Source organism: Anolis carolinensis, chromosome 1, assembly GCF_035594765.1.
Source record: "Anolis carolinensis isolate JA03-04 chromosome 1, rAnoCar3.1.pri, whole genome shotgun sequence".
NCBI classification, from domain to species: Eukaryota; Metazoa; Chordata; class Lepidosauria; order Squamata; family Dactyloidae; genus Anolis; species Anolis carolinensis.
Window position 1 is genome coordinate 38798754 of NC_085841.1, and position 65614 is coordinate 38864367.

At 41.5% G+C, this 65614-nt stretch overlaps 2 protein-coding genes across 3 annotated transcripts; both read left to right on the forward strand.

The window, feature by feature from the left end:
* Window positions 1–16183: 16183 nt before the first annotated feature.
* srp9 (signal recognition particle 9) lies at window positions 16184–22344 on the forward strand. The gene is made up of 3 exons (XM_003216070.4): window positions 16184–16343; window positions 18268–18336; window positions 21585–22344. The coding sequence occupies exons 1-3, from the start codon at window positions 16272–16274 to the stop codon at window positions 21702–21704; spliced, it is 261 nt and encodes an 86-aa protein (XP_003216118.1). The 5' UTR covers window positions 16184–16271; the 3' UTR covers window positions 21705–22344.
* A 6554-nt stretch (window positions 22345–28898) lies between these two features.
* On the forward strand, window positions 28899–58171 carry ephx1 (epoxide hydrolase 1). 2 transcript variants are annotated; one of them, XM_062972775.1, is made up of 11 exons: window positions 28899–29051; window positions 30774–30936; window positions 40520–40610; window positions 42063–42253; window positions 45802–45982; window positions 46668–46895; window positions 48098–48227; window positions 48408–48622; window positions 51999–52107; window positions 55229–55354; window positions 56508–58171. In XM_062972775.1, the coding sequence occupies exons 4-11, from the start codon at window positions 42068–42070 to the stop codon at window positions 56719–56721; spliced, it is 1389 nt and encodes a 462-aa protein (XP_062828845.1). In that variant the 5' UTR covers window positions 28899–29051; window positions 30774–30936; window positions 40520–40610; window positions 42063–42067; the 3' UTR covers window positions 56722–58171. The 2 variants fall into 2 exon arrangements, with proteins under 2 accessions (XP_062828845.1, XP_062828837.1); XM_062972767.1 differs by lacking the exon at window positions 30774–30936 and having other exon boundaries at window positions 28900–29051.
* The last annotated feature ends 7443 nt before the right edge of the window (window positions 58172–65614 follow it).

Here is a 65614-nt window from a genome sequence, read left to right on the forward strand (position 1 = left end):
TCGGAGTGCGCTGTGGATTTCATGCAGCAGCTAGAACCCAGAGGCCATTGGGGATGGTCCTGTGAGGGTAAGCCCGGACCCCCAGTCACCCAGAAGAGACAGCCCCACCTGGGGCTGATCTGAGACCCCCACGGGGGAAGCAACACCATCTGCCTGGCTCAGGGGCTAGAGACTAAGACACTGCTGAAAGGATTCTTGCACCTGGCAGGCTTTTATGGCCAGACCACCGTATGGTGCCCTCCAGCTGGCCTGGTTCTGCCCTGGCAAAGGGCTACTGAGTGCAGGTCTGCCTTTGACGCTGCCAAGGAGGCCCTCATGACATCACCAGGGGACAGAATTGGCCGCCATGGCAGGAGATGTCCCAGAAGAAGTGAACAGGACTCTACCAGTGACCACCATGAGGGAAGGATGTTCCGCCCTCACCAGAGCTGTGCCAAAGAAGGACCCCAGGACTGCTGGAGCCCTCACAAGGTATGAGTGACTTCCCTGACTAACCCCACCACGGGAGGGGGGGGGCTTATAATCTGTCCTTAGTTTCCCTAGGCACTCTCTCCTTTCCGTCTCCTCTGTTGGAGTGCTGGACCTGCCTGCAGTCACCAGGAGGCGCCGTGCTGTGAGGCGCAGAAGCTGTGCCCAGTTGCCCCCAGCTGCCAACTACAAAGGGGGGCCCAAGCTGCAGCCAAGAAAAGGCAGCCAAATGGGAGTACTGCATCACAGCCTCCATCATCCCCAGCCCTCACCACCTCCACCTTCATGCTCCATTTCCCATGACTCCAGACCAAGGGACACCTGCTTCAACACCATGGGATCACCCACCACTGACTGAACCTCAGCTTTCACCTCTTCAAGCTCCTGCCCTCCAACAAAAGTCACAATCTGATCTACCAAGGCAGAGGCCCTGCATGCAGTGAAATGTCGGGGCTTTGGGAAATGTTCATAGCCATTTCCAAGCCCCGAAGGGGGGAAAATGTGATCGAGGTGACCCCCCCCCCAGGACTTTGTAAAAGATAGTTCAAAAATCAAGACTTTATGTTCTATATTCCATATATTTATAGTAGAAGGTGATTGAGACTTTTTACTGGAGTTTACTGTGGATTATCCCTGCACTCTGAGGCAAGAGATAACAACTTCATGAATTGTAAAATCATGCTGCTAAAACTCCACTTTTATGAATTTCCATATTGGGTTCTCCAGATGTTATGAACTTCGTTCTTATCAAATATTTTCAATTGTTTATATCACTCATGATTCCCCTTTATGCAATGTAACTCACTTTTATGGATTCTCCCTTATTTCCATGAAATCTATCTGTCTGCCTATATGTATTTGTACTCTTTGGGATCCCCGGAAAATATGTATTTTTCCCAGCAGGGTTTATATTCCAACTTTGTTTTATTTTTCATTTTATTTCATATAATTGTCAAGTCATGAAATCAAATAGGAAATATTCTGAACTCAACCTGAACCCTAGAACCCATCCCAGCTCCTATGACCCAGGCTTCCCCTTCCCAAAAACAAAAGGTGATTCGCCCCCAAGGCAAACATTGTCATATCTCACCCAAAGGAAAAACCAGGACACCTCAGGAAGGCGCCCTGCAGAGCCTGTAAATATGGCTCATTACCACCCATCCTTACTTCCACCTCTGACACCCCAAGGCATATCTAAAATCTGTATGCGTGACAGGAACCCTTGATTGCTGTCATTAATCCCTTTAGAAATCGGTCTAGCAGGAATTAATATGATATTTCCTGCCCTGTCACTTCATTGTTTCAATAACTCCCGCCTTCTCCTCCCTGATTGGCTCGAGGGGGGACAAAAAGCAGCTCCCTATTGGGCCAACAGAGCAAGGCGGGAAACGAAAGCCCGCCTCGTTCAACCTTCTAGCCTACCAGCGATCAGATGGGCGGGGGAGCGGGGCGGGAAATTCAAGGGGCTGTCAGACTGAAACATTGTATAAATATGGCTTTATTTTGATTATATGGTACCCTAGTAGACTGAATGATCACTACTAGAGTCCTTTTCAGCTGAATCGCTCAATAAAGACTCCTTGGCGGATTTTCCTTCAACTTTGGCGGACCTTCTTCATTTCGGCTTCAGGTTGTATTGCGGCTCATATTTTCCTATTGGCTCCGCCAAGGTCCGTTCTCTCAGGACCGGATCGGGACTCTCCTTAAGGGCCCGATCCCCTAAAGCGCGGTCGACAACATAATTTGGCGACCACGAAGGGACTTGCTTGGAAGTTCCGAAAATCAATTTTTAGGCTAAAATTCCAAGCGGCGACCTTGGTCCAGATATTCTGGAACAGGTTGGGGAGAGAAACGGCTGCAAGGAGGGCCCTCCGACCAACAATTTGACCTCATTTCACATCCAAATTTCTCTGGCAGTCCCTTTCTCTCTCTAGATCTGATTCAGGGTACTGAACAAAGGAGCCAGATGGGAGGAAGCAGATTTTTAGCTCCTCGAAGGAAAGGCGCCAACGTGAAACAGGGGACGCCCTGAAAAGGAACCGGTTCCGTTGTTAAGACCCAGGTGGGCGGAGCTCTGGAGGTATTGCACTTCAGATCAGGGCTCGGTAACAAATTCCTGGTGAAACGCGGGAACATCTGGCACCTGAAAGCATGTGAGAGCAGTCTAGCTTGCAGTTGCAGGTTCAAGGATCGTAGGGTAGGGGAACAGTTGTGCTCCCGGGTCACCTGCGGATTCCACGAACGCTAGCCATTCAGCCTTAGTGGAGGGAACTCTTGAAAGGACGAGCTGCATCCTGACCGGTTGGGTGAGTCGTTACTCCATTAACTGTCGGTGTGGGCAGGGGCTGAGCTAAGGATGGGTGTTTGTTCAGCATGTCTAGGGTGTCCCACCCCAGCAGACATCCCCAGGGATTCTCCATTGGGTAAGATCCTGGCCAATCGGGGTGGGCTTGCATCGAAAAACATGGTGCAGGCCAGGTTGGGCTAACTCAGCGCGCATAAGTGGCCCCTTGTGGCCTTTGAAGGGGGAACAGCTTGCCCCCCCCCCCGCTTGAGGCGCCGAATTAAAGGTGACTCGCCATGGGGAGGGCAGTTGGTTCCAGCTTGCTTATGCCGCGATGTTCATGGCCCTAAAGCCAGGGAGAGAATTGGAGGGGGGAGGGGGTCCACGTCTTCCCATGCAGAGATTTGGGCTCCAAAAACAACCCCCCAAAGATTCCTCTCTAGACCCTTTCCCCTTACCACCCTCCTCCAGAGGAATTTCTGGACACATTCACTTGCCTTCTCCCCCCACTCCATCAGCCCAGGCCCTCTGCCCCATCCCTATCCCTACTTTTTCTCCTCACCCTGAGTCCTACACTGATCTAGGACTCCCAAATTGGCCTTCCAAGGGAACCCTTACTTCAGGGATCCCCCCCCCCAAGAAATTCCCCTCCAGAGAGTTCAGCCCAGTCTAACGTGGAGGAGGGCTCCCAGCCCCCTCCCCTCTCACCCCGAAACACACCTGATCCAAAACACTGTTCCTCTTCTCAAGTCACACTCTCTCAGCCCCCATCCCAGCCGTTCCTTTGAAGCCTGATGCCCCCCCCCCAAATTGTATCTGCCCCTGCCACTCAACTCCTGCCACATTCTGAGTTTTCCTCAGATGGGAAGAATCGCCCCACCATCCCCCTCCTTCTCTTGCCCCCACCAGGCTCTCTCTCTCTCTCTCTCTCTCTCTCTCTCTCTCTCTCTCTCTGCGCTCATTCCTCTCTTGGAGAGAGAGGAGAAGGAGGGGCCGCGGGGAGATTGTGCAAAGAGGACACTTTTTTCTCTTCCTGTTTTTGGAGGGGCAAAGGGGGGAGAAGATTCAGTCCTGAAGCCTGCCACCAAGATCTATAGTTCTCCAAGGATCGCTTCCTTCTTTCAAATCAAATCTTCTCCAACTTGATATTCTGCCTTGCCTACCCTCAAATTGTACCCTTTTTTCTTTTCTCTCTCTCTCTCTTCCCCGGCCTGAGTGAAAATCTCTCTCTCTCTCTCTCAAATCTCAAATCCATTTCTCCTCTCCTTCCTCTCTTCTCACCTTTTAAAATCCCTTATTTCCCTTTGTTCCCATTTTCTAGACACTATCCCTAAGATTTTACCTCAGTGTTGTCTTATATTTCCTTTGGTCCTTACAAAAGGGGGGAAGGGGGGCCATTCCTTTAGCCGCTTCTGTTTCTTAATTTCCCCTTTTCTTTCTCTCCCATCTGGGAAGCATGGCAAAGGATTTGGGTGGGGGAGGGGGACTCCCAGAAAAGTGTTGGTTAAATTTTGTGTGTTTATGTAATGTGTGGGCTGTAAACTCTTCTCTACTCATCCCTTTGCCTTAAAAGCCACCAGTGATATATAGTTTTCTGGGAAGGAGGGCTGGAATGGACTAGCTTAGTGCTATGCTCTCTCTCTCCCTTTTCTTCTGTGCCATCTCACCTCCCTATTTTCAAAGGTTCAAGCCCTAATATTTTGTGACCCCCCCCCCCCCCAGAGAAATCCTGCTGCTTCTGTGGTTTTAACTTTTTCTTGTCTCTCTCTTCTCAAACCTCCCTTATCTTAGGGACAAAGGGGGGTGGAGGAATGCATGTATTTTTCTATATGTGAGTTTTTTTCTCTCTCTCTCTCCCTTCCACTTCATGTTTTCCTAGGCCAAAATGCGCTTCAACATTCTCCTTTTTCAAAGCTTTCTCTCCCCCCTTCCTTCCCCTGTGAAGGGAACTCCCAGCATCCCCATTTCTCCTTATAAACATACAGTCAAAATCCTGGTTTACTTTTATAGTAAAGGCACTCTTTCACTCTCCGCAGTTCCCCAACAATCTCTTTTCTTCCTTTCGGGTCCTTCTCCCTCCCTTTCCCTGAGTGCATGCGTGTGAATGTTTTAAAAATCCCTCTAACTGCCTTTAAAATATGAGGAGGGCATTAGAGTCCAGGGGACCTTCCAGGCACAGCTGAAGAGATCCAGAGGACCAGACCCAACCACCTGACTGAGGACATCAGACCAGACTGCAAGACCCATAATCCATACCTGCCACCATGAACAGTTCTAAGACCTGGGTAGGGGCTCTCGGAGTGCGCTGTGGATTTCATGCAGCAGCTAGAACCCAGAGGCCATTGGGGATGGTCCTGTGAGGGTAAGCCCGGACCCCCAGTCACCCAGAAGAGACAGCCCCACCTGGGGCTGATCTGAGACCCCCACGGGGGAAGCAACACCATCTGCCTGGCTCAGGGGCTAGAGACTAAGACACTGCTGAAAGGATTCTTGCACCTGGCAGGCTTTTATGGCCAGACCACCGTATGGTGCCCTCCAGCTGGCCTGGTTCTGCCCTGGCAAAGGGCTACTGAGTGCAGGTCTGCCTTTGACGCTGCCAAGGAGGCCCTCATGACATCACCAGGGGACAGAATTGGCCGCCATGGCAGGAGATGTCCCAGAAGAAGTGAACAGGACTCTACCAGTGACCACCATGAGGGAAGGATGTTCCGCCCTCACCAGAGCTGTGCCAAAGAAGGACCCCAGGACTGCTGGAGCCCTCACAAGGTATGAGTGACTTCCCTGACTAACCCCACCACGGGAGGGGGGGGGCTTATAATCTGTCCTTAGTTTCCCTAGGCACTCTCTCCTTTCCGTCTCCTCTGTTGGAGTGCTGGACCTGCCTGCAGTCACCAGGAGGCGCCGTGCTGTGAGGCGCAGAAGCTGTGCCCAGTTGCCCCCAGCTGCCAACTACAAAGGGGGGCCCAAGCTGCAGCCAAGAAAAGGCAGCCAAATGGGAGTACTGCATCACAGCCTCCATCATCCCCAGCCCTCACCACCTCCACCTTCATGCTCCATTTCCCATGACTCCAGACCAAGGGACACCTGCTTCAACACCATGGGATCACCCACCACTGACTGAACCTCAGCTTTCACCTCTTCAAGCTCCTGCCCTCCAACAAAAGTCACAATCTGATCTACCAAGGCAGAGGCCCTGCATGCAGTGAAATGTCGGGGCTTTGGGAAATGTTCATAGCCATTTCCAAGCCCCGAAGGGGGGAAAATGTGATCGAGGTGACCCCCCCCCAGGACTTTGTAAAAGATAGTTCAAAAATCAAGACTTTATGTTCTATATTCCATATATTTATAGTAGAAGGTGATTGAGACTTTTTACTGGAGTTTACTGTGGATTATCCCTGCACTCTGAGGCAAGAGATAACAACTTCATGAATTGTAAAATCATGCTGCTAAAACTCCACTTTTATGAATTTCCATATTGGGTTCTCCAGATGTTATGAACTTCGTTCTTATCAAATATTTTCAATTGTTTATATCACTCATGATTCCCCTTTATGCAATGTAACTCACTTTTATGGATTCTCCCTTATTTCCATGAAATCTATCTGTCTGCCTATATGTATTTGTACTCTTTGGGATCCCCGGAAAATATGTATTTTTCCCAGCAGGGTTTATATTCCAACTTTGTTTTATTTTTCATTTTATTTCATATAATTGTCAAGTCATGAAATCAAATAGGAAATATTCTGAACTCAACCTGAACCCTAGAACCCATCCCAGCTCCTATGACCCAGGCTTCCCCTTCCCAAAAACAAAAGGTGATTCGCCCCCAAGGCAAACATTGTCATATCTCACCCAAAGGAAAAACCAGGACACCTCAGGAAGGCGCCCTGCAGAGCCTGTAAATATGGCTCATTACCACCCATCCTTACTTCCACCTCTGACACCCCAAGGCATATCTAAAATCTGTATGCGTGACAGGAACCCTTGATTGCTGTCATTAATCCCTTTAGAAATCGGTCTAGCAGGAATTAATATGATATTTCCTGCCCTGTCACTTCATTGTTTCAATAACTCCCGCCTTCTCCTCCCTGATTGGCTCGAGGGGGGACAAAAAGCAGCTCCCTATTGGGCCAACAGAGCAAGGCGGGAAACGAAAGCCTGCCTCGTTCAACCTTCTAGCCTACCAGCGATCAGATGGGCGGGGGAGCGGGGCGGGAAATTCAAGGGGCTGTCAGACTGAAACATTGTATAAATATGGCTTTATTTTGATTATATGGTACCCTAGTAGACTGAATGATCACTACTAGAGTCCTTTTCAGCTGAATCGCTCAATAAAGACTCCTTGGCGGATTTTCCTTCAACTTTGGCGGACCTTCTTCATTTCGGCTTCAGGTTGTATTGCGGCTCATATTTTCCTATTGGCTCCGCCAAGGTCCGTTCTCTCAGGACCGGATCGGGACTCTCCTTAAGGGCCCGATCCCCTAAAGCGCGGTCGACAACATAATTTGGCGACCACGAAGGGACTTGCTTGGAAGTTCCGAAAATCAATTTTTAGGCTAAAATTCCAAGCGGCGACCTTGGTCCAGATATTCTGGAACAGGTTGGGGAGAGAAACGGCTGCAAGGAGGGCCCTCCGACCAACAATTTGACCTCATTTCACATCCAAATTTCTCTGGCAGTCCCTTTCTCTCTCTAGATCTGATTCAGGGTACTGAACAAAGGAGCCAGATGGGAGGAAGCAGATTTTTAGCTCCTCGAAGGAAAGGCGCCAACGTGAAACAGGGGACGCCCTGAAAAGGAACCGGTTCCGTTGTTAAGACCCAGGTGGGCGGAGCTCTGGAGGTATTGCACTTCAGATCAGGGCTCGGTAACAAATTCCTGGTGAAACGCGGGAACATCTGGCACCTGAAAGCATGTGAGAGCAGTCTAGCTTGCAGTTGCAGGTTCAAGGATCGTAGGGTAGGGGAACAGTTGTGCTCCCGGGTCACCTGCGGATTCCACGAACGCTAGCCATTCAGCCTTAGTGGAGGGAACTCTTGAAAGGACGAGCTGCATCCTGACCGGTTGGGTGAGTCGTTACTCCATTAACTGTCGGTGTGGGCAGGGGCTGAGCTAAGGATGGGTGTTTGTTCAGCATGTCTAGGGTGTCCCACCCCAGCAGACATCCCCAGGGATTCTCCATTGGGTAAGATCCTGGCCAATTGGGGTGGGCTTGCATCGAAAAACATGGTGCAGGCCAGGTTGGGCTAACTCAGCGCGCATAAGTGGCCCCTTGTGGCCTTTGAAGGGGGAACAGCTTGCCCCCCCCCCCGCTTGAGGCGCCGAATTAAAGGTGACTCGCCATGGGGAGGGCAGTTGGTTCCAGCTTGCTTATGCCGCGATGTTCATGGCCCTAAAGCCAGGGAGAGAATTGGAGGGGGGAGGGGGTCCACGTCTTCCCATGCAGAGATTTGGGCTCCAAAAACAACCCCCCAAAGATTCCTCTCTAGACCCTTTCCCCTTACCACCCTCCTCCAGAGGAATTTCTGGACACATTCACTTGCCTTCTCCCCCCACTCCATCAGCCCAGGCCCTCTGCCCCATCCCTATCCCTACTTTTTCTCCTCACCCTGAGTCCTACACTGATCTAGGACTCCCAAATTGGCCTTCCAAGGGAACCCTTACTTCAGGGATCCCCCCCCCCAAGAAATTCCCCTCCAGAGAGTTCAGCCCAGTCTAACGTGGAGGAGGGCTCCCAGCCCCCTCCCCTCTCACCCCGAAACACACCTGATCCAAAACACTGTTCCTCTTCTCAAGTCACACTCTCTCAGCCCCCATCCCAGCCGTTCCTTTGAAGCCTGATGCCCCCCCCCCCCAAATTGTATCTGCCCCTGCCACTCAACTCCTGCCACATTCTGAGTTTTCCTCAGATGGGAAGAATCGCCCCACCATCCCCCTCCTTCTCTTGCCCCCACCAGGCTCTCTCTCTCTCTCTCTCTCTCTCTCTCTCTCTCTCTCTCTGCGCTCATTCCTCTCTTGGAGAGAGAGGAGAAGGAGGGGCCGCGGGGAGATTGTGCAAAGAGGACACTTTTTTTCTCTTCCTGTTTTTGGAGGGGCAAAGGGGGGAGAAGATTCAGTCCTGAAGCCTGCCACCAAGATCTATAGTTCTCCAAGGATCGCTTCCTTCTTTCAAATCAAATCTTCTCCAACTTGATATTCTGCCTTGCCTACCCTCAAATTGTACCCTTTTTTCTTTTCTCTCTCTCTCTCTTCCCCGGCCTGAGTGAAAATCTCTCTCTCTCTCTCTCAAATCTCAAATCCATTTCTCCTCTCCTTCCTCTCTTCTCACCTTTTAAAATCCCTTATTTCCCTTTGTTCCCATTTTCTAGACACTATCCCTAAGATTTTACCTCAGTGTTGTCTTATATTTCCTTTGGTCCTTACAAAAGGGGGGAAGGGGGGCCATTCCTTTAGCCGCTTCTGTTTCTTAATTTCCCCTTTTCTTTCTCTCCCATCTGGGAAGCATGGCAAAGGATTTGGGTGGGGGAGGGGGACTCCCAGAAAAGTGTTGGTTAAATTTTGTGTGTTTATGTAATGTGTGGGCTGTAAACTCTTCTCTACTCATCCCTTTGCCTTAAAAGCCACCAGTGATATATAGTTTTCTGGGAAGGAGGGCTGGAATGGACTAGCTTAGTGCTATGCTCTCTCTCTCCCTTTTCTTCTGTGCCATCTCACCTCCCTATTTTCAAAGGTTCAAGCCCTAATATTTTGTGACCCCCCCCCCCCCCAGAGAAATCCTGCTGCTTCTGTGGTTTTAACTTTTTCTTGTCTCTCTCTTCTCAAACCTCCCTTATCTTAGGGACAAAGGGGGGTGGAGGAATGCATGTATTTTTCTATATGTGAGTTTTTTTTTCTCTCTCTCTCCCTTCCACTTCATGTTTTCCTAGGCCAAAATGCGCTTCAACATTCTCCTTTTTCAAAGCTTTCTCTCCCCCCTTCCTTCCCCTGTGAAGGGAACTCCCAGCATCCCCATTTCTCCTTATAAACATACAGTCAAAATCCTGGTTTACTTTTATAGTAAAGGCACTCTTTCACTCTCCGCAGTTCCCCAACAATCTCTTTTCTTCCTTTCGGGTCCTTCTCCCTCCCTTTCCCTGAGTGCATGCGTGTGAATGTTTTAAAAATCCCTCTAACTGCCTTTAAAATATGAGGAGGGCATTAGAGTCCAGGGGACCTTCCAGGCACAGCTGAAGAGATCCAGAGGACCAGACCCAACCACCTGACTGAGGACATCAGACCAGACTGCAAGACCCATAATCCATACCTGCCACCATGAACAGTTCTAAGACCTGGGTAGGGGCTCTCGGAGTGCGCTGTGGATTTCATGCAGCAGCTAGAACCCAGAGGCCATTGGGGATGGTCCTGTGAGGGTAAGCCCGGACCCCCAGTCACCCAGAAGAGACAGCCCCACCTGGGGCTGATCTGAGACCCCCACGGGGGAAGCAACACCATCTGCCTGGCTCAGGGGCTAGAGACTAAGACACTGCTGAAAGGATTCTTGCACCTGGCAGGCTTTTATGGCCAGACCACCGTATGGTGCCCTCCAGCTGGCCTGGTTCTGCCCTGGCAAAGGGCTACTGAGTGCAGGTCTGCCTTTGACGCTGCCAAGGAGGCCCTCATGACATCACCAGGGGACAGAATTGGCCGCCATGGCAGGAGATGTCCCAGAAGAAGTGAACAGGACTCTACCAGTGACCACCATGAGGGAAGGATGTTCCGCCCTCACCAGAGCTGTGCCAAAGAAGGACCCCAGGACTGCTGGAGCCCTCACAAGGTATGAGTGACTTCCCTGACTAACCCCACCACGGGAGGGGGGGGGGGCTTATAATCTGTCCTTAGTTTCCCTAGGCACTCTCTCCTTTCCGTCTCCTCTGTTGGAGTGCTGGACCTGCCTGCAGTCACCAGGAGGCGCCGTGCTGTGAGGCGCAGAAGCTGTGCCCAGTTGCCCCCAGCTGCCAACTACAAAGGGGGGCCCAAGCTGCAGCCAAGAAAAGGCAGCCAAATGGGAGTACTGCATCACAGCCTCCATCATCCCCAGCCCTCACCACCTCCACCTTCATGCTCCATTTCCCATGACTCCAGACCAAGGGACACCTGCTTCAACACCATGGGATCACCCACCACTGACTGAACCTCAGCTTTCACCTCTTCAAGCTCCTGCCCTCCAACAAAAGTCACAATCTGATCTACCAAGGCAGAGGCCCTGCATGCAGTGAAATGTCGGGGCTTTGGGAAATGTTCATAGCCATTTCCAAGCCCCGAAGGAGGGAAAATGTGATCGAGGTGACCCCCCCCCCCCCAGGACTTTGTAAAAGATAGTTCAAAAATCAAGGCTTTATGTTCTATATTCCATATATTTATAGTAGAAGGTGATTGAGACTTTTTACTGGAGTTTACTGTGGATTATCCCTGCACTCTGAGGCAAGAGATAACAACTTCATGAATTGTAAAATCATGCTGCTAAAACTCCACTTTTATGAATTTCCATATTGGGTTCTCCAGATGTTATGAACTTCGTTCTTATCAAATATTTTCAATTGTTTATATCACTCATGATTCCCCTTTATGCAATGTAACTCACTTTTATGGATTCTCCCTTATTTCCATGAAATCTATCTGTCTGCCTATATGTATTTGTACTCTTTGGGATCCCCGGAAAATATGTATTTTTCCCAGCAGGGTTTATATTCCAACTTTGTTTTATTTTTCATTTTATTTCATATAATTGTCAAGTCATGAAATCAAATAGGAAATATTCTGAACTCAACCTGAACCTTAGAACCCATCCCAGCTCCTATGACCCAGGCTTCCCCTTCCCAAAAACAAAAGGTGATTCGCCCCCAAGGCAAACATTGTCATATCTCACCCAAAGGAAAAACCAGGACACCTCAGGAAGGCATCCTGCAGAGCCTGTAAATATGGCTCATTACCACCCATCCTTACTTCCACCTCTGACACCCCAAGGCATATCTAAAATCTGTATGCGTGACAGGAACCCTTGATTGCTGTCATTAATCCCTTTAGAAATCGGTCTAGCAGGAATTAATATGATATTTCCTGCCCTGTCACTTCATTGTTTCAATAACTCCCGCCTTCTCCTCCCTGATTGGCTCGAGTGGGGACAAAAAGCAGCTCCCTATTGGGCCAACAGAGCAAGGCGGGAAACGAAAGCCCGCCTCGTTCAACCTTCTAGCCTACCAGCGATCAGATGGGCGGGGGAGCGGGGCGGGAAATTCAAGGGGCTGTCAGACTGAAACATTGTATAAATATGGCTTTATTTTGATTATATGGTACCCTAGTAGACTGAATGATCACTACTAGAGTCCTTTTCAGCTGAATCGCTCAATAAAGACTCCTTGGCGGATTTTCCTTCAACTTTGGCGGACCTTCTTCATTTCGGCTTCAGGTTGTATTGCGGCTCATATTTTCCTATTGGCTCCGCCAAGGTCCGTTCTCTCAGGACCGGATCGGGACTCTCCTTAAGGGCCCGATCCCCTAAAGCGCGGTCGACAACAGTAGTACAAATAATATAATATCACAGTAAATAATGAACAATTGGCTTTCATTCTGTGACACCCAAAGAAGCTCCAGATGGATCATTCTGCACAATGGTAGGGCCGGTTTGGTCCCACAATTCTCTCTCCTTTTAATCCACTTCCCCGACCTTTCGTGGCTGATAAAGCCACAGCTTGCACTGTCTTATTTCGCTGCTAGCAAGGACCCAGAGCTGCTGTTCTGCATAATTCAACTTCTCATTTGCTGAGCTGTTCTGCGGGTCACTTTGCAGCTTGTTTACTTGGCCATACACCACCAAGGCTTGTTCATTTCAGCCAATGGAAAACAGCAGCTTCCATTGTGATTCAGATCAGGAACTTGTGGGTTTTAAGTGCATTCCCCTAAGGCTGATAATAGAAGGCTACTATTTTTGCTTGCTGCACGATGGCAATTATATAAAGTTATCCTAATGGGCAGAAATAAGGATGGCTATATTCGTAATTATGGGACAACATCTATCATGCATTGACGTATCTACATTTTAGCTCACTCTGAAAAAGTTAAATATGTTCCCCTGCTGTTTCTCCAAGTGGATTTTAACCAGCTTTAACTGATTCTGGGAAATGCAGGATCTCTATAATTGTTTGACCTCCAGACTCTTGCTGAAACAAGCAGCTTTCATTTAAACTTTAGACTAAGCCACAGTTTCTCCTCAGAGTCAAGCCTTTGAAATAGCTGTGGCTGTATTTGGAACATCTCTGAGTAGCAGGGGGGAAACATCTGTGGTTGTTAAAAATGAAGGTTTTTTTAAAAGGAAAAAAGTACTGCTTCTCTGCAGATTGTCATGTTCTCGCTTAATAAAAGGTCTTTCAGCCTTTGAAATCTTGAAGGACATTGAATAGAAAAGCATTTCATTTTCAAAAACCAACATAATTATGCCTGTGTTTGCTAGTTTTAGTAAGCTGAATTAAAGTAAAGTACCTTCCCATCAGAAGGTGAATGTTCTTCAGCTTCTTTTAACTTGACTCTGGCAAAGTTATTTTTTGGATTACTATTATTGAGCAATTTAGAGCAGCAGTGGATAGTGAGATCCAAGCAGCTGTGGGTGAAGCCTGGTGAGAAAAAGAAGCCAATATTCCAGAACAGATCTCACCAGGTTGAAGCAGAAGCCACCAAGGTATTTTATTTAATTTCAGCTGAAAGTGATGCCAGACCATTGACTAGAGTAGGAACAGTCTTAGGCATGGTTCAAGTTTGGCAAAAGTCAAAATATCTTGACATGATCTTCCCTTGTGATCTTCTGCTATAAATATAAGAAATGTAAAATATAGAATATCAAATGTATACAGATTTAACATGGGAAGCGTTCCTTGTTGTGGTTGTTGGTCCCTTTTGCAAATTGTCCAAGATTTAACTCTTATTATTCAGCCTGGTGTCCTTGGCAAAACTATAATTTCCCTGATTATAAACTATCTTCTATTGGGGGGGGGGGGTCACCATCGACTACATTACAACTCTCAAAATCATGCAACCAGCATGATTACTGGTTAAGGGAGTATGGGCAGTGTAAAACAACAGTAAAATTTCCAAATTGTGTGTCTGCCTGTGGTCAGGTTTTCCTCTGTTTGATGTGCATCCTGGCAGTTAACCGGTTCTCTAAATCCAAATTCATCTACCAATCTATTAAATTTGTTATCGTGGGGGGATAACTTCTCAGTGGCTTAATAATTCTGCTATAGTTCTTTAAAATACTCCCTCCCCTGGGTTACCTGTAATTCCTTTTCAAAAACTGAACCATTATATTACCTTGGGAAAGCTTTGCTTGGAAAGGTTCTATAAAAGAACTAGCTGTGCCCGGCCACGAGTTGCTGTGGCATAGTCAATTGGTCACCTTGATTAGCATTTAATGGCCTTGTAGCCTAAAAGCCTGGCTGATTCCTCCCTGGGGGAATCCTTTGTTGGGGGGGTGTTAGCTGGGCTGATTGTTTCCTTTCTGGAATTCCCCTGTTTTCAGAGTGTTGTTCTTTATTTACTGTCCTGGTTTTAGAGATGTTTAATGCTGGGAGCCTGGTCACTCATTGGGTTGGTAGGCATTTTGTGGCCAAATTTGGTGTCATTTGGCCCAGTACTTTTGTTGTTTACTCGGTCCTACAAATGAACAGTACATATTTATATATATAGATTTACACGCATACATATGTGAGTGCATAATAGAATTGCATTTCCAATTTAAATATACATATATTTAGGGCTTTTGTGCTGATTTAATTACATAATTTTGACTTGAAGACAGACACCACAAGGGCCATGCTGTCCAACCCCCTGCTATGCAGGAATATGAATATGTGAAGGTATTAGACAAGATACTGAAATGTCAAGATAAAACATTGAATCCTAAAGTTAGGATTGTCCATGCCTTTGCATTTCTATGTATAATTGTGAAAGCTAGAAAGTGAAGAAAGCTGATAAGATAAGAAAAGAAAATCAATGGATTTTAAACATGGTGCTGAAAAAGAGTTCTGTGGGTACCATGGACTGCCAGAAAAAACAGTAAAAGAGTTCCAGAGTAAGTCAAGCATGAGCTCTTCTTAGAAGAAAAGATGACTAAACCAAGACTGTTGTACTTCACCCAAGCATGAGAAGACATGACTCAATAGAAAATACAATAATTCTTGGCAATAATAATAACTAGGCTGCTGTGAGATTTCTGGCCTGTATGGCCAGGTTACAGAAGCATTCTCTCCTAACGTTTCACCCACATCTATGGCAGGCATCTTCTGCATGTAGAGTGCAGACTGGGCCTATATAGCCCCCAACAACATTTTAATATATGTGTTTATTGAATTTTTGCAGTATTTGTGTGTTTTGGCTGTGCTGCACCTTGAGCCATGAGGAGAGGTGGGAAAGAAATACAATTATTAATATTACCTACACTACCATGATACAGTTGAACTGCATTATATAGCAGTGTAGACTCATATAATCCAATTCAATGCATTCTGGAACTGCATTATATGGCAGTGAAGATGGGGTCTACATAGTTGGGTAGGAGATGGGATTGCTGGCAAGATAAACTGATGATAGGAGGAACCAGGAAACGTTTTTCTATATTTTTCAGTCGCTCAATACTAATAGTACCAGTAATGTGTTAATAACGAGCAATTTTTGGCTGCAGTATCTGCAGTCAGGAGTAACCACTTAGTACCTTTTTAAAAAGTAAAATTCCAAGCTGTTTAAGAATCTGTTTGTATACCTTTGAGATCGATAAGCAATCCTTTGGTGTTCTGTGTTGTTGAAGGCTTTCATGGCCGGAATCACTGGGTTGCTGTGAGTTTTCTGGGCTGTATGGCCATATTCCAGAAGCATTCTCTCCTGATGTTTCGCCCACATCTATGGCAGGCATTCTCAGAGGCTGTGAGGTCTGTTGGAAACTAGGCAAGTAGGGTTCATCTGTGGAATGAAGAACTGGGAGAAAGAACTGTTTGAGGCAGGTGTGAATGTTGCAATTGATCACCTTAATTAGCATGTAATAGCCTTGCAGCCTGGGGGAATCCTTAGTTGGGAGGTGTTAGATTGTTTCTGGTCTGGAATTCCCCTGCTTTTTGGGTGTTGTTCTTTATTTAAAGTCCTGATTTTAGAATTTTAACGGCCCTTTCCCCTTTGGGTTGGACGTGACACCACCAAGGGTTCCTTTTAAACCTTAGGGCCCAATGCAGCCGCGCTTGGCCGTTAGGGGGCGCTGTGCGTTTCCCTCCGATAGCCTCCTAGACCCCGGAAGCCGGAGTCCTTTCCGTTCTGCCCGGAAAAGGCGGAGTTAGAGAGAGTCGGACCAGCCAAGAAGAACGCGCGTCGGGATTGGCCGAAATCTTCTCTTAACCAATGACAGGGCTCGCTGGCCACGTTGTGCCCCGCCTCCGCCCGCCATCTTGCTGCTGCCGGGGAGGAAGAGCGCTGAGGTGTCTTTTGCTGGGGAAGCGAGACAATCATGCCGCACTTTCAGAACTGGGAGGAATTCAGCCGCGCCGCCGAGAAGCTATACTTGTCGGACCCCATGAAGGTAGATTTAATTGTGTAGCTTAGGCATGGGCAAACTTGGGCCTTCCAGGTGTTTTGGACTTCAACTCCCACCATTCCTAACAGCCTCAGACCCTTTCCTTTCCCCCCTCAGCCGATTATGGGGACTTGTAGCATGAGCATTTGTAGACTCTACATTTCTTTCAACTGATTTTTAAATGGGCCCTCTTCTTGTGGCTGAAATGGCTGTTTCCCCATCAGGCAGGCTGTATAAGGTTTAAATGGTTACACCGAGAGATAGAGGCCATTGTATCTGTTGATAGAACAGAATATTGCCAAATACATGTTGCTCAATTTGATTTTCATTAAAACCAGTGGTTTTAGTTGGAATTCAACCCCACGCTCCCCAAGTCTGCAGTCCTCAATGAGGAAGAGTTAGTTAGCTTAGAATAGGCCGAAAGAAATCCCTTCCCCCTGTCTCCTGAATGACAGTTGGAATGACAGCCCTGAGTCCCCCAGGTGAGAAGGGCGGGGTATAAATGCTGGAAATAAATACAGTAGAGCCTCGCTTATCCAACGTAAACGGGCCGGCAGAACGTTGGATAAGTGAATATGTTGGATAATATGGAGAGATTAAGGAAAAGCCTATTAAACATGAAATTAGGTTATGATTTTACAAATTAAGCACCAAAGCATCATGTTATACAACAAATTTGACAGAAAAAGTAGTTCAATACGCAGTAATGCTATGTAGTAATTACTGTATTTACTAATTTAGCACCAAAATATCAGGATATATTGAAAACATTGACTACAAAAATGTGTTGGATAATCCAGAACATTGGATAAGCGAGTGTTAGATAAGTGAGACTCTACTGTAACTATTTCTTCTCTCCTATCTGTTTCTGCTCTCATTTTGATTGGTTATATAGAATGGATACTTTGCAGGTGCATGCCTTTTGTTTCTGACTTCTGCTTCTTGCATCTGCGTGTGTACTTTGTGTATTGAGATCTCTCTTTGCTTGTGTGTCAGGAGATTTGTCCCTCTCTTTTGAACCCTAGAAGAAATGGGGTTAGTTAGAGTAGCTAGGACCCAGTTTTTAACTATTAAGAGCTGTAGTTATTATTTTTGTAAAGAAACCTTTTCTGATTTTAAAATTAAAACTGCATGTTTGCCTCCTAAGCTCTAAATTATTTACAGCCACATGGCACTTCATGCTCTGCTTGCTGTGAGCTGAATGCTCAACCATAAGTATCCCACTGTTTATATTTTTGGATGCTCTGCTCTATTTTGGGGGAGTTTCCCCTTAACAGACAAAAAACCTGTTAGCATGATGAGGTATTATATCTAATTATGCATATTGCAAGGTGCGCCATCTCTTTTATCTGTTACAGCGTTTAAGGCCATTTATATAGCATTTTCCATGCTAAATACATTACCATTTTTTCATTCATGGTGTTGAATAAGACTACTCTCACTAATTTAAATAAAAGGAAATCCTGCATACTATGTTTTCTTTTAGTTGGGTTCGGACAGACTTGTTGATAGCCCTTTGCCTAAATGCCTGTAGCAAATCAGCCAGTGAAGTATTATTATATTATTTTATTGTGTAACTTACTACAGGTGCAGCTATACTGTAGAATTAATGCACTGCCGTGTTAACTGTTATGTTTCAAGGCTTTGGAATTATGGAAGAGAAGACAAAAGATCCCATTAAATTACAGCTCCTAGGATACCATAGCATTGCGCTATGGCAGTTAGAGGAGTCAAGCTTTATTCTACTGTGTGGATGTACCCTGAGATATGCATGCTTGGGCAACTTGGTTATTAAAAAGGATTAAGTAGGCTATTAAGTACTGCAGAACTATTTCCAAGGGTGGATTACAGAATTAGATTGTTCCTTTTTGCATTAGTTTGGTGGAAACAGTCATTGCAGATTTGTAAAATGATGCTTATGTTATTTCAGGTACGTGTGGTACTCAAATATCGGCACTGTGATGGAAATCTGTGCATCAAAGTAACAGATGATGTTGTTGTAAGTAAAATGTTGTAAGGAGATTTTAGCAACGTGATCCTCTAAATCCCATTTGTAAAATTGTCTTTTGAAAAAAAATTATTTTAGCTATAAAGTTACTCTTAAATTGGTTCCCACAGTGGTACATGTGTGCACCTAACAGGTTCCCCTCTTTTTCTGCTCCCAATCACATACCATGTTGTCAGATTTCTTTTCCACTTTTAGAGGAAGAGGTCAGGAGCTTCACAAGTTTACTGTGTGTGTGACGGGGAAGGAAAGATTGCTTATGAAGACTGGCATTTTGTTGGTTATTCCCAGAGTACACACCACGTTGTTGTCAGGACTAACAACAGGATTTAGATCAAAATGTGGTTAAGTGAGGCAATACAGTCATCCCTCCACATTTGTGGTTATGCCTTTTGCAGATTTGATTATCTACTGATTTGATTAAAATGTTATTTCTAGGGATCTCTAGGTTCTCTGTGTTAATTTACTCTGGTCATGCTGGATGACCTAGAGATTTCTAGAGAACACCTCTCTAGAAATCATTAGCTCCTCACAGTACAATACTTTGGACAGCTTCCAATGGAATTCAACCATAGAGTCATGCTGGAAGACCTAGAATTTCTTAGAGAGGTGTTCTCTTGGGTTAAAAAATAGCAATGTCTTTATTTGTGCTTTTTCAATTTCATGGGGATCCTGTTCTAATGTGGAGGGCTGACTATAGGAGTGAAAAAGCAGATCAACCAGTCTGCCTGCCCCTTCAATCTTTACTGATTTTGTTCTGAAACTGGAAGCTGCCTTGTACTACTGTTCTATATTCCCAGATTAGAGGTACGTTTTCCACGTAGTATCCAGTTTAGCTTGAAATAGCCATGTTTGCAGAGCCTGCTTATACCATCAAATGGTTTTCCTTGGATTCTTCCATGCATGGGTTGAGATACCATAACAGGAGGAGAAGAAAGGCTTCAGAAATAGTTTTGTGTCTTGAAATTGAGAGTGCAAAACCTTTTTTTCAGAGTTAACTTGTGAAATCTGAGAATACTTATGTTCAACACAAAGTATGAAATAATGTCACAGTATGAGGCAGGTAGAATTGCCAGATGTTTTACATCCACACTTGATTTTATAGACTCCTAAAATGTTTAGGATTGCTATTTCTATTTACAGATTAGCATGTAAAAACAGCTCCTCTATGTCTGAGATTTAGTTCTGTTTATTCCAGATTTAATTTCCAACAGTGGCCAGTCAGATGTACAGTATTTCGAAACTTGCAATTAGGGCATGAAGTCTGTGGCTATTGTGATTTATTGTATACATTTAATAAATGGAGGCAGTTGCCCTCAAACATGGTAGAGCTCTTATTGTATAATGGCTAATGCTCTTACCTGTAAAATTATTTCTTACTTCCTATTCTCACTTGCAGTACAGGAAACAAGACGTTAGACAACCTAAATGAAATAGGGAAAAATATTTTGGTTTAGCATTTTTTAATTGAATCATTAGGTTAATTGTAATTTGAGAAAACATTCTCAGAGGCATTTTTTCCTTGTAGCTGTTCAGAATCAAGCTCTACAATATAATTGTAAAAGAAAGGAAAAAAGTTTCGTCTGTTATCCTTACAAAGAAAACAACAAGTAATGTAGGAAAGCTCATAAAATTTCTTCTTCTATAGACATCTCTTTTTTCGTTTTTAAAAACAAAAATGAATGAACTTTCTACTAAGGGCCTTTCCAAAATTTTAGAAAGCTGCTTTCCCCCAATAGTATTTGTATCTTTTGATCTGGACTTATTAGGAAAGTCCAATAAACACAGTAAGGCTTTTAAATAAAAATAAACAAGGTAATTTATAGTCTTGCTCTGAAGCCACCAGTTTTCATTTTCTGACTGCAGTGTGCTAAACCAGTTGAGTCACACTTTTACAACAGGGATAGGAAACGTATTTTGCTATGGTGGCCAGTTTCCAATTTTGAAAGGATCTCAGGTATTGTCTTCCATCAGTGAATAGAGTTAAGGCTAAAGCTGGGCCTAAGCAAAGTGGTCATAATCAAGTATAAATTTTACTTGTTTGCTCCAGTGCAACCATTTCATTACATGTCAAGGCTCCCCAGTCTTCAAATTAGAGTTTTGTTACTGGAGCTAAAGCCTTCTGAAATTTAGAATGTGGTCTTTTTGTGGGGATGTTGTCTTGATTGAGGAAGAAATTGCAAGATACTCTTCTGTCAACAGTCTGTATCTAGTGTTCTTAAGAATATCTCTTAAATACCACATTCACCCAAATCCATGTTCTTGCTGTGAACAGAACCAATTTGGTCTTAGTCTGGGAAGACTCGTAAAAAAGAAAATTAGACTGCAATCCTGTACGCAGCTGTGAGTTTAATCCACTGAGTTCAGTAGTGGGGTTTTGAATGTAGACTTGTTTTGGAATGTACTGCTGAAGTGATTTTCATTAATGAGGCAAATCTACACTTTTTTTATTTAAAGGAACTAAGCATGTTTGAGGTTGACAGCTTTATACAAAAATTATGATGGCTAAGACACATTAATTTTTCTTCCCAGAAAGCACTGTGATGGGGAAAGTTGGCTAATAGTTTTCCTCTGAAGGTCAACAATATGACTTCATAAGAAATTCTAGAGGCCATTTTGATGGAGGTTTTTAGGTGTCCTCTCCTTAATCAATTATTTTAATAATTAAGACTGTCTTGAGTCCCAGTTTTGAGGAAAAGGTAAATTATTCATAAAGGTGATTATAATAATAAGATATGTGAGCTAATTGATGGAATTTCTGGATAAATATGGACTTAGTTAGATTTTTCTTGTGTCTTTCCCAATACTAGTGGAATTGCTATTTGATTGATTTGCTAGAGCAGGGATTAAGAATATCTAGCCCTCCAAATGCTTTTGGACTACAACTTCCATTAGCCCTAATCAGTATCGTTAATTATATGATTGAAACTATAGTGCAGCGATGTCTGCCGAGTTCCAGGTTGCTAATTCCAGTCCTGAGAAATAGGTCTATTCTTGAAAGCATGAGGGCATTAGTCAAGAGTCTGTGAAAGAAAATAAGACGTAACCTGCCTTGGATGGTCGGGGGGAAAAAAATCTGTATCCTTTAAAATAGATGTGCACTAAATAAATGTCTTAATAAAGTACTGTCTTGTTTCTAGAGCAATATTCTCAATGTTCTTGGTGTGTTTCATATAAATTAATGTTTGTTTCAGAAAATTGAAATAAAACCCTGATAAATCTATACCTCCTCTTTCTTCCAGTGCCTACTGTATAGGACAGATCAGGCTCAAGACGTAAAGAAGATTGAAAAATTCCACAGTCAACTAATGCGACTCATGGTAGCCAAAGAATCCCGGAGTGTTGCCATGGAAACAGACTGAATATCCTGGAAGTACATGAGTGTTCTAGTTACGTTTCACAAGCGGAAAGTATTGCTTGGATTTGGGTAGATTTTGAAACCGAAGTACGGTGGCATCAAGTGGATTATTAAATCTAAAGTGGGTTTCTAAGAACTTCCAGGCTCCACTTCAAAGCGGCTTCGGTAACTGTATGCTTTCATTTGAAAGCCTCTATTTATTTTTTTTAATTTCAGCAAGCAGGGATGCATAGCCTTTGCTGGGTATACTAAAGGTTAAAATGTAATTGCTCAGATTTGTACACTTTTTTCAATCACCAGTACTGTGCCCCAAAAAAAGAGGAAGCAAGCATTTTCCTCTGAGAAGTGTCAGTATGTTATTGTATAGTGGGATTTATTTTCTTGTTGAATTCTATGTTGCTGTAGCTGTTAAAATGATATGGAAAATTAGCATAGTAACTGGATGTAATAAACCTTTATATATGTATTTACACCATTGAAATGACCAATATATGACAAAAAGTTTAACTGGCAACATAGCTAACCCTGTGTGTAATTTTTGTGACTCTGGCTTGCTGTATTCAAAACATATTTTGGCCTCAATATTAACACTATATTTTGAACAGTCATAAAACCTGATAAAGAATAAAGCTGCATCAGTAATAGTCAAGTATTCATACCATTACAATACATATTTTATTTGAGCTTGCTGTTGAATCAGCAGACTTTGGGCTATAAGATAGAGCTAAGACAATACTACATGCAGAACTTTCTGCTCAGAATATCCCCAATGTTATTTAATTTAATTAAGACATCTGCATAGCCTATCTACATGGCTAAAACTAAGGTTAACCTCAGATTGCCCTCCACCATTAACTGTATAGCCTCCATTTTTAAGCTATTCATTATGAAATTCATAAATATGGTGTACTCTGAGTAGTACTGTGTACTATTAAATACAACAGTTTAAAAACAAAATTCCAGAAAAATAATCATCTACTACAAGAGGAGCAAAGGTTTGTCTTCCCTTCATTTAAAATTTTTATAATAGTTTCTGTAAAACTTGGATAATGCCTGCCAAGGACAAAGAAGAGATATCGGATACTGATGTTGAATGGCAGAGGTCATACATCAAAGTTCTGCTTTACTTCAAACCAAAAATTTGGAATTGTCTAGAAGCATAAAGACATAGAATTGGTATAGGCTGTTCCTGCTGGCACATAGAACAGTGCCCTCAAAGATCCATGGTGCAAGAAAAGTTAAATCTGAATGCATGCATTACAGCAAGGTATAGATTAACAATAGTTAGTGTGGTACTGAGACAGCTTCATCAAAAGCGCTACATGATCTTTGAAGTAGGACCTTAGGTATCGTCATTCTGACCTGGCTAGAAAATAACAGATTTGACTAGCTATGTCTCGAATACTGTTTTTGCTTTTGTGCTAGCATAGCTGAGTGTTACGCTAAGATATGTTTAAGGAGGCAGAAGTGGTTTGCTTCAGAGTGAAATGGCTGCTGGATGGCACCATTCTTACTAAAATAGCCATTTTTTCATGTCAGGAGCAACTTGAGAAACTGCAAGTTGCTTCTGGTGTGAGAATTGGCCAGCTGCAAGGACGTTGCCCAGGGGACACCCGGATGTTTTTGATGTTTTTTATCATCCAAGCAGATCTTTCAGGAAGATTTCTGTGCAATTGCTGGTGGGCCACCTCCCTCTGTCTTCCCTGCCTGGCAGCCTTGGTGGCAGAACTTTACACTCCCATCTGTTTTATACAGGATCATAGCCTAGATATTTTTTGATGTAAGATTGTATGGCCCACCATTCATTTCATCATATACATGACCTGGTTATAGTACATATGCAGGATGTGTACAGTATTTAATTAGAACTAAATTGCAAAGAGCAAACTTCATTATCATAACAGCAGTCATAAACAGCACAGTAGCCTGGTAGCAACATTTTAATTCCCTCTATTTCTAATTATGTCACCTATACAAGGAAGCATGTCCCAGCAGTTAGCCAAATGAGAATAATAACTTGATAGAGCTGATGAAATACTGTAGACCGTTTATTTCATAAGTATTTATAAATGTGTTTGTTCTTCTCAGAGACTTTTCTAAAATATTAACTTGACTAGCTCCTGGAAATAAGGTATGAGAACTATCTTGCTTTGAATGGTGTGGCTTTAGAAACGAGTGAATGCTGGATTTATGTACCAGAATGTAGAACAATAAGAACATTCTACACCAACACAGACACAAAAAGCAAGGTATCAGGTTAGCATGCATAGATGGGCAATTTAAGTCATGAACAAATAAATATTAACTTTAATATGAGTAGCTTTAAAATATACACTAGCTTTGAACATTGAAAAGACTTTAAATAAGACTAGAGAATACCGTATTTAATGAGTGTGATCCATTTTAAATGTTTTCAGATAATGAAAAGATAACAATTTATACTAATTCCATAAGTTTGAAAGACTTGAAAGCACACAACAGTGCAACATCTCTCTATATGTTCTTGTAAAAGAAAGGGATCTGGAGCTGATCAAAAGAAATGGGGGTTTTAAAATTAACATTAATTTGGGGAATAATTGTTTTTGAATGGTATCTAATTTTGTATACATTTAAATTAATCCATAGATTGGCACTTAGCTGCTGCTATTGTAGAAACCCAGACACAGATCATACACATTGAAAGGAGGGGTTGGAGTAACTAAAAGAGGGGTAGAGGCAAAATTAATTTAGTACTGTGGGTTGTATTCCTCATGATTTCCTTCCAAATAAGGGATGATGCACCTCTCTGGTGCCCCTTGTTCAGCTTGTTTCCTTCCTCATCTGGTCGCTGTTGCTGCAATGCCTTCCTCTCCTGCCTTTTTCCCCCACTGCTGCCTACTTTGCTTTCTTAGCTGCTGCTCTCAGCTGCTCCTTTCCCACAGCGGAATGAGGCTATGGCCAGTCAAAGAAGTTTGATATTCCCCAGTTGGAATATGGAGAGAACTTCCCTGTGATGGTATGCTGCACCATCATGATTTCTGCAAGCCACCCACACCTCCCACCTGCAGAGGTGCAAATGAGGAATGCCACTGTAAACGGGGACCCTGCTGCTTAAGCATGAGATCTAAGGAAACTAATTGCTTCCTTTACAGGGAGAGAAAATGAATGTCTTTGTAATGGTTTTGAGAAGTTGTATTTATCTGCTCACCAGAAACATTTTACAACAATGTTCCTAAGCAACTGATTAAATAGAACAACGGTTTCTGAATGGCTGATTGTTGAAATGTGGGTGTCAGTTGTTGGCCAGACATTGACACATTTTATGAGCCAGTGTGATGAGAACCAATAAGCCATGGGCTGTTTCAAGCGTCTCTAGATTAAGACCTATATCCTTGAAAGGATAAAGTGGGGCACATCATTTAGTCTGATCTGCCATGTCATTGCAAGAATTGCTTACAGGGTAATGAGTATTCTCTAATTTCTTTAAATTTGGGGAAGCCTTCTGGATTAATTGATAGCGAATTGAATCAACAACTATTAATGTATTAAATGGAAAGGTTATGTGATGCACGTAGCACCCAGATCAGCCCAGCCACAAATCGACTGATGTGGGTGCCTTCCAGTCATTAAAGCTACTTCAGATACAAAAAGCCATGTTTTTCTTCCTGCTTTACTTCTGTCTGGAAATATATAGAAAAATCTTGAGACAGTATACAGGTAAAATCAATATTTACAGCCAAAAACTACCAATAATCTGAATAGACTAAATGATGAGACATTTGCCACCTCCCTGCCAGCGGTGTCTTTAGGGTTGGTACCACCAAGTGCGCTAACTCATGCTGCCACCCCTATGAACCCCCTCCCGTGCAAACCACCTATCAGACAGATGGCAAGCTATTTAACCTCAACAGTTTGAAACAACAACATCTGTTATAGAATTCCAATATGCAATGATAATGTAGTCTGTGCCCATTCAGAAGACCTATAAGCCACTCTAAACACCTTTGCAGAAGCATACAAAAAGCTGGCACCAGCAGGCACCAGCCAATCCCTCTGCAATACCAGAAATACAGCTTAATGGTGTAACATTCAAAAATGTTGACCATTTCCGCTACCTTGGCAGCCACCTCTCCACAAAAGTCAACATCAACACAAACACAGCACAGTCTGAGCTCTCCGAGTGCAGCATTTTCTTGAATGAAGCAGAGAGTGTTTGAGGATTGGGACATTCATAGAGATACCAAGATGTTTGTTTATAAAGCTATTGGTCTCCCAACCTTGTTATATCCCTGCAAAACGTGGACTGTCTACAGACATCACACTCAACTTCTGGAATGATTCCATCAGCGTTGCCTCCAAAAATCCTGCAAATCCTTTTGAAAGACAGGCGGACACATGTCAGCATTCTGGAAGAAGCAAAGACCAGCAGCACTGAAGCGATGATCCTCCGCAATTAGCTTCGCTGGACTGGCCACATTGTCCAAATGCCCAATCACTGTCTCCCAAAGCAGTTACTATACTTTCAACTCATGAACAGAAAACAAATGTTGGTGGACAGGAAAAGAGATGTAAATATAGGCTTAAAGTCAACCTTAAAAACTGGCATAGACATTGAAAACTGGGAAGCCCTGGCACTTGAGGGTTCTAACTGGAGGCCAGCTGTTACTAAAAGTGCTGTGAAATTCAAAAAGGCACGAATGGAGAAACACGTCAAGAGGAAGGTGCACCAAGCCAACCCTGGTCGGGACCACTTTCCATCTGGAAATTGATGTCCTCACTGCAAAAAAGCATGTGGATCAAGAATAGGTCTCTACAGTCACCTACAGACCCACCACCAAGACCCTACTCTTGGAAGGCAAACATACTCAGCCATGAGTGATAGCCTATGATGATTATTGTGGTTAAAATACCAGAAGGTTTGGCACAATCCACAACTTAAAAAAATACCAACAACGAAAACAACAGTGCATGTGGCTAAAATCCTATGATTCGAATTGTCCTTGTAGTTGGGCAATAATGACAGCTCTGACCACATGTGCATTAGAAGATCCAAAAAGATAAATCAACATAGAATTTAGCTCTATATATCTGTTGATACAGGACATGGAAACAAAAAATATTTCCATGGAGATACCTAATTACAGTGATATATTAACAAATGATAAATTTCTGTTGAGACATTCCACAATTTTTATAGCAGTGGTTCTCAGCCTGTGGGTCCCCAGACGTTTTGGCTTTCAGTTCTCAGAAATCCTAACAGCCGGTAAACTGGCTGGGATTTCTGGGAGTTGTAGGCTAAAACATCTGGGGACCTACAGGCTGAGAACCACTGTTTTATAGGCTGTCATTTTGGCTTTGCCCCTCTGATGGAGTCACGTGGTGCAATTTGCAGCCTTCACTTCCTACAATTGACACCAACCCTCGCAATTTCCCTGTTTCTTTTTAGATTAGCTGCAATCCTCTCAACAGCTGCATGAGAAAGAGCTACAGAACACTGTTTAATGGTGAGCCCCAAGAGCCTCCTGCCTAAAAGCTCTCAGAGACAAAGATCTACACTTAAGCCAGAAGTCCACTGTAGTGTAATGCAGAGCTTTCCAAACTCTATCACAACACAGTAGTGTGTCAGCTGCCATGTGCAGGTGTGTCACACAAATGTAACAAGAAACCTCTGTCCCTATATGGAACGAGCAGTAAATCGTACATTTTTAAAAATATAAATAAAATGTTTTCATGAAATATGTTGTGTCCCCAGATATTTCATTATGACAAATGATATATGTGTCCACATCTCTAATATGGCCTTGCTTTAACCTCTGCTTTGCTAGTAAAAATTACTGTGTTGCAAAATGAAGCATATCTAAGAAGTGCGTCACCAACATGACATGTTTGGAAAGCTCTGGATTAGTGGTTTAAGTGTTGCTCTATGACCATACCCCTGCTTGGACATGAAACCACTGCGTGACCTTTGGCAAGTCGCACTCTTTCAGCCTCTAAAGGAAAGCAATGGCAAAGGCTGGAAATGCTTTGAAAGCCCACAACGCTTCTTCAGCCAGAAGAGCTTATCATCCTCACTCCTCCTGTGGCCCCCGACATCCTACAAACATGCTCTGGCTGAGATAAGAAAACGGTTAGTTTGCTGGAATGTATTCGATATGTTATTATATTACAATATTTATTTATATGATGCTTTTTTCTCTTAAAGAGGGTCAAAGCATTGAAGAATGGTCAAACAATATAATAAACAGATTAAAGAAAGACTATAAACATTAAAACAGAATTAACTCTAGTACTATTTAAACAAGAATAATAAAAACCATTAAAAGCAGAGTTCTAGGAAGCCTGTGCTCTCGTTTTCTTAAGCTATTGTTTTCTTAGAGCTCTGCTGGGAATGCACTGACTCGAGAATAACTGGCAAGACACAAAACGATGCTGTGCAGAAGCTTATTCAGGGGGGATGAGGCAGTCGCTTCACCACTTTCTTGGACTGCTTGTATAGCATCTTTGAACCTATCCGCCCATTTTTATTGAAGAAGAAAGAAACATAACAGAAAGACAGTAATAACACTGTGTAACATGGCTTTTGTCCCTGGGTTATAAATGTCGTTTCCTAATTGGTTCTATCATGAAAACATGGAAAAAGTTTATTATCCTGCAAAAATCTTTTGTTTTTGCAGGACAACCTGCAGCACGTTTTGCTATAGTTTTTCAATGAATATCTCAGAGTCTCGACCAATTTCACAGTTTGTGGCAGCCACAAAAACAAAGTTTCTGGTGTGTAACAACTACTTTCAAAGAAAGTACCACACAATTAAACAGGAAATAACACTTTCAAACCAGGAACAGATTTTTTTCTCAAATTTTGTTACCTAGTGTAATACAAAGGAGCAAGATATTATAGGCTTTTTTTAAATCTCTCCTTATTATCCAACATATTCGCTTATCCAACGTTCTGCCGGCCCGTTTATGTTGGATAAGTGAGACTCTACTGTAACAGTTTTACCGGGCAATCCGTTACTCTCTCTATTAATTTGCGTTAGTTAGTGTCTCCTGCATCTCCATAATGTTGCTTTTTGCTCACAGGTTCAGAGGGAGGACCCCAGAGTCCATGAATCCCGCTAAAAACTACACCTCCCAGGATCCTTTGTCCCAGCTCCATCCCCATTCAGCCCCGGTCCTCGCTTGAATGGACATCCTCGTCGGTCGGGGCGCTGTTCTCTCGGGTCCGCCCCTCCTGGAGAGGAGGGCCAATGGGGGCTCAGTCCACGTCGCCCTTTAGCATGGATGCATAATCCTCCGAGCCCGGCACTGGGAAGCACCCGAAAGGCGAGGCGGACCCGAAAGGGCTCCCTGGGGCGCGTGGACAGTCAATCATGTGAGACCTCTTCCTTCGGCTTCTAGTGCCAGTGTCAGTCTTGCCTGTGCGCCTTGGGAGCATCCGTGCAGAGGAGGGCATCTGGGATGTGTAGCACTCTTGGGCAGGGAAGGCGCAAGACCACTACAGCTTCCCATGATTTTATTGCATCGAGCCATAGTTCTATCCAATTTGAATGGTATTCTATGCTCAGAAGCAGGCATGAGCAAACTTGGGCCCTCCAGGTGTTTTGGACTGCAACTCCCACAATTCCTAACAGCCGGCTGTTAGGAATTGTGGGAGTTGCAGTCCAAAACACCTGGAGGGCCCGAGTTTGCCCATGCCTGCAATATTCCCACCTGCTACCTATTGGCTCCCAAGTATACATTTTTGCAATGTATGTCGCTTTCTGCTTTCGAGTTCCGCCTCTTAGGCAAGGAAATTAGTAACCCATTAACAGCAGCAGCAGCCCTGGAACTGACTTTTGTCTGTGGAGAGCTTCTGATTGTAAAGCTCTCTGCAATCACTGGAAATGAAAAGCAACTTATTGTGAAATAATCTGCCAACTTTCCTGTTTTACAGATCTTTTGATCGTTTCTGGGTGACAAGCAAAGCACAAATTGTGTTTATTAGTGTCTTCAGGTGCTGGGGATAGTCCAGGTGCAATCCGAAAGCCATTGCCAGGAGTGCATCTACACTATAACAAATGCAGTTTGGCATCACTTTAATTCAGTGGTTCTCAATCTGTGGGTCCCCAGGTGTTTTGGCCTACAATGCCCAGAAATCCCAGCCAGTTTACCAGCTGTTGGGATTTCTAGAAGTAGAAGGCCAAAACATTTGGGGACCCACAGGTTGAGAACCACTGCTTTAATTGCCCTGGCTCAATGCTATGGAATCCTGGGCTTTGAAGTTTGGTGAGGCCCCAGCATTACTTGGCATGGAAGGCTGCAGACCTAGTCCAGCTACAACTCCCAGAATTCCATGCAATTGAACCATGGCAGCTTTTTAAATCATGTCAGAAGCGACTTAAGAATATACTGCAAGTTGTTTCTACTGTGAGAGAATTGGCTGTCTACAGGGACGTTGCCCAGGGGATGTTCAGATGTGTTACCATCCTGCTGGGAGGCTTCTCTCTTGTCCCAGCAAGCTAGAGCTGACAGGTGGGAGCTCACCCCATTTCGTGGATTTGAACTGTCAGCCTTCAAGTCCCCATGTGAGCCGCCCTGAGTCCCTTTGGGGAGATAGAGGTGGGATATAAAAATAAAGTTATTATTATTTCAGGTCAGCAACCCAACCTTCAGTTCAGCAGTCCAGCTGGCACAAGGGTTTAACCCATTGTGCCACTGCAGTGGCAGCTAAAATGATATCATACTGCGTTAATCGTACAGTGTAGCTGCACTCCTGGTAGAGCGTAATCTAAATGTCCATCATCTCCCATCATAAGTCTTTGATTGAATGCCTCAACATCCGCCGCCCCCAACCTCACTTGTTTGTTTGTTTACTACCCAGCCTGATTGTTATTGTTAAATTTATTTATAGCAAACTTTTCTCTCTTGATCAAGACCAAAAGTGGCTCACAACATAAAAAATAGGCATGTTAACTCATTAAAACAATGCAGTTTAAGTCATGCCTGTGTTTGTACTAAGATGACTAAAGTGCTTTTGAGGTTGTTGTTTTTTTTTAAAAAAATCACAACACAGAGAGAAGTTTCATATAATCTGATTTTTTTCCTCCCCAATCAGAAACTCAGCAAGTCATTGGTTTGTGCAAGCAGCTCTGTTGCTATTTTATGAAGTCTAGAACTGTACTTTGTGCTCCACAAGGCCAGCAGCCGATAAAATAATTTGTGTTGTTTCTCTCTCCTGCTTGTCTGCCTGGGACTCTACTGTGACGGTTAAAGTGAAGGTAATCCAAGCTGTATCCATTTTCTTTTAGAACTTTCTGGCAATTGCTGGACTGTAGTCAGAAATCAAGTGAAAGAGGGAGCTTGAAAGAGGGAGCTTGTTCATTTTGTTGAGATAATCCCATGCCTTTCTGTATTGTGTGTAGATTAAGTTACAAGGCTCCAGAGTTGCTGTTGTTGGAAGTCTGCCATCGGCATCATGGGTTGGTGCACCAGCCTCTTAACTATGGACATTATTCAGAAAGTTTAGGGGAAAGTGCCTTGCTGTGCTTCTGTTTTACCATTGCAAAGTAGCGAAAAAGGAGTGGAATTCCAGGAATCTCTTGAGTCCTAAGCAGAAGTAGGTGCACTGGAGTGGAAGTGGGAGCATACCCCATCTTGGTATTGGCACAAATTTCCAGATATCCTGTTAGTAAGCTAATGAATTTTGGTAATTGCAATAATATGATTTTTTTAAATGTTCTACCTCAGAATGTTGAAGTTTTTATGGATGCTGTCCATAAATTGGACAATCATAGAACTGCAGAATGATAGAGTTGAGAAGGGCCTTATGGGTCATTCAATCCAGTATAATGGGCCACCATACCGAGTGCTTTCAAAATTTACGGCAAAGATTGATTTGACTGGAGCCTTGGGTGGTGCGGCAGACTAAACACTGAGCTGCTGAATTGTTGACTGAAAGATGGGCAGTCCGAATCTGGGGAGAGGGGTGAGCTCCCGCTTTTAGCCCCAGCTTGTGTCAACCTAGCATTTCGAAAACATGCAAATGTGAGTAGATCAATAGATACCGCTCCAGTGGGAAGGTAACAGCGCTCCATGTAGTCATGCCAGCCACATGACCTTGGAGGTGCCTATGGGCAACACTGGCTCTTCAGCTTAGAAATGGAGATGAGCACCAACCACCAGAGTCGGACATGATTAGACTTAATATCAGGGAAAACTTTTACCTAATGATTCGAACCTTTCTAGATCCTATCTCACTCCCACAACTATATAAATATGCTTTACAGGCTGAGGCTTTAATACAAGTTTGTACTGCATCTGATGAAGTGGACACACATCCATTCTAAATTAAAAACCACTTAGACCTAGAGGTGTTGCCAAATTCTATTTTTGTCTCCCTCCTTTTAGGGAAAGGTGTTCAAAAGCATGAGATCTCATCTGTTCAATTAGGTTTTGCTAGTGATTTTTCTTGAGTTCTCTCCTACATTTTCCCACCTCACAAAAAGCCTTGTATACTAACTTGCAGTGCAAACACCCTGTTTGTTTAAGGTTGATAAATAATGACATTAGAAGTTTACATAGAATGACATGTTAATTTCAGAGGATGTTGTTCCGTTGTTACTGCAGCAACAGAGGGCTGGCTATCAGGATTAGTCAATGAATCAAGAGTGGAGGATTGAAATATTTTTAATATTTCTGTGCATATGCAGAAAATACTTCCCACTTTATATCAAGAAGTATGGTCTACAGATATCAATGGGAGAGCAAATGGGGCCCAAAGCAGCACAGTTAACTCAATGGTACGTACTTCTGAGTAAATATTTTAAAAGAAAAAAACACTCTGGGATGGGAGGGCATATATTTAGTTAGTTTTTTTTTCCTCTTCAAGTAAATGATCTATTAAAGTGGCCATTGTTAGAAAAACAGATTTAAGGACACATAGAAAAACAAGAAAAACAAGAGAGAAGGAAATTATACATATATTTAAGGAAGACTTTCCCCTAAACTATCCAAGTGCCCTATACTGTGTAATTAGTATTAAATAATCAAATGTATCAAAAGGAGTTCAGTCAGATTACTTCAGATATCATCATGGAGATGGTATTAATGAATAAATGAAACTTTTGACTCCAAAATAATACAGTAGAGTCTCACTTATCCAACACTTGCTTATCCAACATTCTGGATTATCCAATGCATTTTTGTAGTCAATGTTTTTAATACATTGTGATATTTTGGTGCTAAATTCGTAAATACAGTAATTACTACATAGCATTACTACGTATTGAACTACTTCTGTCAAATTTGTTGTTAAACATGATATTTTGGTGCTTAATTTGTAAAATCATAACCTAAATTGATGTGTAATAGGCTTTTCCTTAATCCCTCCTTATTATCCAACATATTCGCTTATCCAATGTTCTGCCGGCCCGTTTATGTTGGATAAGTTAGACTCTACTGTATATCCAACCTCATGAGCTTGATGAAAAACAGAACGAAGGGAAGAGAGAAAAAGAGAGAACCCAGGAGAGACAATCCCTGAGTTACAAACAGCTGACTTACAAAAAATTTATTGTTAAGGATGGGGGTGAGACAACAGGAAGTGAGATAAATCTGCCCCTTAGAAGGGAAATTCACTCCTGGAAGTGTTGTTATGGGGAAAAGATGTCTCCAGTGAAGCTCTATCACAAATCCTTGTTTCTGCAACGAAGTCCAGGGATCACAGGGACAGAAAGGGAATGAAATCTTCTGAACTGAGTCACAAAACAAACACCACAGGGGTGCTAACCCTTCCCTATGCTCAGAGCCGGCCCTAGGTATTTTTCAAGTGTAGGCGAACAGAACTTTGCCCCCCCCCCCCAAACCGATCACTGAAAAATAAAAGCATTGGATAAGCAAAAATGTTGGATAATAAGGAGGGATTAAGTAAAAGCCTATTAAATATCAAATTACATTACAATTTTACAAATTAAGCACCAAAACATCATGTTTTACAACAAATCAACAGAAAAAGCAGTTCAATACATGGTAGTGTTATGTAGGAATTACTATATTTGCGAATTTAGCACCAAACATTGAACAGGGATATAGGGCAGTGTGGACTTAGATAACCCAGATAGCCCCCGGTATTTAAAAAAACTCTAAAATCAGGACAATAAATAAAGAACAACACTCTGAAAACAGGAGAAACATTCATTCTCGCCAGGAAGGCGTTCGGGGCTTTGGGGAGCAGAGAAGCAGTCCTTCTCGCCAGTTCTCGCCAGGAAGGCCTCACCAGGAAGGCGTTCGGCGGCTTCTCTGCTCTGCAAAGCACCAAACGCCTTCCTGGTGAGAAGGAAGGTGTTTGGGGCTTTGAGGAGCAGAGAAGCACTTGGCTCCTTCCTTGCAGAGGGAGGCGCGGCAGCGGAGGCAGGCCGCAGGAGAAAGGAGTTGCCTTGATGGCGCCCCAAACAAGATGGCGCCACAGGCAACTGCCTAGTTGGCCTGGTGGTTGAACCGCCTCTGCCTATGCTATGCAAAGCTAAAATATATATTATTTTGGTTGGAGTTACACTTCAAAATGTTCCCTTCCCAACGTACTGTTTTGGTTGGAGTTACACTTCAAAATGTTCCTTTCCCAACTTACAAACAAATTCAACTCAAGAGCAAACCTGCAGGACCTATCTTCTTTGTAACGTGGGGACTGCCTATAGAAGAAAAAAGAGGACGGTTAGATTGAGAAAAACATTTTACTTGATTTTCCAAGTCTCTAACTGTGAACAAAATAAATGCACAAAGGCATAATTGCAACTGACTCCAAATAACTATATACAACATTATATATTATAGAATAATATACAATAGAAACAAGAAAAATCAATAGCAGAAGAGAATTGAAGTCAAAATGTATGCTGTATTAAGCTAGCTGAGATCGTTCTAATTTTTCCAAGTGTTTTATTGCAAACTCACAAAAAAAAAATCCTGCCCCTTCCGATGGTATTGTCTAGTTGGGAAGAGACTTAACCCTCTGTGCTATATTTGCTACCCTTAATCCCTTGTTACCACTTGGCTCCATTCTCCCCTCCTTGTTCTCCGCTGATCCATTAGGATCAGCTCTAATGGTTTGAAGTTACAGAAGGGCAAATTTCGATTGAATTTCTTGACCGTGAGAGCAATTTGTCAATGGAAACAATTGCCTTGAGAGGCTGTATGGTCTCCTCCTCTGCAAAGAATCTGGGCAGCTGCCTGCTGGAGATGCTTTCGATGAGAATCCTGTATTGAGCAGGAGATGTAATGATGGCCCAATTTATTTATTTACACTATTTATATTCCGCCCTTCTCACCCCGAAGGGGACTCGGGGCGGATCACAATGTACATATACATAGCAAAGCCTCCAAGGGGCTTCTTTCACCTCTATGATTCTGTGATTATAGGTTATAAGAGACTGGTCTTTCCAACTAATACATATGTTAGTCTGTGTAAATATTAGCATATTGGCAGTGCTATGTACAGTACATAATAATTTATTATTTAAAATGTCATTGTTTACACTAATTGAAAGCAAGACATTCTGACTCAGTGTTTATTTAGCATTTTTAACAGCCACCGTGTTCCTAAAAATAAGATCCAAGGTCTTCATGAGACAACAGTGGAAAATCTATTCTTCAAATAATAATAATAGGAATTTTGAGGAATTAATTGAATGTATAAGACTTGACCCGGCAAGATAATGAGTATTTCATTATAGTTCTTGGGAAGCATTGTGATCCAGTTCTTGCTGGGTTGATGGGAATGTGGTCCAGCCTGATTGCCAAGCTGGATGAGCTGAGATAAAGCTATGGCAAAGGGAAAGACGCAAAAAGCCCTTTGTTGTTTAGAGCAAAGGATATATCTGGTTCAAAGGATTTCATAGGGAATATGAGCCTGTGTCATGACCTGCTTGGACGGGGTGATATCCAAGACGTTTCTTTCAAGTCTGGCTTGAAATGGTGACATTCTCAGCTTTCATTAGTACTTACCAGTGATGAATACAGACTAAATTGCTAGCTCAAACCCCTCATTCAGGATTCATTGGCAACATGTGATGCAAAAGCATACAGTTGGAGAGCATCTAGTCCAATCCTTTTTCTGTGTAGGAAACCCAAAGCTAAAGCATACCTGACACATGAACATCCAACCTCTGCTTAAAATCATTCAGCAAATTTGAGCCTATCACTTTCTTGATGTGCTTTATCTGCTGGAAAGCTAGGAATTACTCTTCTAGATACCTGGTTTTAGTTAAGTGTGATGCTTTTTGATTGGTCTATTTGTAAAGATTAACATCTAAGCAGCAAATTGATCAAGAATGGTTTTCTGCTGACTTTAAGCGTCTAAAGCAGGAACTTCTTTTGCTCCAGAGCAGGAAGACTTCTGAAGGCACCTTGCAATTTGGAACAGGGCCTGTTCCTTTGGGGAAGAAAAGGAAAAAAGCATTTCCAAATTTTAATAAACATAAAGATGTCCTGGTTAATATACCAGTGTTGTCATTTAAAAAACATTCAAATTTATACTCCTTGTTTTTGTATTTTGCCTTCTGAATACTTGTTTATAACTGTGCAGTACTGAGCAATATGTGGATAAGAACGTATTCTTTTGTCTGGAAACATTTGCCATTGTAATAAAGTGTTGAAAACAACAATCCAAATGGGGGAAGAGTACAATAGGCCCTCCACATTTGCAAAAGTGGGAAAATGAAGACTCTGGGTCAGTGGCTAAAGATGCAATCCTAATAAGCTCCACTACTGAGCTTAATTTTGAAGTAACATGTGGAGGATTCATGTTGACCAGTGATTCCCAACTTTTGATCCTCTAGTTATTATGGACTTCAACATCCAAAAATCCCAGCCAGTTTACCAGCCGTTAGGAATTATGGGAGCTGAAGTCCAAAGCATTTAGAGGACCAAAGGTTGGGAACCACCAATCTAGGTATTTTTAGGAATGTATAGGCTCCCTAGGACAGCTGGATCACCTTCCAATGGAAGTTGATTGTACAGTTGCACTAGAGGACTGGAGATTCCTAAAGAGACCATGTTAATCAAATCTGTGAATAATCAAATCCACAATAGTTATACCCACAAATTTATTTTTCTGTATTTTCCCTTCATTTCTTTCATTTCATTCCTTATTTTCATTTTCAGATCAGTTGTTTTGTTATGAGCATGGATACAGATTTAGAAATTCTCCCTCTAAGCACCAGCAATGGATGTGCTGTTACTGTTACTGACAGGACCCAAATATTTGTATTGCATGTTTTCTTTGTTGCATTCCATTATGGTCGGAGGTTAGGTGTTGTTTCCCTTGCCATCATATTCATAATGATAGGCATTCTTCTTTTAATTTAGTAAAGTTTTCCATTATCTCATCATCCATCAAGCTATCTGACATATGTAAGAGCACAATCCAACCAGGGTTAAGTACTTTGCAGTTTCATTAATTTAAAAATACTTAATTTTTGTCTGGATGGTATCCCAGACATTTTCTGTTGCTGGGAGCCTTGGCTTCTCCTTGGCCACATTTGCTGGTGTCTCTGGAGCTCTATGGCTGCCTGCCGCAATGATGGGAGTGCGGGGCAACAATATACATGAGGAGAAGATCTTTTAGATATCCTGGCCTAAAGCCATTTTACATCTTACATCTCTATGTAAACAGCTGCATTTCATGGGAACAATGATTTCTCCTTTACTGTTTATACCTCTTAGCTTGTAACTTCAAACAGTTGTCTTTGTGGTTAATATAAAATAAGTCTCCTGGTTCCAAAGTAAATATTTGACTCCACATTCTTTTCTTTCATTGTCTTATCAGTCATTTTCTCCTTAAAAGTTGTTTCAGTGTGGACCTTTATTAAGATGGAACATATTTTAGATGTTGATGTATAATTCATAATAGTTGCTTCAAACTGGGTCAGAGGAACCCAAAGGAGATTTAAACCTTGTGTTTGAAAACTCCCTCAGATACCCTTTCCTGCCGTGAACAGCAGTGGAAGCTAAACCTCCTTGAAGGTTTGTTTTAATTAGCCTCTTGGTTTGCGCTCTCGGGCAAGGAAAAGGGAACTGACCTTTTCTAATGTGGCCAAAGTATGAGATCACTGTAGGCCAGAACATTTTATGTACTGTACCATTTGTGTGTAATACTCTTAAAACATAGCAAAAACTGACGCCTCTTTTATTTTTCAGTGAAAATCTTATTTACCCCAAAGGAGTATCAAAGCATTGAATTCACTCTGTGAAACATCACCAGAAAGGCTTTGGTCTCTCGCCCAAGAGAGTCTGTGCCGCAGATTGTTGTAAACAATGTGCCCCCTAAAGAATTATCTTTTGAATAATTACTTATTCCCAAGATGGTGAAGGACTTTGAAATTAACATATAACTCCAGCCCTACTCATCACATTTTAAAAGTTTATCAAGATAATGAAATATTAAGAAAATTCATTCTTTTGTGTATATATTAAGAGGAGCTATGCCACAGTTTAAAGATGAATCTCACTGAGTGATTTAATATATTTTTGTTTAATGCTCATTGAAATACAGGTGAACATAGCTAGAATTATTTTATTAAAATTGAGATCCCACTGTATTAAAAATATTGGAAACCATATAAAGTTCATGTGGTTGTGGCTGCTCCTCTGGAAGAGTGATAAGTAAGAGGCTCCATGATAATTAATAGAAATCTCCAGCCCTGTTTCTGCGGATGGAAGATAATGATGTTAGAGTAGGCATGGGCAAACTAAGACCCGGGGGCCGAATCCAGCCCCCTGGGTTCTTACTTCAGCCCCTCCTCATTTTCCCTGTTCTCTTGGAAGAAGGACACAGTGGCCCGTCATGTCCTTATGCCAAAAAAGATGGGGGAGGAAAGCACGTAGCAGCTGAGAGCCCTCTGGAGCGCTCTCAGCCACCGTGTGTCTCGTCCTCCTCTGGGCATATCCTTATGCCAGGAGGACGGCTCAAGGAAGGCATGTGGCCTGTCTTGCCCTCCTCCTGGCATAATGCCAAGAAGACAACCCAAGGATTGGGGGAGGAGGATCAGGGCAGTCACCATGTATAAGGACAGGGCGAGCAGCAGGGAGGACAACCTGAGGATGACCCTGCCCAGCCCCCTCCTGGCCCAGCCCACCAGGCCAAGCCCTGAATTTGGCCACAAGGCAAAAAAGGTTTGCCCATGCCTGTGTTAGAGGGACAGGCAGAATCTGTAGAACATGATGGAACACAATCTGAGATGTACCATATTTATATATATATATATATATATATATATATATATATATATATATATAAGTCAACCTCATGTATAAGTTGGGGGCAAGTTTGGGGGCCAAAATTAAGCGTTTTTGTTTTATTATTTATTTATTTTCAGCATTTATATTCCGCCTTTTCACCCCGAAGACCACAGACCTGGCAGATCACAGAACATATATACAGCAAACATTCAATGCCGATTATACAATGACATCTATTTGCCAAAGAGCATTCTCCGTTTGTAAACTTTTTCCTCCTTTTTCTGATTGAAACACTGTGCCTAAAATACCTCCCTGCTTTTTTAATGCAGTTCCTATTTATTTACTCACATTGCTGTTTTCAATCTGCTAGGTAGGCAGGGAGTTGGGCTGAAGATCAGGAGCTCACCCTGACCCGGCTTCAAACTGTCAACCTTTCAGTTGGCAAACAAGATTTACTGCAGCTGCAGCTGGTAATTAACCCGCTGTGCTAAAGCCAGTCATGTAGATAGTTAAAGGTCATTCAGTGGAGAGGAGAAAGAGCCACAACTGCCTTTGGAGGTCAGCTGCTTCTGGCAACGTCATTGTCCCAGCCATACACCCAAAAAGGCTTGAAGTGGCAGGTAGAGAGTAGAAGAGTTTGGTGCTTCTTTTAAGATTATCTTTGGATGGACTAAGATTTTGCCTTTTGCCACTCTACTTAGAAAAAGGAATGATTCCGTTTTTGACAAGAGTTAACAGATAGCGATTGCATTGACTCAGGAATAAATCAAATCAGGGTTTTTGTGTCAATGTTTTGACTAAACTTTCCAGACTTATACAGGAGTATATACAATTATGAATTTATGTTCCTTCCTGGTCTTCATCAGGGCTGAACAGAAGGTAGAATGGCAACATCTCTCAGTGAAAGGATTGATATGGGAGTTCCAGTTTGGTGTGGTGTTGTTGCTTTCAAATCGATTTTGACATCTTTCTTGTGCAGTATTTTTTGGCAAGATTTGTTCAGAGAAGATTTGCCACTGTCTTCGTTTAAGGCTGGAGGAATGTGATTTGTCTAACTCATCCGGGGGTTTTCATGGACGAACAAGAATTTGAACCCTATTTTCCGGAGTTCTGTTTAAAACCTAAACCAGTACATCACACTGGCTCTCATGGGGAAAATAAATTCCTGGCCTGACCATGGACAATCTGTGGCAAGGACAATGCAGGTGGTCAGCGATGTGTGTTTCCTGGAAGAAATGTCTATTAGTGTTATTTGATTTGGATATGACTTGTCATTTTGATTTATGTGCAATTCAAAATGACTTTCATTCAATACCCCAGCCTACCTCATGTTTCAAATAAATTGGCACAAATAGACAGACAACATATCTTAGAGATGAGAACCTAAGAATTTTTAAAGTGAAACTGCATTTATTGCTTGGGATCTTGTTTAAGTACAATACTAATGTAAAAATAGTTCTCTTATTGCATAAATATGGTGTAATCAAATATTGTGCAGGCATACGCTACAAAAGGTTTCATGACAATTAAACATTTTTATAGCTATAATCATTATTATAAATGATGGAAGGCAGTAAATGAAGATGAGTTGCATTATCAGCTGGATTTTTGTTTGTCCCACTTCTGCAGACAGTATATAAGCCTTTGCCACGGGTGAGAAGCCATTAAACCGAAGCTGTTCATTTCCAAGGAAGGCAGAACTCCTTGAGCTACTTGAGAAGTAAGTGTGTATTAATTTTAAGACATACAGTCATTGTAAGACGTAAATGTTGGGTATATGAGGCCCTTGACTGGTTGAAGGTATGAGCTCTTAACATTTTTTAGCCTTGGGCAAGTAGCCAACAGTGGAAATAAATGGCCTGTGATACGTTTTGACTTTGAATAGTTATAAAAACTTTCAGAAGCTAGTTTATTTGCTTATAGTTTAAAATGTGTAATTATTTTAAAATATTGTTTTCTGTATAGCTTTCATACAAAGAGACACATCATAACCTTATTGATGCAGCCTAGGATCACATTGGCTTGTTGAGTTCTCACACCACACTGTTGACTCAAGTTCAGCTTCTGATCTACTTAGGCCCCTTCGACACTGTCCTTATATCCCAGGATCTAATCCCAGAATATCTTCTTATCCCAGATTATATGGCAGTGGAGACTCATATAACACAGTTCAAAGCAAATAATTTGGGATCGGATACTGGAATATAAGGACAGTGTAAAAGAAGCCTAAGACTCCTAGATCCTTTTCATATGTACTGTTTTCAAGCCAGGCATCAACCATTCTACATCCATGAATTTCATTTTTTCTATCGAAGTGTAGTAACTTACATTTTTTTCATGTTGAAATTAATTTTGTTAGTTTTAACTCAACTGTCTAATCTGTTAATGCCTTTTTGGATTCTGATCCTGGCCTCCGGAGTATTAGCTACCCCATCTGATTTGGTGTCATCTGCAAATTTGATAAGCTTGTCTTCTATTTCATCATCCAAGTCATTGATAAAGATGTTGAACAGCACTGGGCCCAGAACAGAACCTTGTAGCACTCCATTAGTCACTTCTCTTTGGGATGAGGAGGAGCCTTTTGGGTTAACCTTGTGCCAGTTAACCGATTTCCAATCCACCTAACAGTAGTATTGTCTAGCCCACATTTTACTAGCTTCTTTGCTATACTATCATAGACGTACTTGTCATAGACCTTAATGAAATCAAGATATCCTACATCCACAACATTCCTTTCATCTACAAAGCGTATAATTTTGTAATACATTTAATATAACTTCAGCATTTTTGTAGTCCTGAGTTATGTACTTAATCCCTCTGTCCTACATTTTTATCCTATCAATCATTGCTATAAGCATTTTTTTTATTCAAAGATATATGTTGGGCTGTATTACCATAAAAAGATTCTTTGACACTTTTGAATCTACCTGAGAAAATGAAATTTCTAGCCCAAGATTTTGTGTACTCCAAAAGTTTGTGATATAAATGTCTTTTTCTCAGTCTCATAGGTGCTACAGGGATCCTTCCTATCCCAGCAGTGTTATTGATGTTGGTATTCCAACTTAACATTATCACAGCTTTGTTGTAATGTTTTTTGTCATGTCTTCATTTGTAAAAATCTTTCTGGCCAAAATGATGTTTTAATGTCTTAGATATAACCCTTCCTTTGCAGTCATTATGTTGCTTGAAATACTGTTGGCTGTGGTCTTGGGGGCCATTATTTATCTGATGCTGATTAAGAAGAATGAGGAAACCCCAGCTGAGATGGGAGATGGATGGTGGAGCAAAGGATTGAAACCTGATTCGGAAGAAGATGCCACTATACGTCCTTTCAAGGTGGAAACTTCGGAGGCTGATATCAATGTAAGGAACTCTTTTGTAGAAATAGGAGCAATACCAAGTTATTGGATTTAGAATTTCAACCGACATAAATCCAAATACATAAATAAATACATTTCAATTTACACTTTCTAACCAGGCTTGTTACCGTCTCAATTTAAACATGGATTAATTTGATATGTAAAATATGCTTAAAGTACACAACAAAGTTGTTTAGGTCTTGTATGATTTTTAAAACAAATCAGACACATGAAAGGCATATAAATCTAATCTGTAGTGAAACTTAGAGCTCTTATGCAATGACCAGGTATTGCCTTTCTGGCAATCCTTGCTACAAGCAAATTTATCCAGAATGCACTGCTATATTATATTAATGTGTTGTACTCTACTGTTTTTCAGAGAAGTGTTTTTAGCAGAGAACAATATAATAATGTGCTGTAGTTGCCTGTGTGTGTTTTTCTACCCAATGTGAGTTGGTTTTTTGCATTGTATATTTACTGGTAATAGTTTTAAAATGTTAGAGTAAAGAAAAGACAATTTTCACTAACTGGAATCCAGTTTTACCAGTCCTTAACATCTGCTGCTCTGTTGACCCTGTACTCAGTTTTCAAGGGAAAGCCTTTGATTTTAAACTCCATGGCACTGACTTCATCTGTCTCAGGCAAATGGAGCCAGCTGGTCCTCACACGGTTGCTGTGTGATCAGCCAGACTAATTTCTCTCTCGACCTCCCTCCCTCTCTTTGTGCAGTGGTCACATGCGCACACTTTATGGCTATTGTACAACCAAGAGGGATTGCTGGGAGTGTGCTGTTAGCATCTGGTGAATCTCTCTGTGTTTGGAAAATAAAAAGTGTACATAATAGTGAAGCATTAGTATAGGAGAGGTAAGATTTGAGTCTATCCTCCTCTTAGCAGAAGAATATTCCTGTAATTCCGACGCATGGAGAGCACATGCAGCTTCCACTGAAAAAAATTATATAATCAGAAAGTTGAAAGAGAATAGAGTGGCCATCCAGTCTAATCCCTTTCTGCCATACAGGAATACACAACCAAAATGAGTCCCCAACAGATGACCATTCAGTTTCTGTGAGAAAAACCTCCAGAGAAAGTGGCTCCATTGCACTCCAAGGCAACATATTCCACTGTCAAACAACCTTTATTCCCAGGAAAAATTTCCTAACATTTAGGCAGAATCTCTTTTCCTGTATTTTGAATCCGTTATTCCATGTCTTAGACTCTGGAGCAGCAGAAAACAAGCTTACTCTCTCTTTAACATCGCAACCTTTCAATGATGGTACATATTTCATTAGTAACCAGAGTTTGGAAAAAAAAATCTACAAGAAACTCAATTAGCTGTAACAGGTTGCTTGTAAGTGAGTTGATGAGGGCATGAAGCTGCATTTCAAAAGCAAGGTAATGTGTCAACAAAGTGACTTTATTAGTATAATAATAGGGCATTGTTTTCTATCTACTTTTAAAAGTTAGCTTTTTAGGACATCTTAATGAACTGTGTCCCCTGCCTTGCACCTGCTACTGCTGGTGATCTCATGTTCCCCTTTCCATGATGCAATGGCTGATCCATGTGCAACAATTGGCAACCACTTTAAGGATTTTTTCACATTGCATAGTTATAGTAACACGATTCCATTTTAATTGCCATGGGAACATCCTGTAGAATACTGAGGTTTGGTAGTTTTGCGAGGCAATAAGAGCTCTCTGGTGAAGGAATCTAGATATCCTCCCTAAACTGAATTTCCCCGGATTCCATCAGACATTACCACAGCAGTTAAAGTGAAATCACAGCACTATAACTGTCTAGTATGAGAGATTTCTCAGGACCTCTTCCAAAGCAAAGATAGTGCTGGTAGGAACTCAGAAAGGCAGTGCTGTATGTGTTTCAATTTTATTTTAATTTCTAGTCTGCCAGCTAAGGCTGAGTGCAATTTTAATAAAGAAAGAAGAAAAAATGTTCTTGATAGTCCTAGGGAACAGGGTGCTCTTAAGGACAATGTGAAGTTAACTACTCATACTTTCAGCATATACATTGAGAGAATACAAAGGAATAACAGACCTTGACCTTGCAACCAAGACATTTTAAGATTTAGTAAAAAAAAAAGTGGATCACAAAGAACCATGATGTTGAAGAATATATTCTGTGGCAGTTGGGGACCATTTGAGAACAAGAGGTACACCAAATAGAGGATGTTCTTATAGAATCATATAGTTGGAAGAGACCTCGTAGGCCATCCAGTCCAACCCCCTGTCAAGAAGCAAGATAATCGCATTCAAAGCACTCTCAACAGATGACCATCCCGCCTCTGCTTAAAAGCCTCCAAAGAAGGAGCCTCCATCACACAGAGAGTTCCACTGCCAAACAGCAGTCACTATGAGAAAGTTCTTCCTAATGTTCAGATGGAATCTCCTTTCCTGTAGTTTCAAGCCATTGTTTTGTGTCCTATTCTCCAGGGCAGCAGAAAACAAGCTTGCTCTCTCCTCCAGATGACTTCCCCTCACACATTTATACATGGTCATCATGTCTCCTCTCAGCCTTCTCTTCTGCAGGCTAAACATGTCCAGTTCTTTAAGCCGCTTGTCATAGGGATTGTTCCCCAGACCATTAATCATTTTAGTTGTCCTTCTCTGGACACTTTCCAGCTTGTCAACATCTCCCTTCAATTGCGGTGCCCAGAATTGGACACAGTATTCCAGGTGTGGTCTGACCAAAGCAGAATAGAGGGGGAGCACGACTTCCCTGGATCTAGACACTATACTTCTATCGAAGCAGGCCAAAATCCTGTTGGCTTTTTTAGCTGTTGCATCACACTGTTGGCTCATGTTTAACTTGTTGTCCACGAGGACTCCAAAGTCTTTTTCACACGTAATGCTGTCAAGCCAGGCATCCCTCATTCACTATCTTTGCATTCCATTTTTTCTGCCGAAGTGAAGTATCTTGCATTTGTCCCTGTTGAACTTCATTTGAATTCTGTTCCTATCTTCTGGAGTGTTAGCTATCCCTCCCAGTTTGGCGTTGTCTGCAAACTTGATGATTGTGCCTTCTAATCCTTCGTCTAAGTCGTTAATAAAGATGTTGAACAGAACCGGGTCCAGGACGGAACCCTGCGGCTTTTTTTGCCGCCGCATCACATTGTTGGCTCATGTTTAACTTGTCCAACTTGTTTTTCACACATACTGCTGTTGAGCCAGGCATCTCCCATTCTGTATCTTTACATTTCATTTTTTTCTGTCTAAGTGGAGTATCTTGCATTTTTCCCTGATGAAGTTATTTTGTTAGTTTCAGCCCATCTCTCTAGTCTGTTAAGATCATTTTGGATTCTGCTCCTGTTTTCTGGAGTATTAGCTATCCCTCCCAGTTTGGTGTTGTCTGCAAAGTTGATGATAATGCCTTCTAGCCCTTCATCTAAGTCAATAATAAATGAAGATATTATCGATTTTGTTGACTTTATTGAAAGAGACAATTATTTCATTTTTTATATCCGATTCACTTATAGAGGCAGATCGTAACTTTTTGATCTCACCTTCTTTTCCTTTGCACACCTTTGTTGTGTTCTAGTACTTACACAGAAGGCTTGAAGAAGTGAGATACACTGAGCCGTTAGAGGACAGCTGCTTTCATTATGGGTTTAATGTGACTTATCTTAAGAAGATTGTCTCTTATTGGAGAAACCAGTTCGACTGGAAAAAGCAAGTGGAAGTTCTTAACAAATTCCCACAATTCAAAACGAAGATTGAAGGTTTGTTGCTGATACCATATTTTCTTTAAATCTTAAATCTTTCTTTGCATTTTAAGCAAAAACATTGTGTTATTCCGTGTATTCCATTTGTTTATGAGAGTTTCCATTAGTGGTTTGGAATATTTGATTGACTGATCTGACTTGGGATACTTTTGGTAATTTGGAGACTCGGATCCATGCAAGAAAACAACTTGGTTTTCAATGATAACACTGTTAAAGGTTTGAGTTAAAAATTGGAATAAACATTGTAACAGGAACAAAACTATTTTCTCAGCATGAGAAAGTAAAGCAATGACTTTATAGAATCATAGAGGTGGAAGGAGCTTCATTGCCATCAAATCCAATTCTTTGCTCAGTGCAAGATCTTTAGCTAGAACAGTTGGATCCATTACTGAATCACTCTTACTGTCAAGATATTCCTCCTAATATTCAATCAAAACCTGCTGCCCTATATTTAGTATTTAGACTTGGGTTCCATCGCTAAGATGTCTTGTTCCATGCATATATGAAAATACAGGTGTTCTAAAATAAACAAAAACTCAAATATCTCAAACAATTCAATAAGGGATGTTCACCTGTACCAAACCAGCACTCTACCCATTGGACTACACGAATTTTCTAACTAATTGTTAAATCTTCCATGCCTAATCTTTTGAACTTTTATCTGTATTTTTGTCTTTTATAGGAATTGATGTCCATTTTCTTCATGTGAAACCTTCACAGTTGGGTGAAGGCCAGTCTGCAAAGCCATTGCTGTTGGTTCATGGTTGGCCTGGATCCGTCTATGAGTTTTACAAAATCATCCCTCTTTTGACAGACCCTGCGAGACATGGCCTGAATAGCAATCTTGTTTTTGAAGTAATTTGCCCTTCCATCCCTGGTTATGGCTTTTCAGAGGCACCTCACAAAAAAGGTTTATATTTGAAGGACCTAATTGTATATCTAGTCCAACTCTTCATTTATGAGAAGCTTATGGGCAGGACACGAGTTGCTCTACTACCTTCCTGATGCATTTCCCTGCAGATAACACTCTGAGGCATTTCAGAAAGAGTGATCCAAAAGCAATGGATGAATCCAAACAGGGCCAATATATCTCTAACAATGTCTGATAATATGCTAGCTTTGCTGCATTTAAATTTTCTATTCACATAATGCATATACATACATATCTAAAGTAATGAGACCCATTGAGTTCTAGGAGGTCAGTGAATTTGGAAGGCACACTTCCAGTAGAGTAAGGCCACTCCCTGGGTTTCTATATCTAAGTAAACTATGCATTGTAAACCATCTAATGGTTTACAATGCATAGTTTTATTTAGCACAAGGTATTGTGAACTACAGCATAATTCTTCATGTGCCAGTGGAAAGCTTATGCCAAATAAAATGACTGTATGCCCTGGCAGGGCTTCACTCTTTGAATTTCTGGCATGAGGATGGAAAAAATACCAGGTGAGGAAGTGCCCACAGTCTCTGTCCATTAATTAGAGATAACAATGGGGACTGCCTATGGAAAATGTACTTCTATCTCTGATCAGTGATAAGAGAAAACAAAGAGTTTCTTTCCCAACTTTATGGAGTGGGACTTGGGAATACATTTTATTTTATTTATAGTCTTCCTTTCTCCCTAAATAGGATCCAGGCAGATCATAAGCATTTTGAAAAAAAGCTGCAGTTTAAAAAATTATTAACACAGACACTAAAAACAATTAAACAATAGTTCAGTTAAAGAACACAAGGTTAAATCAATGCAATATATAATTTTAAAATGATGAAAAGGAGGAAAACAGACTCAATGAGCAGGAGATACCTCTCGTTGTAAGAAGTTTCATTCAGCTTCAGTAAATCCGATGTTCAAATTACTCTCCCTGTCTAGGTATTAAGAAATACATGCTAAGATGGTAAAGAAAATATATTTTAAAATAAGGCTATCAACCTATGAATGTTACAAGTGCCAATCTTGTAAATGTTACCTAATAAGGTGAAGGTTGACATAACTGGAGGACAGAATTGTTTGTCAATGTCAAGTATAGGTAATAGGTAAATCAGGATTTCGTGGAATGTGGGTTTCTACATTGCGGAAAAGTGATGTTAATTTATGGTTTTTCCTTTTTTCAGGCTTTAATTCGGTGTGTGCTGCCCATGTTTTCTCTAAACTGATGCTCAGACTAGGTTTCCATGAGTACTATATTCAAGGAGGGGACTGGGGCTCAGCAATATGTACCAATTTGGCTCAGATAGCGCCTAGGTGAGTGTTTGTCTTTTTGATAGGCCACAGCTTGTAAAAATCTCTCTTTTTTTTTCTTACAATGAACTCCCAACAAGCTGGCCACAGTAGCCGCACCATTTGGGGAGTTGTAGTCCAACAAAATGAAATGTCCAAGCTCTGTGAATAATCAATTCTACTTCTTTTTACAAACTGTTTTAGCCATGTGAAAGGCCTTCACATAAATATGCCATTTGTGAATTCCATGGGAATTAAGGAATTTCTGTCCATTCTGCTGGGACCATATTTCCCAAGACTGTTTGGTTTCCAGCCGGAGGATATCCGTGGGATGTTTCCTTTCAAAACAAAAATATTAAAAACACTTCTGATGGAGAGTGGTTATTTTCACCTACAATCTACAAAGCCTGACACTGCAGGTAAGAAGTGTTTGTCCTTATACTTAGCATCCCACTCACTTGTCCTTACAAATATTAGATTTTGCAAAAGTATTCCAGTCATCCATTTATAATTTTTGCAACAGTGGTGTTCCATATTGCCAACTTCGTAAAGCAGTCAGATATTGCAGCATTCCTGAGCTACTCCAGGATTGCTCTAACTTTTGGTGAAGATATCTTGGGGATTAGTGTGGTTTTTTAATTTGCATATTCGATTAATGTATTTACATATATACAAGTGGAGCATAGATGGAGACAAGGACCATAAACATTTATAACAAGCAAGGGCTTCATGGCCTCATAGGTCCTTACACCAAAACTGTCATCTTCAAGTCCTTTGTTTCACGTTCTTGGCCTTTCCCCCAAGAACTGACATTTCTTTAGACACAGAGATAATAAGACCCATTATTTGTAGGAAGCTTGGGAAATATTGGTCCTCCCTGTGTTGTTAGACTACCTCTCCCATCTTAACCTTGGCCGTTCTAGTTTGGGGTAATAGAAGTTATAGATCAATAGCATCTAGAGGTCGCTAGGTTCTTCAGTTCTGATTTTCTTGGTGGTGCTCATTGGGAAGGATGAGTTGTCCTCCTCAGGTGGCTCACTCATTTTACCAATGATTCAGACACCATCCTCTGTTGGAAGGCAGGCATTTTCAGAAGTCAAGGCACCATTTTTTCAGTAATATGACTCTAAAACAATGGTTCTTAATCTGTGGGTCCCCAGGTGTTTTGGCCTACAACTCCCTAACAGTTTACTAGCTGTTAGGATTTCTGGGAGTTGAAGGCCAAAACATCCGAGAGCCCATAGGTTGAGAACCACTGCTCTAAAGGCAGCTCATAGAATTGTCCATTTGAGGAAACAAAACACTTCCAGTGTCAGGCAATTGTTTATATCTTATAACAGCTCTAGTTGAGAATGGCTACTCCTGGTGACTTCCGAGAATAGCAGTGGTTGTTTCAGGGTAGCTAGAAGGGTCCATGGACCATAAAACCAACTCCCATGCACCATGTGAGTCCTACATACTGCATGATTTCTAACCACACACTAATGATTGGTTCCCTGTAAGGACAGTCCATGAGCAACCTGGGCCATTAATATGGACTTTTCTTAAATAGGTGGAATTTCATGGACAACATTCTCAATCATCTCTCCAAACGCTTAGGATTCTAACCTGCCATTTGATAACTCACATTTACACAAGCATATCAAGTATCTGGGTTCACAGGGTTAACCATAGCGACCATCACTATGAGCCTGACTTTCTCTATTGTCAGATAAATACGCTAGCCATGTAACTGTGTGCTTTCTTTCACCCCTTTATTTCTTTGAAAGAAAAGTCTTTCAGTACAGAGTTCATCAGATACTGAACTGACACTCTTATCTTGCTAAGCCACTTGCTAACATCAGCTATTCATCAGATGTTAGGCAGATTAAATCTATTTGTGTTCTGAACCACACTGTGTTTTCTCAACCACATCATTGCCACATTCTTCTGTCCTATTGGAACATTTAGAGCAAGGAGACTTTGCTTTAGACTTGCAGGATTTACTTTTAAAAGCCCTAGAACCCTAAGACCCACAAATTGTAGTCGGCAGCAAAATACATTCAGGACATATATATGCAGCAGTATATTTGGGGAAAAGGGAAGACATTTTGCTGCTCCAGTTCAACAATTGGATGTTAGAAACCTTTCTGTTCTCCTGTAAACCATTCTCTTTTAAGGAAACAGTTTGATAATCTTCTGAAACCATTATGAGTCTGAACCTCTCCTAATATCTGAGCAAACTTCCTGTTCTAGATCAAATAAACTTCATAAATCTGTTTATGCTTCACCACAAGAATTTAGTGTGTCATTCTGTAAATCAATACAGGAAGGGGGCCTGTCTGCATAATAGCCATCACTCTTTAAGTCGGAGTTTCTCTTCATTGTTGAGTGGCTCTGTAAATGGACTCCAGTGGTTGGTGGGCCAATGGGACAGTTAAAACTTGTGCGCCAGCTGTGACCTTACTTCGAGAAGTTGTACATGGCCACATTTACAACATTTACAACACATTGGTCCACACCTTGGTTACATCCAGACTGGATAATTGCAATGCTCTCTACGTGGGGCTGCCCTTGAAGACAGCCCAGAAACTTCAGCTGGTTCAAAGCTCAGCAGCCAGGCTTTTAACTGGAGCTAACTATCGGGAGCATACAATGCCCCTACTGAAACAGCTCCACTGGCTGCTGATAAGCTGCTGGTCCCAATTCAATGTGCAGGTGATGACCTACAAAGCCCTAAACGGTTCGGGCCCTGCCTATCTTCGTGATCGCATCTCCCCTTACCAACTGGCGCAGGCCCTGGGATCTGCCGGGAGGCCCTCCTCTTGTTCCCGCCACTGTCATAAGCGCGGTTGGTGGGGACAAGGGAGAGAGCCTTCTCGGTAGTGGTCCCCTGACTTTGGAACGCCTTCCCCAGAGAGATCAGGCTGGGTCCTACACTGTCCTCCTTCCATCGGGACCTGAAAACCTGGTGGTTCCAGCAGGTTTTTGAGCATGATTAGTCCTAGGCCCCTCCCCCGGGTTGTCAACCAGGACCCTGCTCTGCACGTTATCCACTTCCCTGGCCCTATGATATTCTGTCGCATTAGCCTCTGCCTAGCCCTTCATTGTTGGCCATGGCCATTTTGGTATTCTGGCCATTGGTATTTTGAACTCATCTGATGGAGTAGACTGAAACTGGATTTAATTTTTTTGTGGTTGTTTTAGCAGGATTGTATGTTTTTGTTTTATGATGTTTACTTTTGTTGTATGGTCTCCTGTTGATAATTGAATGTTTTGCTTATGTTGGAAACCGCCCTCAGTCCTTTTGGGGAAATAGGAAGGTATATAAATAAAGTATTATTATTATTATTATTATTATTATTATTATTATTATTATTATTATTATTATTTAATAACTGATAAAATCATGGTACCCCTTAGCAATATCCCATATAGACACTAACCTGAGTGAGTGTAAGGGAGGGAAATGACTGTTCTTCATCTAGAAAGTAAGATGCACAAGTTCTATATCTTTCAATATTGTATCCTCTAAATAGGCTGCTGTAATTGCAGTCTTAGGCCTCTATTTTTCTCTTTTGTTACCTAAAAGCAAATCTTCAAGGCTGTTTCAGCAGTGTTTGTTTACTTTAGGCTATACAAGCTGCTAATATTGTTGACATATTTGGGGGTGGGGTGTTGATGCCGCCTTCTTACAAAAATGTCTTGCCACAACTCTTTGGTTAGCAAGTTTTAAGTGGTAACTGTTAAGTAGCCCCTGTGTTTGAGACAGAATGGATGAATTGGAAGTGAACCTTTGTTTTCTTTCCTGTTTAGGCTGTGCCTTGAATGACTCTCCTGTAGGACTGGCTGCTTACATCTTGGAGAAGTTTTCTACATGGACTGATATCAGCTTTCAGCATCTGGAAGATGGAGGACTAGAAAAGTAGGTACCATTCATCCTAGCCTCAATATACAGATACATATTGACCTTTCCTTGCTTGAGGTCAGCCACTCTAAGTATTGATAGATTTACCTGTATTTACTCTAGTCTAATGCACCATCGAATCTAATATGCACCTCAGTTTTCTAAACTCTGAAACCAAAAAAAAGGATTTGCTGGTGAATGTAATGTGCAGTAGCAAAAAGTGTGCTCTTTGTAATTTGGCCAAAAAAGGTGACTGCATGCTTATAATTCCTTCTTTAAAAACAAAAGTGTTAGAACACCAAAGCTTCTGGCAATGGAAAAGAAAACCTTGGGATGCATCTATGCTGTAGAATGAATCCACTTTAACTGCCTGTGTTCAATGCCATGGAGTCATGTAGTTAAAAGGTCTTGAACTTTCTCTGCCAAATAATGCTGATGGCTTATCAATCTACAAATTCCAGGATTGCATAGCATTGAGCCATGGCCATTAAATTAGAGATGACATCCCTCAAATAGGAGCTCCAGGTGCTCCTGAAGTGGCTTCCCCTTTGGCAATGGCTCAGAACTAAGATTACTATATGACACAAATGTAATGCGCACCCTAATTTTGGACAGGTAATTTAGCCAAAAAATGTGAACATTAGATTTGAGTAAATACAGTATTTATTTTTAAGCTTTTAAGTTTCATCTTTCCTAAAGTCTTAGAATTGGAAAGGACCATAAGGATCTAGTCCAACTTTTCTGTTATTTTGGAATATACAACCAAGGCATTCCTGACATGAATATTCTAAAGGCCTCCAAAGAGAATTCACCACTTTCTGATGCAGTCTGTTCCACTGTCAAACAGTAAAGAAGTTCTTGCTGATGGTTAAATGGAATCTCTTTTCTCATCACTTGAATCCATTGGTCTAGTCTTTGGAGGAACAGAAAAAAGGCTCTATCTTTTCAAAAATTGCAATTATTGTACTTCTCCACCTTCTCTTCTCCAAGCTAAGCATACCCAGCTCCCTAAGGCATGCCTCATAGGACTTAGTTTTCAGACGTTTTATAAACTTGGTTACCCCCTGGATATGTGCCAGCTTATTAATACTCGTTTTGAATGTGCATATTCTAAGCAGCTTAACAAAAACATACTCTGTCTGTGGTTAAGAGGACTAAACGTGCAGCAAGAGTTGTCCCTGTAGTGCTGACTCATTGAATTAAGAATGGAAGGAAGACTGAAAAGAACTCTGATTCACAGCCTCTTTATAGAAGGAGTGGGCAACATGACCCTGCCTGTTTTATACATACACACGCACACAGGAGTGCTGCCAGATTTGGTGGCAGAACTGTTTTTTGTTAGGTGCACCAGTGTGCAGGTATTGTTTTAAAGAAAAATCATCTTGAAATCCTCCAAAATGAAAAAAGCTAAATACATTCCAAAGGGAAAGATGGTCCTATGTAAAACCAAGGTTATACAGACAGCACTGGATTTGTATTCAGAAATCCAAGGAGTCTATAGTTAATGTCTGACACTACTTAAGGATTGTTAAACCCTTGTGCTGGCAGGACTGCTGACTGGGAGCGGGATGAGCTCCAGTCTGTTAGCTCTATCTCCCCATGCGGGGACATGAAAGAAGCCTCCCAAACATGGTAAAACATCAAACATCCCCTGGGCAATATCCTTGCAGACGGCCAATTCTCTCACACCAGAAGCGATTTCTGCGTTCCTCAAGTCGCTCCTGACATGAAAAAAAAACCTTAAGTATTGTTAGTAAAGTTTGGGAATATAAAAATAACTCTGCCACTATTAAAATTAATGCAGGGTTTATCCAGATAAGTGTAGCACCACCAAACTTTTTGTCAATCTTTTTTTTATATTATAATTCTTCCAGATGGGGAAAATGTATCAGGAAGTTGTACTATTTGTTGCTGTACTGTGTTTGTTGTTGTTTTTAATACTCAAATGTCCTGGCATCAGTTGTAACTAACCTGTTTGAGTCATTTTCTCTTGAAATCCAAGACATAAAAACCAAAAAGCCTTGTTTTATTCTTCTATTTTCTTTAATTTTCCCCCGTTAGAGTCATAGCACTATAGAGCATCAGTGAAATGGCCCTTCAGCTCTTCAGCAGCATAACTCTAATTACCCAGATAGTTGCTCTGTACTTACTGGCCTTATCCAGTCTATTTAAATAAAACCATGGAGTGGGGAGACCTCGGTCATCTGTACTTCTTCTTCCACTCTTTTTCATTGCTGCAAGGATCAGACAGATATTTCTCCTAAGCACTGGAGGTGGACAACATGAGGCCCATAGGTCCTCATTATCATAAACCCCTTGTCCTCCCCTTGTCAAATTTATTGTGCTGCTGAAGAATATCACAGCATGTCTTTAATGCAAGATGCATATCATGTGTATATTGGAATTTTAAAGTGAATCACCCTCCCAAAAGCCTCCTTAAAGCACTCTTCAAAAGAAGGCTTGTTTTAAAGGGAAATCTATTGACAAAGCTGCAGATTCAGCGGTACGGGGGCTGCTTGGAAGTAGTGCTGGTCAATTCAGGGTGGTCAGTGCCTGCACCCCAAAAAATATCACCTACTCTGTCCTAAAGTTGATACACCATACTCTTATTTTTCATTATAGTGCACATGAAGCACATTTACTCTGACTCCTTAGGTCAGTTTGGAACCGGTTTGAAAGGAACCAGTTTCATTTTGTGTGTGATTAGAGTGACAGGTCTAGAACTGGCTTGAGGCCAGGAAGGTGATTACATTTATCATGAACCTAGTCTTTCTTGTGACTTTCTTCTATGTGCTGTAATGCATTTAATCCATACTGCAATGCATATTGGCAGTGTGTGTTTTGCCATTGTCAGAGTTTCAAGTTGCTTCTAAGCTGCGTTAAACTGATCTTGTATATGGGGCCCATGTTTATAAGTTTAGAAGTGGAAAGAGAAGTTCTTACTGTGTTGCCTACAAGTCCATGTCAAGGTCCAGTTATATATGTGACTGAAAATTGTTAAGGATGAAAATTGGTGTGAAAAATATATTTCTATTCATTCCCTGTGACTCACACCAGCCATTGACTGAAAAAAAAATCAACTGCTATATTTAAAAGTTCACTGAGATTTAATATATCTTTCTCTGGAATATCTTTTTAGGAAGTTTACTCTGGATGACCTTCTCACAAATGTCATGATCTACTGGGTTTCCGGATGTATGGTTTCTTCAATGCGCTTTTACAAAGAGAATGTGGGGATGCTCTTCACTAAAAATAAATATGCAGAGTAAGAAGCTCCCTTTTCCTCATTTTAGTGCTCCTTCATGGATCCTCTGTCCTGATGCATTTTTATCAGATCTATTCTTGTATGCCATATAGGAGGGAAATATAAAGGTATTATTGGTGACTCTGTAAGATCTGGGTTTTTAGAGCCTTCTGAGCCATATAGTGAGCATCAATAATGGCTAAGAAAATGTGCTCACATTAATGAAAGTTGCAAGGATTGCCGGGGGGAAAGGGTTAGTACATCTTACCAAACATCCCAGCAAATATGACCAGTGTCTATGCTGACTTAAAGATTCTGAGAGTTTTTAATCCAAAAATGATAATGTGGCAAAGTTCTAGTTTATTGCAATGCCAAAAATGTCCAAGATGGTGCTGCTTAGGTAGAAACATTTAATTATTCGAAGGAATTGATATTCATGCACTCATTGCAGCAATTTTGTAAGCAGTCTCACAATGTAAGAGTGTCACTACTATGATATGCTTCTAGATTTAAAAAAATCAAGTTCATGGCTTAGCCAAGGCTAAACTGAAAAATAATGTTTGGCAAAATGATTACTGTGGACCCATAGGATGTAGTGGTTTGAGTGCTGGACTATGGCTCTGGGATGTCAATCCCCATTTAGCTATGGAAACTTATTGGGTGTCCTTAAGCAGGTAACGCACTGCTTCTAAGGAAGATAAATCAGAAATAATTTGAAAGCACTCAACAACAAGCTGCTGCTGCTGCTACTGCTACTACTATTACTACTATATTTGTCTCTTTTGCTGTAAGCATGTATTTTAAAGGCAGTATTTTATTCATGTGACTGTCATTTGGTTAAAACATTAGGCCCAAGATGGAAAGCTTTTCTGCTGTAAGGTAATGTAATTCTTTAGAAAGTATTTTTGCAGAAATATATTTGTTACAGTCAGAGCTTCTCCTGTAATGACAATCTAAATAGTAGATGGGTACAGCATTACTTTTAAACCCACAGAAAAACTAATTTCCATTATGAATCAGTTTAGACTTGTTGATGAAGTACTACTCTCTGTGATCCTTAGCCAACCCAACAAACACAAAGCCACCATCTTGGGGAAAACTGTATTTCAAGGAAATCTGTTGGGCAAAGTGGGGACACACAGTGTATGACATTTCTTTTTTGATTAACTTACAGGTTGCCTGTGAAAGTTCCTACAGGAATTGCTCTGTTTCCACATGAAGTTACATACTTTCCTCGGTCTTGGGTTGAAAAAATGCATGTCAATATCATTTCATTCAACCATATGCCCAGAGGTGGTCATTTTGCAGCTTTTGAAGAACCAGAGCTCCTTGCTGCAGACATTCAGCAGTTTGTGGAGAAAGTTGAAAAGGGGAACACTTCAAAATGAAGAATAACTCGTTTAAAGTGTAGACTGTTGAAATACAAGCTTATATTCACCTCACCTTGCACACTATTATAATTGAGATTAGAAATGAGAAAACCCTCTTGCATTTAGAGTGATTACCTCTATAGCCCTAAAGTAATATTTTTATAGCTCTGTCTCTTATCCTGCAATGACAGAAGAAAAAAATGACTCAATTCTTTCAAATTGACTTCATAATGATCTAGAAGAGCACAATAGCGGAGACTAAATTGTGAATGAAGAAGTCCCTGCTTTTAGCTTTTATTATTTCGCCGTCAACATAGTACTTTGCAGAGATGGGGTGGGGAGTCTATGAATTCTGCCTCCGAGCAGCCCCAACCACCAAGACCAATGGCCAGTGATGATGGAGACTGGAATTCAACATCAAGTGGGCCACAGGTTGTCCATTTGTCTTATAAAGAATGAGAAGGCTACTTTCTGCCATCATCAGTGGCATTACAAACTAGAAACAGATACAAGAGAAGGGAAGGTAAATCTCCATCCTGGAACTCAACAGGTCACTTTAAAGCAACTGTTTTTTCAACCCCAGCTGAACTAACTAAGGTTTGAGGGATGCTCACTTACCTAATGTGTGTATATAATGATTACTAAGCTTTTCTATAAATAGCTTATTGGGTACATTAGGACATGAAGCAATCATCTAGAAAAACTGATTTGCTTAGTCTGTTCCTCAGCCATGTGTCAGGTAATAGACAAAGAATCAGTTTCTGTTGTGATTGTTTCATTTTTAAGGGGAAAATGAGTTAAAATTCTAGAATCTTAAGAACCATAAAAATTGGAAAGAACCACATGGGCCATCAAGTCTGACCACTGCTATATGCAGGATCTCCAGTTGAAGCATCTGCAGCAGATAGCTGTCCATGGTCTTTTGAAGATGTCCTGAGAAGGAGGCCCTATCGCTGGTTTCCTTCCTGAACATCTTACTGTCAGTTCATCATCACTCATCCAGCCATGATCCATCATAAAATGGGAAGGATCTGCAAACAGGAGAGCTTTCGCTAACATTCTGAGGGCTGCCATATCACATAACAATAACAGCTCCTGAGCAGCCCTTTTGTGAAGTAGTTTAGGATTTCACTGTGAATGAACAATTGTGAAATATTTTCTCTTAAATCTGTTATAAGAATGAACTTTCTGCTTAATAACCCATAAGCCACAGCATGCAGCTAGCAGCTGAAAAATTACAAATGTGAGTACAACTTTCACATTTGCCCTTTGTTTTATTGAATGCATAGAATTCCTTTGTAAAACAATTTATGGGCAGCATTTATAGGAACAAGTACTCATAGCCTACCCAGCCCCATCTCTGGGGCCTACATTTAACTTTAAAAATCATAGTAAGCAACCTTTTGGAATGTACAGATCTGTATATTTCATTATTCTAAATGAAATAAATTATACATTAAAAGATAAATATGCTAATGTGCATCAGATTGTTCTAGTGGTTGGGTTCTAATGATATATAATGGCATAGCTTTACTGATTCATTTGATTCTGAAACAACATAGCTAGTGAAATTTATTTCATTTGTGTTGGTGTTTCTATTGCAGCAATTCATGTTAGATTCATGTTCAATCCTTAAACTAAAACCTTTCAGCTTCCACTTTCTTCAGTTGCTCTGATGTGAACCAGAGGTTTCTGTAGCCGAAGGGACAGTTTTAGAAGAGATTCTGGCAGTTGCTGAGTGATTTATCTCAGCATCCCTCCAGCCTAAGGTCATGCAGTGTAAAGTCTATATATTCCATCCTCGGTGTTCTGCTGCTGGGATCTTGTGATTCAAAGGTGACTGTAGCCATCAGAGCAGCTAAAGGAGGCAGAAAGCAAACTTTTTCCAAAGCTAGAAAATGTTCTTTTTTATTATTAAAATCTCCCAACCAGAATTTGCCATGCTGGCTGAGGGATTCAGAGAATTAAAGTCCAAAATAACTTTCAAGCTTTGTGCATCTGTTGTAAGATTCTAAGGTATCTATAATAATCTTGGGTGACATTCCTGTTAGTGACTCAACCTATAAACATAGCCAGGTACTTTTCTACCCCTCACCTCCATACCTGTTCTCCACTAGCTAGGATATGGACAAGTTGGGGGAATTGTGGCAAGTAAAAGGTGGAGTTTAGGATAGGTGGGAGAGGAGACATCAACAACATGTATTATTGGTGATTAACAGCATTATTCCACAATCCAAGAACAGTAATCTCTGGAGTGTTGTTTGATGTATTCTTACATCTATTCCCCCCTCCGTTTTTTCTCTCTGAGGCTTTCAAGTACTTTTCTAGACATCTCTCTTTCTCTATCTTGGTTATATACATTGAGAGCCAGGGTGTGGTAGTTTGAGCTCTGAACTATAACTCTGGATACCAGCCATGGAAACCCATTAGATAACACTGGACAAGTCACTCACTCTCAGCCTCAGATGAAGGGAAAAGCAAATGACCTCTAAGCAAATTTTGCTAAGAAACCTTGTAATAGGTTCCTTTTAGGTCAGAAATTAGTTGAAAGCATGCAACCACCACTACCTCCTACTCAACAGATTCTGATGTCATCATGCCCCTTTGCCTATGAGTTTACCCAGACATTTTCCTGGCTCTTCTAGTGACTAATCGGCTTTTCTTTTGTTCCATCTTTCACATGTGCTCTTGTATTTCAGTTATGAATGTTCTACAATGTACACACCAACATCTGTTGAAGCCAAGGACCATAGCTATATAGTAATTTAAATTAATGTTCCCCGGTAGACTGATCTGTCATAACACAGACAAAATAAGTGGAAAGGAAGTTAAGTGATATTTGCCAGACCTTTTTTCCAGTATAAGCGTGTGCTGAGGGGTGGGTAAGGGAAGAGCCTGCTTCTGCAAGAAGAGGCCAGTCACAGGAAACGGGGAAAACCTACCACACATTCTGTTGCATTCTTACGCTAACTTGCTTTAACCATCTTTTTTTGAGGTTTGGGAAGTGGGGACAAATATATCAGCTAGCTTAAAGTTTCCTTTTAATGTAAACCCTTTTGATTACTTGGAAGCTGTTATGTGTAAGTCAAGATGGTTAAGGGGTAAAACATATAACGATCACCATAAAAAAGAGAAATGTTACAGTTATATTTATCATGTTCTGTCCTTCAAGCAAGCAAAGGATTTTCTCAATTTAAACTTTGAATATACATACCAAGAATTTTTCCTTTCAAACATAAGCTGACATCCTGGTTAGTGATTGACTATGCCATAAGTCCAACTCATTTTTTCAGACATTGCATAGGTCAAAATTCTTTTGTAACCATACAACATCCAAAAGCTTCCTTCAAGTCCACCTTATAAACCGCACAGCCCCCAACTTTGAACACAGTCATTCCAGGTTGTCAGAGAGCAGGAGATCAGCAAAAATGGTTCCAGCTGGATGCAGTGCATCAATGTCATCTTTAGGCACATCCCAAAGACCACCAGAGATTCCTGCAGGTGCTTACTGTAGGGTGTCCAGCTAAAAGAAAATAGCTGGACATGTTGCTGCTGGTCCCACTGCTTTCAAAAAACCTGGAAATTGCTATGAGGCTTAAAAGTGGCATTTGGGGGTGGCAGCATCAGGAGACCCAACTTTATAAGACAATCACATCTCAATGTGGAATCTCTGTCATTTCAAAGCCCTCATACTTGACATTAAAAGCATTAAAGACATAGCAAATTATGTCAGTGTGGGTACTTTAAATATGTAATGGATAAATATGGAAAACACCCTTCTGCATTCTGGTCTTCTTCTTATATATAATCTTAGGGCAACCAATTGAAAAAACTTGAACATTTTATCTTATTCATGGTGTCTAGAATAAGATGTCCTCCAGAGTTGTCATTGTTATTTGCCATCAGGCCTGCTTTGATTTATGACAACTGCTTTGATTTATGACCTCCAAAAGCCCTGATCATCAACAGCTCTATTCAGTCTTGCAAATTTAGGTGTTATGTCTTCCTTGAGTCAATCTATCATTTAAGTGGTCTTCCTTACTATCCTAGATTTTCATTCAATCTGAAAAAAGGAGACTTGCAGGCTTAAAGCAGCCGCCCAGGACTATTTTGGAAGACCCTAGAGTTTGCTAGCATTTCCCCTTACGAGCATTTTGTTGCTGGAGAGGCCTTTGTAAAAACTGAAATTGAGTGGACAACACTAACAACTACCACTACTGGTACTTATATTGAACTACTTGTATCCTACCAAGCAGCATTGTCCTTCAATTGTTGTAAACCGAGTCTTTCAAAAAGGTGCTTGCATTTAGGGAATACAAATCTGATGAGCAACCTTTTATTGAGCCAAGGTTTCTGAAACCTCTCAACTGTGAATTTCTGAATGTTCTCTCCTTTTAAGGCAGTGCCTTAACATAATCCAAAATTGAGACATGGAAAAAACGTAAAAAGAGACTCTTCTCCTGTTCTCTTCTATTTCGCAGTGAGGGTTTTTCTCCTAACCTTTTTCATACTAATTAGCTCCAACTGCTCCTCACCATTGGAAAACTACACTAATTAGTCTCTATGCTTAGGCTTTGCTGCCAGCTTCTCGTTAACATTCCAGCTTCATTCAAAGGGTTGCTCTGTCAAAAGAGGTCACTGAGAGACTACCCGTTTTAGAATATTGACCTTCCATTTTAAACCCTCCCCGTTCTGCAAGGACACTGTGTACCTTTCCCATTCACAGAGTCACAAACCTGTGCTTGTTGTTAGCCATCTGAGATGTCAGGACAAGGATTATATTAACAAGCAGCACAATTACAAGTAAAAAAAAGCTATCAGTTTTCACGTTTGCTCTTTCCTTACCCAAGAACTTGTGTTGATATCCTTTAGGTAACAACAGCCCTTTATACTTTCAGAAAAGGAAAGAGCCAGTCACTGGTTCTTTGCCTCACAGCACCATGTAGCATCTTGTTCTTATGTGCTGTCAGGTTGACCTTAAATTAGAGCCCTCCAATATACCTTCTTGTATTGGTTGTGCTCAGCTACTGCAAACTCAGGGCTCTGGCTTTGAACTTGTGATGTGGTCTTCCTCTTTCTGTTGCCTTTGACTATGAGCATAATATTTTCCAACGATTCAGGTCATCTAATTGTATGTCCAAAGTGTGACAGCCTGTTTACTCATTTTGGCTACAAGTAAGAGTTCTATCTTGATTTGTCCGCCAATCCATTTATTGGGGTTTCTTTAGCAGTGCTAAGTATACATAGGACTCTCCAAAACCACATTTCAAATGAGTTCATTTTTATTTCCATCAGCTTTCTTCACTAGTCAGTTTTCTCATCTATATATAGAAATCAGAAATACTATGGCATCTCAAAGTGACTTATTCATTGAGTCTTGTGTTTGGGTATAGATTGTAGACTCTAGCCTAATTTTCATGATTTTCCTCACTCCTTCCATGCTGTTTTATTGCTCTTCTGATGAAAAAATTTGGGAGAACTCAAAAGCTTGCACACTCAGTTAACTTTTTGATTGATTCTTAAAGGTTTGCATTGGCCAGCTACAGATGAAGGGAATGAACTGCACTACATAACTGCCATGGAATTCTTTCATGTGTTTAGTTCATTCCATTGTAAATGAGGCATAAAGGTCAAGAGTTGAAGCCTCAAACATCTGAGGTTAGCATTTGGGTTATGCGCTCTAGCTGAGTCTAGTTTCATTTCCCTTCTAGGCAAACATCCTTTAATGCTTATCATCATCATCATCATCATTTAATTACTTATTAATCGCCCTCCATCCACGATGCTTATCTTGTACATAAACAATATTAACTTCCTGTGTACAGATAGAGAAGGTTTGGTGAACAGAGTGTGGTCCATTGTAGGCCCCTAAATGGATGCAAAAAGAGCACATCTAAGAGGGGCCATTCTGGCTTCCTTGGGCAGAGTGCTCTAAAGTCGGGGGCAGCCATCGAGAAGGCCTGCTCTCTCATTTATTTATTTATAGCATTTATATTCCGCTCTTCTCACCTTGAAGGGGATTCAGGGCGGATCACAGAACACATATATAGCAAACTTTCAATGTCAGTTAAATAATGACAAGACAGACAGATATAGGCTTTTCCCCATCTTTTCGGCATCTTTGGAGGCTGTGCCCGGTTCCAGCCACAGGGGGCTGCTGTCGCTCCATCTCCTTGCTGAAGAACTTTCTTTGTTCGTAAACTTTCCTCTTTTTTTGCTGTGCCTAAAATACCTCCCCTGCTTCAATGCGGTTCCTATTTATCTGCTCACCTTGCTGTTTTCGATCTGCTTCGTGGTTGGGGAGCTGGGCTGAAGGTCAGGAGCTCACCTTGACCTGGCTTCAAATTGTCAACATTTTGGCTGGCAAGATTTACTGCAGCTGGTGATTAAGAAGCGATTTCCTGCTTCTTAGCGGGGGGGGGGGGGGTAGGACTGGATGGCCCATGAGGTCTCTTCTAACTCTACTATTCTATGATTCTAACCTGCTGTGCCCACCAACCAAGCTTGCAATGGAGGTTGGACTGAGAGAATGACTTCTCCTGAGGATCTCCGGGCCCAGGCGAGCTTGTACACTGAGATGCGCTCAGCCAAATAGCCTGGACCTGACTTATATAGAGCTTTCAAGGTCATAATCAGCACTTTGAATGCTGCCCGGAAACAAACTGGCAGCCAGTGGAGCTGCTGCAACAGAAGCCAGTCCCAGTTAGCCACCTAGCTGCAGCTCTTTGAACCAGTAGAAGTTTCCAAACGTTCTTCAAAAGCAGCCCCATGTAGAGCGCATTACAATAATCTAGACGGGACATAACTAAGGCATGTAGCACTGTGGCCAGCTATGATATCTCAAAGAACAGGTACAATTAGTGCACAAGTTTCAAATGCGCAAAGGCCCTCCTGATCACCCCAGATACCTGGGCTCCACGTTCAACGCTGAGTCAAGGAGGACCCTCAAATTGCAGACCGGTGTCTTCAGGGGAAGTGTTACCCCATACAGCACATGCTAGATCCCTATTCCCTGATCTGCCTTCCGAATGAACAAGAACACCTCTATCTTGTTTGGATTAAGTTTTAATTTGCTCTCATCCAGTCCATTAATGATGACAGAATCTTAAGAAACAGAGGGTCAACTGAAGGTTGGATTGCACTCTAACAGTGGAATTCTGGAATAGTTAGCTATAGCTGTATGGTTATGGTATGTATGGTATAGTTAGCTATGGCTGTATGGCCATGTTCCAGAAGCATTCTCTCCTGACGTTTCACCCACATCTATGGCAGGCATAATCAGAGGTTGTGAGGTATATTGGAAAACTAAGCAAGGGAGATTTATATATCTGTGGAAGGTCCAGGATGGGAGAAAGAACTCTTGTGTGTTGGAGGCCAGTGTGAATGTTGTAATTAATCACCTGATTAGCATTAATGCCCTTACCAGCTTCATTCCTGCCTGGGGGAATCTTTTATTCGAAGGTGTTAGTTGCCCCTGATTGAAAACAGAGGAATTACAGACATGAATCAGAGTGTTGTTTTTTATTTACTGTTCTGATTTTAGAGATTTTTAATACTGGTAGCCAGATTTTGTTCATTTTCATGGTTTTCTCCTTTTTGTTGGAATTGTCCACATGTTTGTGGATTTCTATGGCTTCTCTGTGTTGCTAGAGTGATCCAGCATAGTTGCTAGAGTGATCCAGTATTTCAGTGTTCTCAAATAATATGCTCTGTCCAAGTTGATTTATCAAGTGCTCTGCTATGGCTGGCTTCTCTGGTTGAGTTAGTCTGCAGTGCTTTTCATGTTCCTTGGTTCGTGTTTGGGCGCTGCGTTTGGTGGTTCCTATGGAGACTTGTCCACAGCTGCATGGTATACGGTAGACTCCTGCAGAGGTGAGAGAATCCCTCTTGTCCTTCACTGACCGTAGCATTTGTTGGATTTTCTTAGTGGGTCTGTAGATAGCTTGTAGGTTGTGTTTCTTCATCAGCTTTCCTATGCAGTCAGTGGTTCCTTTGATGTATGGTAAGAACACTTTTCCTCTAGATGGATCTTTGTCTTTACTCTCATGGCTTGTTCTTGGCCTTGAAGCTCTTCTGATGTCTGTGGTGGTGTATCCATTGACCTGTAGAGCCGAGTTTAGGTGATTTCGTTCATCTTGGAGAAGGTGGGTTTTGCAGGGTTTGTTTGTTTGTTTTTTGCACCATCTGTCAGGGCTTTGATTGTGCTTTTTTGACTTGGATGATGGTTAGAGTTTTTATGAAGGTATTTATACATGTGTGTAGATTTTCCATAAACTGTGTGGCCCAATTGTTCATTAGGTTTGCTGATGACTAGAACATCTAGAAATGGGTTTTCCTTCGTTTTCTTTTTCCATGGTGAATTGGATGTTTGAGTGGATGCTGTTTAGGTGATCCAGGAACTTTAGTTCTTCTTCTCCATGGCTCCAAATGTTCACCTCCTCCTGAACTAAACCACCTAAACAACCTAGTGATTCTGTCCATAAAAGCCTTCAACAACTTACTGAGAGTTTATTGTGGTTTCTGTCAAAATTTCCTTAAAATACAGTTTAGTGCATATTGGGTTTTATTAGAAATCCCAAGCCTTTCTCACAGAACTGCAGTTGTTAGGTTATCTACAGAGGAAAAAAAGACTTTAAAAATAATTTCAGTCCTTTGCTCAACAGGATATGAGAGAGGGAGCAATCAACTATATTAAGGATGCCCAAGTACATTAGTCTAATTTGGACAGAGTTTGGGAGAAAAATATACACTTACAAACTTTTTTGGAAAAAAATGGGTGATTTGAATATCTATAGTCCAGAAGGAACTTTTTAAAGCCCCAGGGAGAAGTGATTAGTGGAGATGAGCTGAATAAATAATTTTGACCCATTTTAACATCTTGAACATAGTTTCCCACCCTACCACACTTTTT

Coding starts and splice junctions, on each gene's coding strand:
- srp9 (XM_003216070.4), top strand. CDS start 16,272: ATGCCGCACTTTCAGAACTGGGAGGAATTCAGCCGCGCCGCCGAGAAG. Junction 16,344..18,267: donor ACTTGTCGGACCCCATGAAG/GTAGATTTAATT, acceptor ATGTTATTTCAG/GTACGTGTGGTACTCAAATA. Junction 18,337..21,584: donor AAGTAACAGATGATGTTGTT/GTAAGTAAAATG, acceptor TCTTTCTTCCAG/TGCCTACTGTATAGGACAGA.
- ephx1 (XM_062972775.1), top strand. CDS start 42,068: ATGTTGCTTGAAATACTGTTGGCTGTGGTCTTGGGGGCCATTATTTAT. Junction 42,254..45,801: donor CTTCGGAGGCTGATATCAAT/GTAAGGAACTCT, acceptor GTTGTGTTCTAG/TACTTACACAGAAGGCTTGA. Junction 55,355..56,507: donor ACTAAAAATAAATATGCAGA/GTAAGAAGCTCC, acceptor ATTAACTTACAG/GTTGCCTGTGAAAGTTCCTA.